Source organism: Dendrobates tinctorius, unplaced genomic scaffold (assembly GCF_039654945.1).
Source record: "Dendrobates tinctorius isolate UK_male_01 unplaced genomic scaffold, ASM3965494v1 ptg000102l, whole genome shotgun sequence".
NCBI lineage: Eukaryota > Metazoa > Chordata > Amphibia > Anura > Dendrobatidae > Dendrobates > Dendrobates tinctorius.
The window spans coordinates 39,730,459-39,802,547 of record NW_027361770.1 but is presented as its reverse complement, the minus strand read 5'-3'; the positions used below and the strand labels follow the sequence as shown (position 1 = coordinate 39,802,547).

Sequence of the window (72,089 nt, the reverse complement as noted above, 5' to 3'; positions counted from 1 at the left end):
GCCTCACACAATCCAAAAGTGTCCAGTGTCCACAAGTGTCTGCAGAAATTCAAAATCTCCCTTATCCTCTCGTCACTTTTGTCACAGCTGTGCCATCGAGCCTGTCACATAGCGCTCAGATATTCATTGGGCCTCACACAATCCAAAAGTGTCCAGTGTCCACAAGTGTCTGCTGAAATTCAAAATCTCCCTTATCCTCTAGTCACTTTGGTCACAGCTGTGCCATCGAGCCTGTCATATAGCGCTCAGATATTCATTGGGCCTCACACAATCCAAAAGTGTCCAGTGTCCACAAGTGTCTGCAGAAATTCAAAATCTCCCTTATCCTCTCGTCACTTTTGTCACAGCTGTGCCATCGAGCCTGTCACATAGCGCTCAGATATTCATTGGGTCTCACACAATCCAAAAGTGTCCAGTGTCCACAAGTGTCTGCAGAAATTCAAAATCTCCCCTGTCCTATAGACACCTTGTACCTTGTTTTACATTACTATATAGTTTGTTGGATTTTGTCTACATTTCTACCAAAAATGAGGAAGGCTGGTGGAAGAGGCCGTGGAATTGGGCGGGGGTTGGCAGCTGGTAATGATGGTGTTGGTGGTGGATCTGATGGTAGTGGCAAGAGCAAAATAGGACTGAATGCAGGAGGTGTTGAGCCTGCGTCATCGTCTGGCTACATAAGGCCTCGAACGCTTAGTTTTCTAGGAGTTGGCAAACCGCTTTTAAAGCCAGAGCATCAGGAAAAAGTTTTGTCTTACATTGCTGACTCAGCCTCCAGCTCTATCGCCTCCTCTTCTTCAGTTGTAAAAAGTAAAAGCACTGAGTCGTCATTGGAGGCTCATGTTCATGAACCACACCTTTCCTTGTGTCCTTCACCCCAACCAAGATTGAAGGATGACGCAGGCCATACTACTGATTACTCCATGGAGCTGTTTTCACATACCATGCCTGGATTATCAAGTGAAATGGTGAATTACCCAGGCCAAGATGAATCTGACATGGAGTGCACTGATGCACAGCCGCTGATGGATGATTCTGCTGGTACATTCACTCAGAGCACTACATTGTCCTCGCAGTGTACAGAGCCAGATTCTGACCCTGATGAGACTCAGGTGCCCCTTCCCGCACACTATACCACCATACACGGTGACCCAGAGGAAGGTGCACATGACATAGAAGAGGAGGTGATGGATGACCCAGTTGTTGACCCAGATTGGCATCCATTGGGGGAAGAGGGTGCTGCTTCCAATAGCTCAGATGAGGAGCATCCACAGCAGACATCGACATCGCAACAGCTGTTATCTGGCAGGCCCGGAGCACTCCAAAGACAGGTTCCAAACATCAAAAGAGTTGCTGGACAGCTTGTCCAGAGGGTCAAAAGATCACAGTGTGCTAGGCCGCAAAATGTCTGCCAAAGTAGGAAGAGTGCAGTGTGGCACTTTTTTGAACAAAATCCTCATGATCAGGCCAAGGTTATCTGTAAGAAGTGCGCAAAGACCTTTAGCCGAGGGAAAAATCTGCAGCAAATGTTGAGGTGTCGTTGCAAGGCCACAGCAGTCAGGGAATCCCACTGTTATATCAACGAAAGACTGATTCTAGGCCATCAGAAAGAACACCAACTCCATCACCATCATCAACCCTCTCTCAGTCCGCCCTGTCCACCGCTACTTCCACCATATGCAGCTCTCAAGTCCAGCTCACCCTCCCAGACACTATGAGTAGTTCAAGAAAGTACTCAGTCTCTCATCCGCGTACACTGGGTTTGAACGCCCACATTGCCAAACTAATCTCGTTTGAGATGATGCCCTTTCGGTTGGTGGAAAGCGCAGCTTTCCACGAACTCATGGTACCACGCTATGACCTACCCAGTCGCCACTTCTTCTCTCGCAAAGCCATCCCAGCCCTCCACCATCATGTGAAAGACCGCATTGTCCATGCACTCAAGTAGTCAGTGAGCGGAAAGGTGCACCTCACAACTGATGCATGGTCCAGTCGGCATGGCCAGGGCCGTTACGTGTCCATCACTGCGCACTGGGTTAATGTGGTGGATGCAGGGTCCACAGGGGACAGCGGTGGTGGGACAGTGCTGCCTAGCCCACGGTATAGGAAACAGTTGGCTGTAGGCGTTCGACCCTCCTCCTCCTCCTCCAGAAGCGAAAGCTCGGCCACAGAGCGCAGACGTACAAGCACTCCATCTGCAGCTGCCACTGTTGCACACAAGGTGTCCCCCTATCGAGCAGCTAGTGGAAAGCATCAGCAGGCAGTGTTACAGATGATGTGTTTGGGCGACAGACACACCGCCGAGGTGCTGGCCGAGTACTTTCAGCGACAAACTGAGTCATGGCTGGGCAGTGTACATCTTGAGGCAGGCAAGGTAGTTAGTGATAACGGGCGTAATTTTGTGGCAGCCATAGCCCTTTCAAAACTCAGCCACATACCTTGCTTGGCTCACACCTTGAACCTGGTGGTGCAGTGCTTCCTCAAAAATTATCCGGAGTTAACAGCCCTGCTCCAGAAGGTGCGAAGACTGTGCGTGCACATCCGCCGGTCGCCTGTACACTCCGTTCGTATGCAGAAGCTGCAGCGATTGCTCCACCTTCCCAACCACCGCCTCATTATCGACATTGCAACAAGGTGGAACTCCACCCTGCTCATGGTGGAGCGGCTGTGCGAGCAGAGGCAGGCCATAATACATTTGTGGGAGGATACACGGCCAGGCACTTTGAGAGCAGACATGGAGTTGACCGGTGTGCAGTGGTCGAAGCTGAAAGACCTCTGTAAAGTCCTTCAGTGTTTTGAGGAATGCACACGGCTGGTAAGTGCAGATGACGCCATCCTAAGCATGAGCATCCCACTTATGCGTCTGCTCATGCAAACTTTGACGCACCTTAAGGAGCAGGCATCTGCAGCCAATGTTGATGAGGAGGAAGAGGAGGAGGGAATCCTTGATGACATTCAGCCATTGTCTGCTCAGGGACCTCTCCTGGACGAGGTGGAGGAAGAAGAGGAGGAGGAGGAGGATGATGGGGATGATTACTTAGGGGAGGAGGATGCATCTCGTGGGGCAAGTGAAAATGTTGGCGTGGCAAGGTCTGGTACAGGGTTTGTGCGTGACTGGAGGGATGTGGATTTGCCAGAAAGTGCTCCTCCAACCAGCACTCGCAGTGCATCATTGACACCGGGAACATTGGCCCACATGTCAGATTATGCCTTGCAGATCCTAAAAAGGGACCCCCGCATCGCCAAAATGATGAACGATGATGACTACTGGTTGGCCAGCATCCTGGATCCACGCTATAAAGGCAAATTACAAAACATCATGCCACAGGAGAACCTTGACCTAATATTGGCTAATAAACAAGCAACTCTGGTAAATCGGTTGCTTGAGGCATTCCCAGCACACAGCAGCGGTGATGGTTCTCACACGAGCCGTACGGGCCGGGGGCAGCTTGGCAGAGGTGTTCGTGGTGCACACAGCAGAAGTGGCGTTGGAGACAGGGGTTTCATGACAATGTTGTGGACTGATTTTTCAAGTACCGCTCACACAACTGGTAATACTGCATCGATGGAAAGTGACAGGAGACAGCAGTTGTCAACTATGGTTACAAACTACTTTTCCTCCCATATCGATGTTCTCCCACACAGGTCATTCCCCTTTGACTATTGGGCCGCTAAACTGGACACCTGGCCTGAATTGGCACAATATGCCTTACAGGAGCTCGCTTGCCCAGCTGCAAGTGTGCTATCGGAAAGAGTCTTCAGTGCAGCTGGATCAATCCTGACAGAAAAAAGGACCCGTCTGTCAACCCAAAATGTGGATGATCTAACCTTCATTAAAATGAACCACGCATGGGTTTCCAAGGATTTTGTCCCACCTTCCCCTGATGACACATAGGGTGACAGAAAAATGGCTTGCTTTGGTCCACCTCTTCCTGGGACTTGACCTATTTCACCTTTTGCATCAGCTGAATGTCCAACATCAACATATGCCACTTTCTAAAACTCCCTAACTGTGCTGCCTCCCCCCCCATGGCCGGGGTCACCACCTAGCGCACGACACCGTGCGAGTGCCGTTGCCCTGGACGGTTGGGTAGGCCGACTCTTGGGTGCGGGCACTGGCACAGGGTCCTTCATAGTGCAATCAAGTGTCTCTGACGGTGGTGGTGCACACCCGCCGTCAGACACACCGCCGTACTATGAGGGGCCCAGTGACAGTACCAACGCCCACGAGTGGGCCCCCCTTGCTTGGGCAGGGCCCCAGCATTTGCAATCTTTACCTCTCCCTGCTCCTCCGCTGTGTAGTCTGGGCCGTCAAATCCATACTGTGCCTGACACCGTCTGAGCCTGCCTCCTGATGTATAGACATATATTTTGAATGTGTACGCTATCCATACATGTTATCCGGGGATACGGTACCCTTTCTAACCTTTGTGCAATCACGTGCAATCCATACTGGACCTAACACCGTCTGAGCCTGCCTCCTGATGTATAGACATATATTTTGAATGTGTACGCTATCTATACATGTTATCTGGGGATACGGTACCCTTTCTATCCTTTGTGCAATCACGTGCAATCCATACTGGGCCTAACACCATCTGAGCCTGCCTCCTGATGTATAGACATATATTTTGAATGTGTACACTATCCATACATGTTATCTGGGGATACGGTACCCTTTCTAACCTTTGTGCAATCACGTGCAATCCATACTGGGCCTAACACCGTCTGAGCCTGCCTCCTGATGTATAGACATATATTTTGAATGTGTACGCTATCCATACATGTTATCTGGGGATACGGTACCATTTCTAACCTTTGTGCAATCACGTGCAATCCATACTGGGCCTAACACCGTCTGAGCCTGCCTCCTGATGTATAGACATATATTTTGAATGTGTACGCTATCCATACATGTTATCCGGGGAAACGGTACCCTTTCTAACCTTTGTGCAATCACGTGCAATCCATACTGGGCCTAACACAGTCTGAGCCTGCCTCCTGATGTATAGACATATATTTTGAATGTGTACGCTATCCATACATGTTATCTGGGGATACGGTACCCTTTCTAACCTTTGTGCAATCACGTGCAATCCATACTGGGCCTAACACCGTCTGAGCCTGCCTCCTGATGTATAGACATATATTTTGAATGTGTACGCTATCCATACATGTTATCCGGGGAAACGGTACCCTTTCTAACCTTTGTGCAATCACGTGCAATCCATACTGGGCCTAACACCGTCTGAGCCTGCCTCCTGATGTATAGACATATATTTTGAATGTGTACGCTATCCATACATGTTATCCGGGGAAACGGTACCCTTTCTAACCTTTGTGCAATCACGTGCAATCCGTACTGGGCCTAACACCGTCTGAGCCTGCCTCCTGATGTATAGACATATATTTTGAATGTGTACGCTATCCATACATGTTATCCGGGGAAACGGTACCCTTTCTATCCTTTGTGCAATCACGTGCAATCCATACTGGGCCTAACACCGTCTGAGCCTGCCTCCTGATGTATAGACATATATTTTGAATGTGTACGCTATCCATACATGTTATCTGGGGATACGGTACCCTTTCTAACCTTTGTGCAATCACGTGCAATCCATACTGGGCCTAACACCGTCTGAGCCTGCCTCCTGATGTATAGAGATATATTTTGAATGTGTACGCTATCCATACATGTTATCTAGGGAAACGGTACCCTTTCTAACCTTTGTGCAATCACGTGCAATCCATACTGGGCCTAACACCGTCTGAGCCTGCCTCCTGATGTATAGACATATATTTTGAATGTGTACGCTATCCATACATGTTATCTGGGGATACGGTACCCTTTCTAACCTTTGTGCAATCACGTGCAATCCATACTGGGCGTGAGAACGGCTGGCGAGCTGTTAAGCAAGCTACAGCACCTGTGGTTTGCACACGTAAGTTTTTCATTTTTTCAGGAATGACGGTTAGGCCTAATTCCGGAATTGCGGTTGACCTGCACTTACTGGGAAATCATTGTTCGCGGGTAATAATTGTAATCAGTGATCCCCATCACTAACGTTGTTCAGCGGGTTATCTGCACCTGTAAGCGACAAACGCTGGCCTTTTCAGTGTAGCGCACATGCAGCCACGGACATGTAAGGGCATGACACACCAGTTATTGGCCAATCTCATGTGCCAGAGCCTCACGTGTCCCTCTAGTAAGCCGGACTCGGACCGCGGGGCATGACGGAGTCTCGTTCGTTAACGGAATTAAGCTTGCAATGTGTGCATCTGTTCTGTAGCTGGCATGGTTGAGGTTTCCCAGGTGGAGTCGAATTTAACCGTAGGCTCCACTCCTGGTGGTGCCCTTCTGGACATTCCTTTAAGGTTCAGCTTTGCAACCATACTGCCCACGTAAAACAAACACTTTGCCTTCATGAACGCTGTTTGGAGGGTCATGACTCGTGGGAATAACGCCGCCCAATCGGTTAACCTGCTAGAGAGATCGTTCGTTGCTCCCAAGCATGACATCACACTCCCTAGGAAGAAGGTAATGCCACTGTGGCGACCGTACTCCTGGGGGCGACACAAGTGCACTGATGCCCAGCCACTGCTCGATGAATCTGCTGGTACATTGACCCAGACCACTACATTCCCCTCGCACGCTACACGACCTGAATCTGACCCTGATGAAACTCAGGTTACCCTTCCCATATACAGTTCCATCTTACACGGTGACAAAGAGGAAGCTGCAGATGAAAGTGCAGGTTCGGCCCACCCGCCATCAGACACACCACCATACTATCAGGGGCCCTGTGCCAGTGCCGTCGCCAACGAGTGGGCCCCCCCTGCTTGCTCAGGATCACAGCACTTGCAAAGTTGAAATACTGTGCAGTGAGATGGAAGATGGGGACGACGAGGAGTCCAGACAAGTACAGGGATTCCCTAGCGAGGAGACTTATTTGATTGTTTTCAATGTTGGGACAGCAATTTTTGGGGAGCACTATACTCTGGAGAATGATAGATGGGGCCCACCATACACTGGAACATTCCAAAGGTGGACATCAGACACTGGAGCAGCATTTACAGGGCCCATTATACACTAGAGCATTAGAAATGGGGCCCATTATGTTTGGAGCATTATTTGGGCCCATAAGACAGTGGAGCTTCATCCATGGGGACCAACATATACTGTAGCATTATGTGGAGCTCATCATATACTGTTTCAAACATTATATGGGACCAATGATTCTGTATGGAGAAATAGATGGGCCTCGTCATGAGATGTAAAAAGTGAAGTATTTTTCATTGTACTATACCGCTATTTCTCTGCCATATCGGAGCATGATGAGTTGTGGTATGTGTTAAAGGGGCGCTCTTTCGCCCAGGGCACATGAAAACCTGCAGCCAGCCCTCCCCCCCCGCAACTTTAGCCAAATAACCCCCATTTTTCAGTGCGTAACTTGTATTATGAAGTTAATTAAGGTTGACAAGCTTAAGTAAGAAGAATTGATGCTTTTGGCATTCAAATGGGCACTGTAGGTGTGTTTCCTGTCCTCCTCTCACTGCCGACTTTTATTCCCCATTGACTTACATTGGGTTTCGTGTTTCGGGACGACCCCGACTTTTCCCTATAATCGGACGATCTTGCTCGACCCGACTTTTGGAAAAGTCGGGTTTCACGAAACGAAACTCGACCCTAAAAAACCAAAAGTCGCTCAACTCTAGTGGTGACATATACTCCTCCTGCACGTTATTACAGACAAACAAGGGGACACCGGGGACACAGTTACAACGGTGGGCCCTATGATAGGGAATAGGGAAGTGGACACCTCCTGCACTCCCCTAAGGAAGAGCCCTGTCTCTCCTCACGATCCCTATACAGGTTCTTTCAACCTCTCACCGACTAGGATACCTCAGTCCCTCACTTGCCATGTACCTGTCCCTTACTAGGGAACTGGCAAGTGCGGACACTGGTCCTCACCGCTGTACTAATAAACACACCAGGGAAAATAACAGACAAGGAAACAACAAACAACTTAGCTTTCTCTGTTGCCAAAGCTCCTGAGGCAGCAGAGTACGGCACCCAGACACAGCTTCCAGCTGAAACACCAAGGCTCCAGATAAGCTGCAACAGCACTGCTCCAAATAGCTCCTCTCTTCTCCAAGGTTGGTTAGTGAATGACCAATATTACCAAAAAGGAGCAAAGCACCTGACGACCTTTTATAGGAAGGAGGGGGTTGGTCACCACCTGCTGGCTAATTTAAACATGTAGTAACACCAGCGGCCACCGGGGGGGGAAAACCAGCAGCAAAGCAACTACAGCTGTAGTAACACCAGCGGCCACCGGGGGCAAAAGGAAAAAGGTTTCTATAAGAATCCAGACTCTGCCTCGGATCCAAAAATAGATCGTGACAATTATTAACTTGTTTTCTTTGCATTATTTGAGGTCTGCAAGCACTGTTTTTTTTTTTAATTTTGACCATTTCTCCTTTTCAGAAGAAAAAAAAATTTATTGTTTGGAAATTCAGAGACATGTTGTCAGAAGTTTGTAGACTAAAAGAACAATTTACATTTTACTCAAAAATATACCTATAAAGAGAAAAATCAGACAAGCTGAACATTTGGAAATGGTCTCTTAATTTTTCCAGAGCTGTACATACACACACATGCACAGACAGACTTCTGAGGGTCCCGGGCGAAAGAATATCAGTAGGCCCCTTTAACACAATTCAGATGCACAGATATGGCAGAGAAATACAGGTATAGTACAATACCAAAGATTTTACTTACTTCTTACATTACATAATATATATATTGCAATTTTTACAATACCATACAGCAGAGGGGATTCAGGTGATCGAGGGTCCACAGGTTTCAGAGTTTCAGTACCTGTAGTATTTGAGGTAAACTTTTATTGATACATGATCCCTACCAGTAGAAACTCTCCTCAGCAGTGTACCCTTTACAAAAGTCAATTTCCTCCTATATAATCCTCCATACAGTATTACGGGCACCACATAGTTCTCCATGCAGTATAATGAGCCCCATATAGTGCTCCATACAGTATAATGGGCCCCATATATTACTTCATACAGTGTAATGAGCCCCACATAGTGCTCCATACAGTATAAAGGGCCCCATATAGTACTCTATGTAGTATAATAAGCCCCATATAGTGCTCCATACAGTATAATGGGCCCCATATATTGCTCCATACAGTATAATATGCCCCATAAAGTGCTCACTACAGTATAACGAGCCCCATATAGTATGCCATACAATATAATGAGCCCCATATACTGCTCCATACAGAATAATAGACCCAACAGTCCCAATTCCCACTCTTGGAAAGACTCCACCTCTGCACCATATCTACACCAATCACACGTTAACAGTTCCCATCAAACACCATATGACATGTGTATGTGTAGCCATCAGCTTTTGTTTAGGACAAAAGAATTTTTAAGCCATCACGACAAGGTAGATTCTTTTGCCGGGCCCTACTCTACTCTAACCTAATAAACATTTCTTAAAATATCCAATATTGAGAGAGAGAGAGAGAGAGAGAGATTTTTTTTTTTTTCCTTTTCATCCAGCACCCAGAAAGAATTTCGGGTTAAATGAGTGTTTGGAGGATCCGCCAGAGAAAAAAACGTTGCAAACTCCGTTTTGTAATCTTTGAGGATGGAGACGGACAGCAACTTTTGGCGGATCCTCCAAAAAAACGGATGCAACGGACGGCAATCCGTCACAATCCGCCATTAAAGGACGTCAATGGGGGGAAAAAACGGATCCTCAAAAAAAAATTGAGGATCCGTTTTTTTCAAAACCTGGCGGATTGTGACTGATTGTAAAAAACTGAAGTGTGAAAGAGGCCTAATACAGGTATCACCAGTGCATTATAATTAGGATTTCTGTATATAGTATACAGTGTATTCTGTAAGTGTATAAGCAAAACACTTATTCCCTGGTGACTTCTCTAGTTGACGTACTTCATCTTCGCTTTTCTTTTTCATACAGTGCAGACCGGCATCACTTCTTCCAGCCAGGACTCGTCTCTGCAGAAAATAGCACACAGTTATCTAGAGCACAGCTTCCAGAGTACATTCCCCACTTTTTCTCCCACTTCTACACTACACAGCTGAATACAGACGTTAACCTACTATTAATATATAATTAGTTAATATGCAACCCACCATTACAAATACACTGCTCAAAAAAATAAAGGGAACACTAAAATACCAAATCCTAGATATCTCTGAATGAAATATTCCAGTTGCAAATTTTTATTCATTGCATAGTGGAATGTGTTCAGAACAATAAAACATAACAATTATCAATGTAAATCAAAATGAATATCCCATGGAGGTCTGGATTTGGAATGATACTCAAAATCAAAGTTGAAATTCAAATTACAGGCTGATCCAACTTCAGTGGAAATGCCTCATGACAAGGAAAAGATGCTCAATATTGTGTGTGGCCTCCACGTGCCTGTATGACCTCACTACTGTACAACGCCTGGGCATGCTCCTGATGAGGCGGCGGATGGTCTCCTGAGGAATCTCCTCCCAGACCTGGACTAAAGCATCTGCCAACTCCTGAACTGTCTGTGGTGCAACGTGACTTTGGTGGATGGAGCAAGACATGATGTCCCAGATGTGCTCAATCGGATTCAAGTCTGGGGAACGGACGTGCCAGTCCATAGCTTTAATACCTTTATCTTGCAGGAACTGCTGACACACTCCAGCCACATGAGGTGTGGCATTGCCCTGCATTAGGAGGAACACAGGGCCAACTGCACCAGCATATGATCTCACAAGGGGTTGGAGGATTTCATCTCGGTGCCTAATGGCAGTTAGGCTACCTCTGGCAAGCACATGGAGGGCTGTGCGGCCCTCCAAAGAAATGCCACCCCACACCATTACTGACCCACTGCCAAACCGGTCATGTTGAAGGATGTTGCAGGCAGCAGATCGCTCTCCACGGGATCTCCAGACTCTGTCACATGTGCTCAGTGTGAACCTGCTTTCATCTGTGAACAGCACAGGGCGCCAGTGGCGAATTTGCTAATCCTGGTGATCTGTGGCAAATGCCAAGCGTCCTGCACGCTGTTGGGCTGTGAGCACAACCCCCACATGTGGACGTCGGGCACTCACATCATCCTCATGGAGTCGGTTGTTGCACTCCTACGGCCCCTCCACGTCTCCTGGTGTACTGGCCTGTCCTCTGGTAGCGCCTCCAGCCTCTGGACACTACGCTGACAGACACAGCAAACCTTCTTGCCACAGCTCACATTGATGTGCCAGCCTGGATGAGCTGTACAACCTGAGCCACTTGTGTGAGTTGTAGTCTGTCTCATGCACAACCAACATTCAAAAGTGACCAAAACATCAGCCAGAAAGCTTTGGTACTGAGATGAGGTCTGTGGTCCCCACCTGCAGAACCACTCCTTTATTGAGGGTGTCTTGATAATTGCCAATAATTTCTGTCTGTTGTCTATTCCATTTGCACAACAGCATGTGAAATTGACTGTCAATCAGTGTTGCTTCCTAAGTGGACAATTTGATTTCACAGAAGTTTGATTTACTTGGAGTTATATTCTGTTGTTTAAGTGTTCCCTTTATTTTTTTTAGCAGTGTACAAATTGTAATCCACCACTGTGCCCTCACTAACTATAAATAGCCGCTTTTCCCACCCAATAAATATATAAATCGATTAGCACCTGTACTCTTTCCCCCAATTCATTGTCACACTCCTGCATCCTCAATGCTCCCCACTCTGTACCTCCCACTCGCATGATTCATATTTACATGCCCAACATGTCCCAATTAATTATGTTATATCTCCAACCCTTACCCTCAATTCATCATTTGATCTACCCCTTCCTCCATACAGCATCATTTGCTCTCCACCACTCAGTTGATCATTTACTCTTCCCACCCTCAATCCATCATTTACTGTCCCCCATCTCCCAGTCTCAATTCATCATTTACTCTCCCCAGCCTAAATTCATTATCATTTACTGTCCCTATCCTTCAGTTTCAATTCATCATTTACTCTCCCCCCACCCTCAATTCGTTATCATTTGCTCTCCGCACCCTCAATTCATCATTATTTGCTCTCCCCAACCCCTACCTTCAAGTCATCATTTGCTGTTCCCCGTACCACACTGTCAATTCATCATTTCTTGACTCCCATCCCCAATAAATCATTATTTGCTCCCCCCTCCTCAATATATCATCATTCACTGTCCCCAGTCACACACCCACAAATCATTAAGATTTGCTCTCCCCAAGCCCATTTACGTCATTTTATAAAAAAAAGAAACATTTTTCAAACTTACCTCTCAGGCGATCCTCTGCAGGCACAACTCCACTTCTGGGGTCCTGGTGACATAACCGCGTACGCACCGTCATCAGTGCATTACAGAAGAACTCTCTTGGAGCTGCACAGCTGCAGCTCCAAGAAGGCTACCTGTGTCTCTGACAGCGATACACTACTTTATTATAGCCTGGAGCACAGTGAGCAGAGGCACAAGAGTCTGGGTCTGGGCCTCCCCTCTTTACTTTTGCTCACCGGGCCCCATACAACAATAAGGGCAGTAATGCACTTATGGCAGCCCTAGTGTTGGTTGTAGTCATAATGGTGACATAGGGGAGGAAATATTTTTTAGGAGATGACAGTATGGAGGCCGTGTACCAAAGTAGGTACTGTGTTGGAGTCATATCTTGTGCAGGAACCATAGTGAGGAAGCATAGCTTAGGCAGATAAATTTTAATCAGGAGCATTATACTGACAGTTGTTTTTAAGTATGTTGGGATGTGCTTCAGAAGACTGGAGAAGGTAGAAGTCTGCATAGACAAGCTGTGGAGGTGAAAAGTCGTCATTTGCACAAGATAGAGAAGGAAAGAAAGAGAATGACTCCTATCAAAGAAGATGCCACCATTAAGTACATGGATGTTTATTTGTGATCCTGACTACGTGTCATCAGTACTGTGGTTCCTAGATGGTCAGCAGTCTAATGATGGCTGGTAACAACAACTCCCAGTATCTCCTTTCCATTGTTAAAGGGGTTCGCTGAGAAATTTAATAAAAAATAGCACATTTAAAATATTAGATATTTTTCTAAATAACTTTTATTTAGTAAAAAGCTATGCTTTATCTACTGCACTCTGTCATAGGACATGCAGTAAGACGGGCTGTTTGAGCATATGCTTGAAACAAAGGTCAGATCAGAGCAGCGTCCTGTCAGGCAACATGAATGCACATTTCTCTTCAGTTAACCTGACAGGACACTGAGCAGAGCTGGACTAAGGCTGGTTTCACACGTCCTGATATTTCCGGTACCGGGAAAAACGATACGGGAGAGATCCGTGTGTCAATTTGTCACATTTGTGTGTCATCCGTGTGCTGTCCGTGTCCGCGTATTGAAACTGTGAGGGTCCTGTCAGCGCCGGCGTGCAGCCTCCGCTGAGCAGGGACTCACCCACACTGGAGGGGGGCCAGGGGTCAGGTACGGCCGGAAAGTACAAACAAGACCTGGGGACGCTGAAGTTTAGCAAGCAGTGAAGGACCTACGGTCATGTGACTGCAAGGGGCGGGGCTTAGCATCCTGCTTCCAGAGATGGCAGGACACTAAACAGAAATACTCAGAGTCAGGCAAAACGGAGGTCATACACAGAGATAGCAGTAAAGTACCAGGGATGAGACAGAACGGATAGTCGGGGCCAAGCAGGGGTCAAAACCAAACAGACATAGAAGGTACCAAGCAAAATCCAACAAGCAATATCCAGAGAACAGACCGAGTCGTACACAGAGTATCAAGCAACCAGAACACAGCACAAACACACTCGGGTCACCACACTATGACAAGGGCAAAGGTAAAACTGACAGGGATTGGAGCTTCCCAGGGGTTTAAGAAGCTCTCCCAGAACCAAAAAGAGGCCACAATCATTAACCCCAGGTGTGCAGGTCAAAACCTGCACTGAGCTCCAGACATTAACGCCCCCTCTCAACAGGGGGCCTCTGGACCCCCAGGCTTCCCCGGGTACTTGGCATGGAAAGCCCGAACCAGGCGATCTGCATGTACAGAGCGAGCAGGGACCCATGGGCGCTCCTCTGGTCCATATCCCTTCCAGTGGACCAGGTACTGCAAAGAGCGGCGCACCCGCCGAGAGTCCACAATATGTCCGACCTCATATTCCAATTGACCCTCCACCAGCACTGGAGGAACAACAGGCTCGGAGTCCTCTTTGACAGACCCTACGGATTTCAACAGAGATTTATGGAACATATTGGATTTTTTTAAGGAGGCGGGGAGACGCAACCTATATGCCACTGGGTTGACTATCTCCATAATTTCGTACGGACCAATGAACTTTGGTCCCAACTTAGCTGATGGTACCTTTAAGTTGATGTTACGTGTGGAAAGCCAAACCTTCTCTCCCACCTGAAACATGTCTCCCGAGGCTCTCTTTTTGTCAGCAAAATATTTGTACCTCCCCTGGGCCCGAGAGATATTACGCTGGACTTCATCCCAGAGGTTTTTTAACCGTTGAACGGACCCCTCTACCCCTGGGCAACCAGAATCCACCCGTGAAAACTCCCCAAAATGCGGATTAAACCCATAGTTAATCAGGAATGGGGACATGTTGGTAGACTGACTCACCCGGTTGTTAAAAGCAAATTCCGCCAAAGGTAACGCATCACACCAATCCTCCTGTGTGACGGATGTCAGACACCTGAGAATTTGTTCCAGGGATTGATTGGTGCGTTCTGTCTGACCATTACTCTCCGGGTGATATGGCGACGAGAAGGAGAGTGAGATGCCCAATTTCATACAGAGCGCCCTCCAAAATTTGGCCACAAACTGCACACCTCTGTCAGACACAACATTCAGGGGTACCCCATGCAATCGGACCACATGCTGCACAAATAACCTTGACAATGTTTCTGCTGAGGGTAATGCTGCCAAGGGAATGAAATGGGCCTGTTTAGAAAACCTATCCACCACCACCCAGATCATGGTATTGCCCCTGGAAGGTGGAAGGCCGGTAATAAAATCCATGGAAAGATGAGTCCATGAGTCCATGGCCTATCAGGAACCGGTAAAGGTATGAGTTCCCCAGCCGGCCGGTTATGCGAGCTTTTGGAACGGGCACACACGCCACAAGCAGAAACAAATTTCTTGACATCGGACCTTAGTGAAGGCCACCAAAAACCCTTGGCTACTGCTTCTCTAGTGGCTGTGATACCTGGATGAGCACTCAGCCTAGACTCATGAAACTCCTGCGGAAGTCTAGGCCGCAATAAATCTGGAACAAACAATTTATCCCCTGGCCTGGTTGCCGGAGCTAGGGCCTGAGCCCTTAGAATTTCTTGTTCCAACTCAGATGAGACCCCCGCCACTACCACTCCTGGGGGGAAGAATGGAGGACGGCGGCTCAGGGGGAGACACCGGGTCAAAACTTCTGGACAGGGCATCCGCTTTAACATTTTTGGACCCCGTTCGAAAAGTAATGGAGAACTGAAATCGTGAAAAAAAAAAGTGACCAACAGGCTTGTCTAGGAGTAAGTCTCTTAGCAGATTCAAGGTATGCCAAATTTTTGTGATCCGTGACAACCATGATAGGGTGAGCCGCCCCTTCCAAAAAGTGCCTCCATTCCTCAAACGCCAGCTTGACGGCAAGAAGTTCTATATTGCCTACATCATAGTTTCTCTCAGCTGAAGAGAACTTCTTGGAGAAGAAGGCACAGGGTCTGAGATTGGTAAGGGTGGCCGGACCCTGGGACAGCTCAGCCCCCACCCCCACTTCAGAAGCATCCACCTCCACAATGAATGGTTTGGACGGGTCTGGTTGTACCAACACCGGGGCGGACATGAAACATTTCTTAATAGCTGAGAAGGACTCCTTAGCGAGTACAGACCAATTTTTTACATCAGCGCCCTTCTGGGTAAGATCCGTGAGTGGTTTAACCACTTGTGAGAAACCTTTAATGAATCTCCGATAATAGTTCGCAAATCCTAAGAAGCGCTGGAGCCCCTTGAGATCTCGAGGCTGAACCCAGTCAGCGATCGCCAGCACCTTCTTAGGATCCATACGAAACCCCTCACAGGACACAATCAACCCCAAAAAAGACAGTTCCTGTACAAAAAACGAACATTTTTCCAATTTAGTGAACAATTGGTTCTCCCTGAGTCTCTGGAGAACTGTCTGTAGATGTTGCAAGTGAGATTGGCTGTCCGGGGAATACACCAAAATGTCATCCAAATAAATAATAACAAAACGGCCTATCAGGTCAGAAAACACAACATTGATGAAATTCTGGAAAATAGCGGGTGCATTAGTTAACCCAAATGGCATAACCAGGTTTTCAAAGAGTCCTTCTGATGTGAGGAACGCAGTTTTCCACTCGTCCCTTTCCCGAACCCTTATCAGATTGTAGGCCCCCCGGAGATCTAACTTGGAGAACCATTGGGCCCCAGCTAACTGGTTACATAAGTCTGGGATGAGGGGAAGCGGGTAAGTGTTCCTAACCGTTATCTTGTTCAGTTCCCGAAAGTCTAGGCACGGCCGCAAACCACCATCTTTCTTCTTCACAAAGAAGAATCCTGCTGCCACAGGTGACACAGAAGGCCTGATATGCCCTTTGCGGAGACTCTCAGCTATGTACTCCTTCATAGCTTGGCGCTGAGGCCCAGACAAATTGAACAATCGAGCCTTAGGTAACTTTGCTCCGGGTACTAAATCAATGGCACAATCGTAGGGTCTATGTGGTGGCAGTGCCTCAGCCTCACTTTCGGAAAAAAACATCTTTGCAATCCTTCAGGTACTCCGGAATACCTTCCAGACCGACAGACGACACAGATACGGATTTAACAGCGTTAACAAGATGTCCCAGGTTACCACATTTACCCTTGCATCCCCATTGAGTGATCTCCCCTGTAACCCAATCAATGGTAGGATTATGGCGTTGAAGCCAAGGCATCCCCAGTACCAGTCCTGCAGGCAAGTTATCTAGCACAAGACAACTTAGTTTTTCCACATGAGTGGAACCCACTTTTAGAGAAAAAAGTTCAGACCTGCAACAGATACCGTCCTGGGTAAGAGGTGACGAGTCAATTGCCACAAGTTTAACAGGATCCTGAAGCCTGACTGTCCCTATCTTATTAAGAGTCATAATTTTGGTATCAATCAGGTTCACAGCAGAACCACAGTCAACAAAAGCAGTAGTCTTAACCGGACCATTACCAAGTTCCAGTTCCACCTGCAGCACCATTTTTGCACGTGAGGAAAATTGTACCTGAAGGTCTGGGTAGCCTCCTCGACTACTACCCAGACCTAGTCGTTTCCCGCCATCTTGGAGGATGATGGACAGGAGGGGCAGTCCTTCTTCCAGTGTCCAGATTCCCCACAATAGAAGCACAACTACTTCTCCCGGCGGCATCTTCTTTCCTTTTCCTCACAGGTGACAGTGCTCACCTCCATAGCCACAGGAAGAGTCCGGATCTCATCTCCACTGGAGAATAATGATGTTTCCAGTTGCATAACGCCTCTAGCCCACAGTCTGCGATCCATGCGAACCGCTTGGGTCATGGCATCCTCCAGGGAGTCAGGTGGAGGATGGAGTGCCAAGGCATCCTTCAGACATTGACACAGGCCTCTACGGAACAGCACCTGAAGGAAGGCATCACTCCAAGAAATCTCGGCTGCCCAACGTCTTAATTCAGTACAGAACCACTCGGCCGAGTGCTCCCCCTGACAGGCACTCATCACCTTGTCCTCAGCCAAATGCACTCTATCAGGCTCATCATAAATAAGCCCTAAGGCTTCAAAAAACGCATCCACAGACATTCTCTCAGGGGCAGAAGAGGAAAGCAAAAATGCCCAGGCTTGTGGGGACCCTCTAAGGAGGGACATAACCACCCCCACCCTCTGTCTCTCATCCCCAGAGGAGCGGGGTCTCAAAGAGAAAAAGAGCTTACAGCCCTCCTTAAATGCTCTGAATTCATCTTTGTTAACAGAAAACGTATATGGCAATTTAACTGGGGATTCGGGTGAGACTAAAATGACATCTCTATTCCCCGCCTGCGGAAAGTACCCCCTGAACTGAGTCCTCAACCTGCCTTTGGGACTGGGCCAGAGCTTGGTGTTCCAAACTAAGCTTCTGCAGCGACTGAGTCAAGCATTTCACCTGCTCAGATAAAGCACACATTGGATCCATGTTGCAGAAGTGACGAGAGAAAAAAAAAATTCAAGGTCAGTTATAATGTCAGGGTCCTGTCAGCGCCGGCATGCAGCCTCCGCTGAGCAGGGACTCACCCGCACTGTGGTGGGGCCCGGGGTCAAGTACAGTCGGAAAGTACAAACAGGACCTGGGGACGCTGAAGTTTAGCACGCAGTGAAGGACCAATGGTCATGTGACTGCAAGGGGCGGGGCTTAGCATCCTGCTTCCAGAGATGGCAGGACACTAAACAGAAATACTCAGAGTCAGGCAAAACGGAGGTCATACACAGAGATAGCAGTAAAGTACCAGGAATGAGACAGAATGGATAGTCGGGGCCAAGCAGGGGTCAAAACCAAACAGACATAGAAGGTACCAAGCAGAATCCAACAAGCAATATCCAGAGAACAGACCGAGTTGTACACAGAGTATCAAGCAACCAGAACACAGCACAAACACACTCAGGGGTCACCACACTATGCCAAGGGTGAAAGTATAACTGACAGGGATTGGAGCTTCCCAGGGGTTTAAGAAGCTCTCCCAGAACCAAAAAGAGGCCACAATCATTAACCCCAGGTGTGCAGGTCAAAACCTGCGCTGAGCTCCAGACATTAACCCCTGCCATGCAGCTCAAAAACCTGCACTGGGATCATGACAGAAACAATTTGTTTCAATGTTAACCCTATGACTTTTAAAAAGCACATGGATGGCACACGGACGCCATCCGTATGCGGTATGTCTTTACATGGACCCATTGACTGGTAAGGGTCTGTGTGATCCATGCTGTCAAAAACAGACATGACAGAGTGTTTTGCACATGGACACATAGTCCGTGAAAACACGCTGACATGTACACAGACCCATTCATTTCAATGAGTCTGCGTGTGTCAGTGTCTCCGGTACGTGAGAAAACTGTCACCACATGTACGGGAGACACTTGCTAGGACGGCGGAACGCACCAAATATAAAATAACAGGAGGTGCGTTCGCCGCCCGGAGTCCACCGTGTGGTAGGTAACAAAACCGCTGCTGAACAATGGCAGATGCACCTAATCAATGAGGTACTGCGCTCGGGTTAACGTCACCCGAACGCTAAGGACGGCTCTGTTCTGGCACAGAGTCGCAAGAGGCAATGTGATGCCGAGACGCGGCTCTGTTAATGTCACAGAGGCCTGCGTGTGGCGTCGCAACAGCGACCAAGAGTATCTGCGGTTAGTGCAGCGACAGGTAAAGCTGCAGACGTCGGCGCTGAGACCCGGGCGCCGACGGACGCTAGTGTAGGCGAGGATCACGTGGCGTGTAGCTTGCCACAAGCTGAGACTGACTATCCAACTCTCTGTCACCATTCGTAATATCCGAGGGAAGGGGTTTCATAATGCGTCAGTCACCAGTCCACACATCCGTCACCATACACACACAGCATAATATGCTACACTAGCGCATCGCCGAGCCGCCATGCGGGCTTTTTATAGTGATGCGCTTCCGGGACCTTCCATTAGCTTGGGAAGGACCAATCAGATCCGACGTAGGACCTGAGCACGTGACCCCTGCTCTCCAGTGAGAGGTCAAGTTGCGGGCATGCTCAGTAGCACGACATGAGGACTTAGCCTCAGGAGCAGTTACCTGCAGAGCAGGTTGCGCTGCTATTGCTGCACCAGAGGTGGCAGCAACATCCAGGCTGTCAGAGCGAGTCTGAGCAGCAAACCTGGCTTGCTGTGTTTGCTGAGCAACACCCGGAGCGGTCGAGGAAGAATGGGAGACCGCAGGATGTCTGGCTCTGGACTCCCACTGTGCAGTGCCAGAAATCTGACGCCAAACATTACCGCCCCCTCCCCTCTGAGCCTCACTGCGCTCAAAAGCCGCAACCAGGAGCGGTGCATGAATATTCTCCACTGGCTCCCAGGTCCGAGCCTCAGGACCATGACCCTTCCAGTCCACCAAATAGAACTTTTTGCCACGGACAAACCTGCGCCCCACGATGGCGTTAACCTCATACTCGTCAGACGATAAGTCTGATGACCCGGTGGATGGCTCAGAAAACCGGACCATGTGAACTGGTTTGAGGAGGGACACATGAAACACGTCCGATATGGCCAAATGTGGAGGAAGAGCCAGGCGGTAGACCACTACATAGTAACATAGTTATTAAGGTTGAAGGGAGACTTTAAGTCCATCTAGTTCAACCCATATCCTATCCTAACTTGCCCTAATATGTTGATCCAGAGGAAGGCAAAAAAAACCCATGTGGCAACAGTAAGCTTCACATTGGGGAAAAAAATTCCTTCCCGACTCCACATACGGCAATCAGACTAGCTCCCTGGATCAACGCAATATTAAGGAGACTAGTGTATATACCCTGTAATATTATACTTTTTAAGAAAGGCATCCAGTCCCTTCTTAAATTTTAGTAGTGAATCACTCATTACAACATCATATGGCAGAGAGTTCCATAGTCTCACTGCTCTTACAGTAAAGAATCCGCGTCTGTGAGTATGCTTAAACCTTCTTTCCTCCAGACGTAGAGGATGCCCCCTTGTCCCGGTCACAGGTCTAAGAGTAAAAAGATCATTAGAAAGGTCTTTGTATTGTCCCCACATATATTTATACATTGTAATAAGATCACCCCTAAGCCTTCGATTCTCCAAACTAAATAACCCCAAGTGTAATAACCTGTCTTGGTATTGCAGACCCCCTAGTTCCCTAATAACCTTGGTCGCTCTTCTCTGCACCCGCTCCAGTTCAGTTATGTCTTTCTTATACACCGGAGACCAGAACTGTACACAGTATTCTAAGTGTGGTCGCACTAGTGACTTACATAGAGGTAAAATTATGTTCTCCTCATGAGCATCTATGCCTCTTTTAATGCATCCCATTATTTTATTTGCCTTTGCAGCAGCTGCTTGACTCTGGCCACTAAATGTGAGTTTGTCGTCCACCCATACGCCCAGGTCTTTTTCAGAGACTGTTTTGCCCAGTGTTTTACAATTAAGCACATAATTATACAACTTGTTCGTTCTACCCAAGTGCATGACCTTACATTTATCCCCATTAAAGCTCATTTGCCATTTATCAGCCCAAGCTTCTAGTTTACATAAATCCTCCTGTAATATAAAATTGTCCTCCTCTGTATTAATTACCCTGCAGAGTTTAGTGTCATCTGCAAATATTGAAATTCTACTCTCTATGCCCCCCTACAAGGTCATTAATAAATATGTTAAAAAGAAGCGGGCCCAAAACAGACCCCTGTGGTACCCCACTGCTAACCGTGACCCAGTCCGAGTGTGCTCCATTAATAACCACCCTTTGTTTCCTATCCCTGAGCCATCTCTTAACCCACCTACACATATTTTCCCCTATCCCCATTGTTCTCATTTTATGTATCAACCTTTTGTGTGGCACCGTATCAAAAGCTTTTGAAAAGTCCATGTACACCACGTCCACTGCATTCCCTTGGTCCAGTCCGGAACTTACCTCTTCATAAAAGCTTATCAGATTAGTCTGACAGGAACGGTCCCTTGTAAACCCATGTTAATATTGGGTCATGAGGTTATTCTTCTTCAGATACTCCAGTATAGTATCTCTTAGAAAACCCTCCAGGATTTTACCCACAGTTGAGGTTAAACTTACTGGCCTATAATTTCCAAGTTCAGTTTTTGTCCCCTTTTTGAATATTGGCACCACATTTGCTATACGCCAGTCCTGTGGTACAGACCCTGTTATTATGGAATCTTTAAAGATTAAAAATAGTGGTCTATCTATGACTGTGCTTAATTCCTGCAGTACTCGGGGGTGTATCCCATCTGGGCCCGGGGATTTGTCAATTTTAGTGATTTGTAGACGCCGCCGTACTTCCTGCTGGGTTAAGCAGGTGACATTTAATGGAGAATTTTTATCCCTGATCATGTTATCCGTCATGATCTAAGTCGCTCGAGGACCTTGAACGATCCAATGTATCGTGGTGCGAACTTGGGAGACTCGACCCGCAATTTAATGTTCCGGGTGGAGAGCTACACCATGTCGCCAGGGGAGAAGCTTGGCGCGGGACGCCGGTGCGTGTCGGCGGATGCCCTCATCCTTTCTTTAGATGCCCGGATAGCATCCTGAGTGTGATCCCAAATGTCCCGGGCCTCCACTGCCCAGTCTGCCACCCTGGAGTCAGTGGAGGACACCGGCATTGGGACAGGGACACGTGGGTGTTGACCATAATTTAGGAGAAAAGGCGTCTGACCAGTGGAATCGGCCACCGCATTGTTTAGGGCAAATTCAGCCCAAGGCAGCAAGGATGCCCAGTCATCCTGCCTGGCAGAGAAAATGTCGTAGATAGATGACCAAGGTCTGATTGGCCCTTTCGACCAAGCCATTCGTCTCGGGATGGTAGGCGGAAGACAGATTTAGCTCGATGCTGAGTAAGCTGCAGAGCTCCCTCCAAAAACGAGATGCAAACTGGGGACCTCGGTCACTTACGATTTTGTCCGGCATAGCATGTAAACGGAATACATGCTTAATGAACAGGACGGCCAGACCTCAGGCGGAAGGTAGGCGTGCGAGTGTCACTAGATGTACCATTTTGGAAAAATGGTCGGTAACCACCCAAATGACCGTACTGCCACTGGACTTGGGCAGACCAACTATAAAGTCCATGCCCACCATTTCCCATGGTCTATCCGCTACTGGCAGGGGAAACAAGAGCCCCGCCGGCCTCTGTCTAGAGGGCCTATTCCGGGCACACGAGACGCATGCTTTCACGTAAGCCTTGACGTCTCGAGCCATATGTGGCCACCAATATGACCTTGCCAGTTTGGTGGTCCGTTTATCACCAAAATGGCCACCTAGCCTGGAGGCATGTGCCCAGGCAAGAACCTCCGGCCGTAGCCGAGGGGGCACCAAGGTCTTGCCTGGCGGTATCGACTCGAGAGCGATAGGAGCCACGGTCGTAAAACTCTCCGGAGGGAGAATTAACCGGGGCTCAGCTTCTCCTTCTTCCGCTGAGACCACCGAGCGCGAGAGGGAATCTGCTCGGATGTTCTTCTCCCCGGAGAGGTAGTGCAGGGTGAAGCGGAAGCGAGAGAAGAAGAGCGACCACCTGGCCTGACGGGAATTCAGGCGTTGGGCCGTCTGAAGATAGACCAGGTTTTTGTGGTCCGTGAACACCTGAAAGGGGAACCGGGCTCCCTCCAGGAGATGTCTCCACTCGGAGAAAGCCAATTTCATGGCCAGCAGCTCCCTGTCGCCGATGGAGTAATTTTTCTCCACCGGTGAAAAGGTCTTAGAATAGAAGAAGCAGGGATGCTTCCGACCTTGAGCATCCTTTTGGTAAAGGACTGCTCCTGCACCGACGGAAGAAGCGTCTACCTCAAGGATAAACGGCTTATCCACATCGGGACGGTGTAAAATAGGAGCGCCTGCAAAGTGGGACTTTATGGAGGAAAAAGCCTTAGAAACCTGTTCGGTCCACACCTTAGGATTAGCTCCTTTTTTCGTGAGAGCAACCAACGGAGCTTCCAGAGTAGAGAAGTGGTGTATAAACTGACGGTAATAATTAACGAACCCCAAAAAGCGCTGCACCGCTTTAAGAGAATGGGGTTCTTGCCAGTCCATAACCGCTTGCAGTTTGGCCGGATCCATAGCCAACCCCTGGGCCGAGATGACGTAGCCCAGAAATGGCAAGGACTCCTGCTCAAACTGACACTTCTCCAGCTTGGCGAACAGGGAATTCGCCCGCAGGCGGTCGAATACCATGCAGACATCTTTCCGGTGGGTGGGAAAATCTGGCGAAAAAATGAGGATGTCATCCAGATAGACCACCACCGAGGTAGAAAGCATATCATGGAAGACGTCGTTGACGAAGTCTTGGAAGACAGCGGGCGCATTACAAAGGCCGAAGGGCATGACCAGATATTCATAATGGCCATCCCGAGTATTAAAAGCTGTCTTCCATTCGTCTCCCTCGTGAATACGGATCAGGTTGTATGCCCCTCGTAGGTCTAGCTTTGTGAAGAGCCGCGTCCCACGCAACCTGTCGAACAACTCGGAGATAGAATCATAGAATCGTAGAGTTGGAAGGGACCTCCTGGGCCATCTGGTCCAACTCCCTGCTCAAAGCAGGATTCGCTAAATCATCCCAACGGGAGAGGGTACTTATTCTATACCGTGATGGCATTGAGACCGCGGTAGTCGATACAGGGGCGTAACTCTCCGCTCTTCTTCTGAACGAAGAAGCCTGCCCCAGCCGGTGACACTGACTTCCTGATAAAGCCCTGCGTCAGGTTCTCCCGGATATATTGGGACATTGCCTCTGTCTCCGGGAGAGACAATGGGTAGACACAACCTCGAGGAGGTTCTGTGCCCGGCAGGAGGTCAATCGGGCAATCATAGGGACGGTGCGAAGGGAGTGTCTCCGCAGACTTCTTAGAGAAGACGTCCGCATACTGATGGTAAGGTTTAGGAAGCGTGGAGAGATCTGTAGGCAGCTCTGTAGATGCTACCTGAAGACTGTCCCTCAGACACCTTCCCTCGCAGTCCTTGCTCCAGCCCAGTATTCTCCCCGACGCCCAATCAATGTGAGGGGAGTGACAACGAAGCCAGGGAACCCCGAGGAGTACCTGATCGATGCCATGAGGCATAATAAGCAAGGACAGGGTCTCCCGATGTGAGGCGGACATGGTGAGACCGAGTGGGACCGTCTGATGGGTCACTTGAGACGGCAATGGTGCCCCATCCACCACCCTGATGGTCAGAGGTTGTGGGAGTAATACCAGGGGGATAGAGTGACTCTGGGCAAAACTCAAGGACATAAAGTTCCCCTCGGCCCCGGAGTCCAGAGTAACCTCTGCCTCCCAGGTGGAGGAACCATTATCCAGAGTACCCCGGAATATCGGCTTAGGCGAAAAGGGCTCCATCTGGGACTGGCCACCACCTACAACCATTGAATGGGGTCGTCCCTTTGGCCGCTGAGGACATGTGCCAGCCGAGTGGCCAAAGTGTCGGCAGTGATAACAGCGCACAGAGCCCCGCACCTGACGTGGCTTAGTACCGGTGCGAGATACCTCCATGGGCTCGATGGAGGGAGGCTCCTGAGCGGAATGGCTCAGCGGTTCGGTAAAGGTGGGAGCCAGGTTAATCTTACGTCTGGATTGAGTCCTCTCCAGCCCGCGCTCCGTGAACCGGAGATCAATACGGGTGGAGACGGAGATCAATTCCTCCAGAGTTGTGGGAATATCTTGGGTGGCTAGAGCGTCCTTGACGTGCTCAGCTAGGCTTCTCCAGAACACTGGGACTAACACTTTGTCCGGCCACTCCAGTTCGGAAGCCAATGTCCGAAACCGGACAGCATAATGGCTAACCGAGAGTGACCCTTGTGTTAACGCTAACAGTTGGAGAGCCGTATCGTGCGTGACCCGTGGTCCCAAGAAGACCTGCTTCAGAGCCGCGAGGAACTGAGCAGGCCCCTGAACCACGGGATCATCACGTTCCCACAACGGTGTGGCCCACTGCAATGCCCGGCCAGCTAACATTGAGACAATAAAGCCCACCTTAGCCCGCTCTGTAGGAAACCGTGCAGACAGCAACTCCAGGTGAATGGAGCACTGACTGACGAATCCCCTACAGGTGGCGCTTTCACCCGAAAACTTATCGGGGAGCGGGAGGGAAGAGATAGTTGGCGAGGGCAAAAGTGTGGGCACACGTGAGACGGCCTCAGCGACCGTCTGGGCGGCAGCTAGCGCAGCATTCGCAGCTGAGTTGGTGCTCTCGATAGCCGCCAACCTGCTCTCCAGCTGCCGAATGTAGCGCTGCAGCTGCTGCACGTCTGCCATTGTCAGCCAGACCCTGGCGCTAGTGAAATGTTAGGACGGCGGAACAATAATAATATAATAATAATCTTTATTTTTATATAGCGCTAACATATTCCGCAGCGCTTTACAGTTTTCACACATTTTCACTGTCCCTGATGGGGCTCACAATCTAAATTCCCTATCAGTATGTCTTTGGAGTGTGGGAGGAAACCGGAGTACCCGAAGGAAACCCACGCAAACACGGGGAGAACATACAAACTCCTTGCAGATGTTGTCCTTGGTGGGATTCGAACCCAGCGCTAACCACTGAGCCACCGTGCTGCCTGGAACGCACCAGATATAAAATAACAGGAGGTGCGTTCGCCGCCCGGAGTCCACCGTGCGGTAGGTGACAAGACCGCTGCTGAACAATGGCAGATGCACCTAATCAATGAGGTACTGCGCTCGAGTTAACGTCACCCGAACGCTAAGGACGGCTCTGTTCTGGCACAGAGTCGCAAGAGGCAATGTGATGCCGAGACGCGGCTCTGTTAATGTCACAGAGGCCTGCGTGTGGCGTTGCAACAGCGACCAAGAGTAGCTGCGGTTAGTGCAGCGCAGCGGCAGGTAAAGCCGCAGACGTCGGCGCTGAGACCCGGGCGCCGACGGACGCTAGTGTAGGCGAGGATCACGTGGCGTGTAGCTTGCCACAAGCTGAGACTGACTATCCAACTCTCTGTCACCATTCGTAATATCCGAGGGAAGGGGTTTCATAATGCGTCAGTCACCAGTCCACACATCCGTCACCATACACACACAGCATAATATGCTACACTAGCGCATCGCCGAGCCGCCATGCGGGCTTTTTATAGCGATGCGCTTCTGGGACCTTCCATTAGCTTGGGAAGGACCAATCAGATCCGACGTAGGACCTGATCATGTGACCCCTGCTCTCCAGTGAGAGGTCAAGTTGCGGGCATGCCCAGTAGCACGGCATGAGGACCAGAGGTGGCAATCAACATCCAGGCTGTCAGAGTGAGTCTGAGCAGTGAGTCTGAGCAGCAAGCCTGGCTCGCCGTGTTTGCTGAGCTAACACCCGGAGCAGTCGAGGAAGAATGGGAGACCGCAGGATGTCTGGCTCTGGACTCCCGCTGTGCAGTGCCAGGAATCCGACGCCTAACAACACTGATGTGTGAAACCGGCCTAATGGAGAAGATAAACAAGTTTCTTTAGCTGTTGATGAACATCCATGTCAGTCTGCCTTACAGTATTACTGCATCTGTATCATGGTCACGCAGCCGTCCTACTGCATGTCTTCTGAAACCTAGGATGAGCTGCACAGCGATTTATGGCAGGAGCCATCTTTGAAATCCTGGCAGAGTGTTAGGGCTTGCAGAACACACCAAATAATAAAAGATGGTAATGAGGTGCGTTCGCAGCCCGGGGTCCACTGTGCAGAGATGGTAGACTGCTGCTCGGTAATGGCAGACGGAAACTGGTGGTATAGCAAACACACACAGGTTAACTTCACCTGGTGAATAGGAGGCAGACCCTGTTGCTTCACAGGGCTGCGATACCGCAGAGTGAACGCTAGTGTTTTGGTCACAGGATCCTGCCCCAAGGACACGGGGTTAGAGTCCCTCTAGACCCACTAGTGTTCGGCGCCGCAACTGCAACGCCAAGGAGGGACCCTTACTGAACGCTGTGCCCTGTTAAGAGTCACAGGGTGCAGCTGATAAATACCGCACAAAGTACATACAGCGCAGCTCTGGCGGACGCCACTAACCAGCCTAAGCTTTGGTTTGGAAAGCGCATTAATGGCGCACGGCACCGCTCTGACTGTAGTTGCTGAAAGTGCGGTACCGTAGTGCCTAATGTAGCGTGGCACACACTGGCACTAACATATGATAGGAGCTGAGAGCACTGCGGCGCTAGGCAGTGCCCCTACTCGGCACGGACTTGAAACTCTAAACCCTACTAACATGCGTATCCGAGGGAAGGTGTTTCATGAGTCAATCAGCGTTACACAAGCATCCATCATCACACATACCAATACAAATTACAGACTATACTAGCGTGCGGCCGTGCGATCCTTTTATAGGCGCAGCCTTCCGGGACCTTCCTTATGGCCCAATCAGAGCTGCTTGAGGACCTGAGCGTATGACCCCCGACCTCCAATGAGAGGTCATCCCATGGGCATGCTCAGAAGGCTGCAAAAAGGACTCAGCCTCTAGAGGTGCTCGCTGCTGGCTAGTGCGGATAGCCAAAGCTGACCCAGAGGTGGCAGCAGCAGCAACCATCCTGACAGCACTACCCTGAGCAAGATGCTGGCAATGAAGTCTTTGCTGAGCGGCCTCCTCTGCGGCTGGGACTGAATGGGAGACCGCAGAATGCAAGGCTTGAGATTCCTCCTGTGCAGAGGCAGGAACCTGATGCCTAACACAGAGTGCACTACACAAAGCATGCCTGTTTGTGAAATAAAAATATTTAGAAAAATGTTTAATATTTAAATGAGTATTTATTTGATTACATTTCTCAGAGAATCCCTTTGAGGACCCAATGGGAGCTGTAAATTCATGAAATACTATTGAATATGAGAGCAACCTCCCATTGAAATAGATTGCTGTACGAAGCTTGGTGCTATGTTCATGTACTAATGGTGGTTCTGGTGCTGTATGTTTGTAATGTTGGCCAGTTACATCAAACCAGCAGTTATGTCTCCACTTAACAGCGTGCAACTAAAAATTAAACTGGACTGGTATCTTACAAATGTGACGGAATATCACATTAGTGGGCTGTGGTGCGCCCCCCATGGTGATCAGTAGCTGCACGGTGACATCCCAGTTCACATGGTGCAGTTTAGCCACACATAACGCCACGGCAGACATAAGGACCTGATGTCAGGGTCACATTTTGTAATCCCTGGTGCCGGTGAGCCACCCCCCCCCTCCGCACCGCCGGAGTCCTGACTGACTGGTCACAGAACAGCTGCTGTACAGAGGGGTGTGACCACGATCAGAGGAAGCCACGCCTCTATCATGTGACGTGCACTACGTGTGGGAGGGGCTCAGGCTCCCTGTCTAGTGCGGCAGAGAAAGGGCTGCACGCGGGGGAACATGGGGCCGCTCTACGTGCTACTTGTGGCCTGCATTCTCTACCGGCCGAGCGCCGGGAGCGAGGCCACCATCACCGTTACTCTCCCGCCTCAGGCAAGCAGCACTGCCCCGTCCGGACTGGACTCGGCTCAGGCGTCCAACACTCAGCGCCACAACCTGCTTCTTCTATTCGAGCGCTATGGAGATAGTAACCAGAGCATGACACTGGCCGGCTTCCGGAAACTGATCCACAGCCTCGGCGACATACTGAAGAGCAATCACGCCAAGCGCCAGCACGACCACCAGCATCCGGGTCATCATCCTCATCACAACCAACACCATCACCATCCGCATCATCATCACGATCATCACTCTGTGACCGCCCCAGTGGAGCAGGCACACACGACCTGTGAGGAGACCAGGAAGAGGCGGCATGTCACCCCTCCGGAGAGATCTGCCAGCGTCCCTGGCACTGCTGGAGGGGCAGAGGTGAGCCCACCCTACAGAGGGGTGTCAGTCTGTGCCCCCGGATCCCACCACACTGGCTGGTAATGGGGTATTCATCAGAGACCTGCCCTTGTCTCTGACACAGCAGGCACTGCTGGAGGGGCAGAGGTGAGCCCACCCTACAGAGGGTGCCCGGGGTGTCAGTACTGCAGAGGTGACCAAGCCGTGTCAATGTGTACCCCCCGGATGCCACTACACTGGCTGGTAATGGGGTATTCATCAGAAATCTGCCCTTTTCTCTGACACAGCAGGCACTGCTGGAGGGGCAGAGGTGAGCCCACCCTACAGAGGGGTGTCAGTTCTGCAGAAGTGACAAAGCTGTGTCACTCTGTGCCCCCCTGGATGCCAACACACTGGCTGGTAATGGGGTATTCATCAGAGACCTGCCCTTTTCTCTGACACAGCGGGCACTGCTGGAGGGGCAGAGGTGAGCCCACCCTACAGAGGGTGCCCGGGGTGTCAGTACTGCAGAGGTGACCAAGCCGTGTCAATGTGTGCCCCCCGGATGCCACTACACTGGCTGGTAATGGGGTATTCATCAGAAATCTGCCCTTTTCTCTGACACAGCAGGCACTGCTGGAGGGGCAGAGGTGAGCCCACCCTACAGAGGGTGCCCGGGGTGTCAGTACTGCAGAGGTGACCAAGCCGTGTCAATGTGTACCCCCCGGATGCCACTACACTGGCTGGTAATGGGGTATTCATCAGAAATCTGCCCTTTTCTCTGACACAGCAGGCACTGCTGGAGGGGCAGAGGTGAGCCCACCCTACAGAGGGTGCCCGGGGTGTCAGTACTGCAGAGGTGACCAAGCCGTGTCAATGTGTGCCCCCCGGATGCCACTACACTGGCTGGTAATGGGGTATTCATCAGAAATCTGCCCTTTTCTCTGACACAGCAGGCACTGCTGGAGGGGCAGAGGTGAGCCCACCCTACAGAGGGTGCCCGGGGTGTCAGTACTGCAGAGGTGACCAAGCCGTGTCAATGTGTGCCCCCTGGATGCCACTACACTGGCTGGTAATGGGGTATTCATCAAAAATCTGCCCTTTTCTCTGACACAGCAGGCACTGCTGGAGGGGCAGAGGTGAGCCCACCCTACAGAGGGTGCCCGGGGTGTCAGTACTGCAGAGGTGACCAAGCCGTGTCAATGTGTGCCCCCTGGATGCCACTACACTGGCTGGTAATGGGGTATTCATCAGAGACCTGCCCTTGTTTCTGATACAGCAGGCACTGCTGGAAGGGCAGAGGTGAGCCCACCCTACAGAGGGTGCCCGGGGTGTCAGTACTGCAGAGGTGACCAAGCCGTGTCAATGTGTGCCCCCCGGATGCCACCACACTGGTAATGGGGTATTCATCATATATTGCGGCATATAACTGGGGTTAGCCTATTCCCATCTTCTGAGAATGTGGACGTCAAGGGAGTAAGGGGAGCGCTGCTGCGTGCTAGAGTGCCATCTTGTATTCCAGGCCCCCATAATGATGCCCTCTCTCCTGCCCTGATGCTAATGGTGATCTTGTGAGACTAAGGAGTGTGAGTAACCCCCATGAGGAGGACAGTGACTAGTATGTGTAGTAGGGTAGGCGTCCCTGTTGGTTTTGCTGTAGCTGTGACCTGTCTCATTTGATTCCAGTGTCTGAATGCCTCTAGACTGCTGACCATGCACGGTATGGACATGCACACCCTCCTTGGTGCACATGAGTTTCGCTTCATATGCCCAGCTATTATCAATCAGATTGACAGGGTGTCCTGCCTGCCCGCTGCCGAAAGTAGCCAGAAAGTTGTATACTCCAACAAAGAAGGTAAGCAGGTAAACTTCATCTGACTGGCACTGCCATTTTTAAAGTTATTTCCAGGTTGGTTTTGTCGGATAGTGCTTGGAAATACAACCTTATTTTCTATTTTACTGCTTATTAAAATTTTCATCCGTTGTTTACAACTCGTTGTTTTGGAGACCGACAGCTCAGTGCTTACAAGTTCTTTTCTAGTCAGCTTGTAAGCACTGTTTTGAAACTAGCCAGGATGGTTGGAGTGTACTGTTACCTTTTTAATCCCAGCTCCAGCACCGTCCTTACAAGCTAGACAGCAGCAGTGGCCGGTCTCCTAGGCAATGAGCTGTGAACTAAAGAAATGTCAGAGTATTCGAGGAACATGTGCAAATTTTAATAAGCAAATATGTTGCTAAATGGCTTGTTTTTACAGTCCGCATTTGAAAATGTCCAACTATGAAGATGGTAATAACCCTTTCAATAAAGTATAGGGGAGTTGCTCTACAAATTCCAAATATTTCATAACTAAATTTCTTCCATCACAAGTAAAAGAAAGCAGGGACCTCCTTTAAATGTTCTCAACTAATTGGGGCCTCCTCTAAATGTTCTCATCTAAATGGGGCCTCCTCTAAATGTTCTCAGCTAAATGGGGCCACCTCTAAATGTTCTCAGCTAAATGGGGCCACCTCTAAATGTTCTCAGCTAAATGGGGCCACCTCTAAATGTTCTCAGCTCAATGGGGCCTCCTCTAAATGTTCTCAGCTCAATGGGGCCTCCTCTAAATGTTCTCAGCTCAGTGGGGCCTCCTCTAAATGTTCTCAGCTCAGTGGGGCCTCCTCTAAATGTTCTCAGCTCAGTGGGGCCTCCTCTAAATGTTCTCAGCTCAATGGGGCCTCCTCTAAATGTTCTCAGCTCAATGGGGCCTCCTCTAAATGTTCTCAGCTCAATGGGGCCTCCTCTAAATGTTCTCAGCTCAATGGGGCCTCCTCTAAATGTTCTCAGCTCAATGGGGCCTCCTCTAAATGTTCTCAGCTCAATGGGGCCTCCTCTAAATGTTCTCAGCTCAATGGGGCCTCCTCTAAATGTTCTCAGCTCAATGGGGCCTCCTCTAAATGTTCTCAGCTCAATGGGGCCTCCTCTAATTGCTCTCAGCTCAATGGGGCCTCCTCTAAGGGTGTGTGCACATGTTGCGGCTTCCTGTGCGGATTTTTCCGCCCAGAATCCGCAGGTAAAATGACCTGCGTTTTACCTGTGAATTCACTGAGGATTTTGTGCGGATTTGGCCTGCGTTTTTACACCTACGGATTTCTATAATGGAATGGGTGTAAAAACGCTGCGGAATCCGCACAAAGAATTGGCATGCTGCGGAAAATCGCTGCGTTTCCACGCGGAATTTTCCGCGACATGTGCACAGCGGATTTTCATTTACATAGCTTAACATGGTACTGTACACCGCATGAGAATCTGCAGCGGATCTGCACACAAATCCACAACGTGTGCACATACCCTAAATGTACTCTTCTAAATGGGGCCTCCTCTAAGGCTAAGTTCACACGTACCCGGAACTCTCGTGGAAATTCCCGCAAGAATTCCGGAATTCCATTCCGCGGGAAAATCGCATTTTAAATTCCCGCAATTTTCCCGCGGAAAAACTAGTATTTTGCAAGCGTAATTAGCTTGCAAAATGCTAGCGTTTTCCAAGCGATCTGTAGCATCGCTTGGAGAACTGATTGACAGGTTGGTCACACTCGTCAAACATAGTGTTTGACAAGTGTGACAAACATTTTACTATGAGGCAGCCTCTGCAGCATCAGTAGTAAAAGATAAAATGTAAAAAAAAATAAAAAATGGTGTTATTCTTACCTTCCGACGTCCCGCGCAGCCGTTCCCAGTAATCCTTTGCGAAAATGGTAGCGATGATGTACGTTCTCGCGGCCATTCGCGATGACCGCGAGAACGGACGCCATCGCGGGCATTTTTGCAAAGGATTACTGGGAACGAGAGCGTGGAGAGAGGCGGGAAGGCAGCGCGGGTCACCGGAAGGTGAGAATAACAATATTTTTTATTTTAAATTCTATTTTTCACAGGGATATGGTACCCAAAGCCCGGAGGACAGTCTTCTCTCCTCCGGACCGTGGGTACCATCCGCAAATGTTCTGCTTACTTTCTGCATGGTGTGCACAGCCACATGCGGGAAGTAAGTGGAACAATGCATTCCTATGGGTGCGGGATCGCCGCGATTCTGCAAATTTAATGAGCATGCTGCTGTTTTTACCGCAAAGCGATTCCGCCGCGGTAAAAACCGCAGCATTAGCACAGCATTGCGGAGTCCCATAGGAATGCATGGGATGCTTATTTTTCGCGGCAAAATCGTGCGGTTAAAACCGCCGCAGAAACGCGAAAAAAATGCAACGTGTGAACTCCGCCTAAATGTTCTGATTACTGAGATCGTATTCTCACTATGGATCTTTTCTATGGCTGTAATATGAGATCACAAAGCTGTTGGACGGTATAACATTGTGCAGATATCTACCTGATTTTTTTCATAATGTATATACAGAGTGCACAGTGTCTGTAGTGAAAGTACAATGTATGGTCAGTGGTAGAAGGACAACTTCTCATCACACCCAGAGGAGCTTGTCAGCCATCCAATTCCAAAACTCTGTACTTTAAATAAAGAAGTTGTCCACTACTTAGAAACACTTTTATAAATGGCCACAATGACACACCACATTGAGCCTTAGTATTTCTCATGACTGTATAGTATGTGTGTATGTTGTGTTTTCAGTCAGAGAAGTAAGATGCTGATTCATGAAGACTGGCATATCTCAAGCTCGCTCTACACCAGTCTTGACAGAGTACAGGCAACGATTTCCTTTATTATGTGTTGAATTTGGTCTCTCTTGTAAATGGTGTGCGACTCCGTATACTGTCATGGACTGGAGTAGCATTTCTGGCATAGAAAACTCAAATTTGATAAGTTGTGCTCCAGCTCTTTCCCCAGCTCTGCCCATTTTAGCAAAGCTGATCTAAAATATTAGCGATGAATGAATGTGCATGGATAACGTCTTATCCAAGCATGCTCTTGTGTTATCGGAGTATCTTGGGCGTTCTCGTATAAAATGTTCGCGTTCCCCAGCTGCATGATTTGCGGCTGTTAGACCGCCTCAATGCGTGAGGTTCCCGATCAGCTGCAAATCATGCAGCCGCAGGAACTCAAACATAATATACAAGCACGCCCAAGATACTCTGCAAACACCCGAGCATGCCAGATAACACTTTACCCGAGCACGTTCGCTCATCGTTAATGGGTTCGTGTTCTATTGTTGAAAAACGTGGCTAGAACATGTATGTCTGAATGAGACCTTGCTGCTTCTTAGGAATTAAGAGGGTATCAGCCAAGTGCTGCTAATCAAATGCCCTTCTATAGAGGTGGTCACATTTATTAAGGCAGATGTTTAAGCAGTTTGATAGTCTAGAGCAGCCCAGAGTAAAAAAAAAAAAAAAAAAAAAAGACTGCCTTCGCGTAGCCAAGCTCTGATTCATTCTTGTTGCCCATGATCCGGTCTGCGTGAATTGAAAAGTGACAAGTTTCCTTTAAATAATACTTTGTAATTTGTCATGTGTCTTTGCTCTAAGGATGTGTTTACCCAGTTGTAAGACCTTCTAATGGACCAGATATTTATGTCCTGATGTATAAAAGCGTGACATTATCCCGCACACTCACCATTTTAATTAATGAACAAAAGAGAAACCTAAATCTAATCGATATTTTGTGTGACCACCACCCTTTGCCCAAAACCACATAAATTCTTCTAGGAATGTTTGTACTCAGTCTTTGAAGGAACTCGGCAGACAGTTTGTTCCAAACATCTTGGAGAACTAACCACAGATCTGTGGATGTAGGCTTGCACAAATCTGTGTTTTCTTGTAGTTACACACACTCGATGTTGAGATTAGGGCTTTGGAGGCCATATCATCATTTCCAGGACTTTTTGTCCTTTATGCTGAAGATAGTTCTGATTTGCACTCGCTGTTATTTTTCTGCTACAGAGCAAATGTGAAGCTAATCGGACGCCTCCCTGATAGTGATACATGATGGATAAGTATCTGCCTGTATTTATCACCATTGAGGATGCCATTAATCTTGATGAAATCTCCAAATCCTTTTGCTGGTATGTGCCCTCAGACTTGTGAAGAATCCACCATGCTTCATTGTTGCCTCCAGAAACTCAATGTATCACTCTTTGGAGAATAAACTGCCTTTTGTTATGAGGCAAAATTTAAAATATTTGACACTCAGTCCAGAGCACCTGCTGCCGTTTTTCTACTCCTCAGTTCCTAGGTTTTTCATGACCAGCTGAGTCTATTGACCTTGTTTCCATATGGGATTTGGCTGCATTTCTTCCATGAAGACCACTTTCGATCATACTTCTCTGAGCAGTAGATGGGTTTTGCTGGGTCCCACTGGTTGCTGCCATTTTGTGTTGATGGCACTGCTGGACATCTTCCGATTTCTAAGGAAAATAAGCATAATGTGTATTTCATCTGCTGCACTAAGGCACCAGTTCATCAAAACCCATGTGAACAACAACAGTCAGACACTTCCAATTTATTACTAGGTACGTGACTTTTAATGAACCAAGAGTATCTGAAAAGTGGTGTACTCCATGCCAGAAATCTTGATCCTGTTGGGGACTGCCCCCTGAGGAAGGAGAACCTCCGAAACATGTGTCGGGGTGGGCGGGAGACAGCGTGAATACCCGGTGTGTTTACATCTCTCCCCTGGTGGCACTTTGTATACACTGTGTTCCAAATTATTATGCAAAAAATATTTCCTCGTATTTTCTCTAAATTACCTACATGAATTGCAGTCATTGTTATTTTCCAGTCAACTACTATTCTAGTATAATTGCAATGTTTTTGAACAAACTGCCTATGAAAACAGTATATTTTTAAAAATAAGAAATACTCAAAATGCATGTTCCAAATTATTATGCGCAGCAGAGTTTTCAACCTTGTTATTGGTCAGTTGTGAAATTATAAGCATTATCAGCTTATTACAAAATGAAATCAAACAGTTTAAGTCAAAACTTTCTTCTAGGTGATGTTACATTTGCACATAGGACCCCTTGTTCGAAAGAAGCTTCTGAACTCTTTCGTCCATTGAATTTGTCAGTTTTTGGATGGTTTGTGCTTCAATTGTTTTGCATGTGGACAGAATACCCTCCCAGAGCTGTTGCTTAGATGTGAACTGCCTCCCGCCATCATAGACACTCCTTTTGATGATGCTCCAGAGGTTCTCAATGGGGTTGAGGTCAGGGGAAGATGGTGGCCACACCATAAATTTGTCCTCTTTTATGCCCATAGCCAGAGATGGAGATGTGTTATTTGCAGCATGAGACGGTGCATTATCGTGCATGAAAATGATCTTGCTGTGGAAAGCACGGTTCTTCCTCTTGAACCATGGCAGGAAGTGCTGTTTTAGAAACTCCACATAGATTATGGAGTTCATCTTTACCCCTTCAGGGATCCTAAAGGGGCCGACAATCTCTCTCCCCATGATTCCAGCCCAAAACATTACTCCACCTCCTCCTTGTTGGCGCCTTAGCCGTGTTTTCATGGGGTGTCCATCAACCAGCCATCCTCCACTCCATCCATCTGGACCATCGAGCGTTGCACGGCACTCATCGGTGAACAAAACAGTTTGGAAGTCAGTCTTCATGTATTGTTTGGCCCACTGGAGCCGTTTCTGCTTGTGTGCAGTGGATAGAGGTGGTCAACAGGATGGCTTACGCACAGCTGCAAACCTCTGAAGGACCCTGCATCTTGTTGTTCGGGGGACGTTGGAGGCACCAGCAGCTTCAAAAACTTGTCTGCTGCTATGACAAGGCATTTTTGCAGCTGCTCTTTTAACCTGACGCAATTGCCTGTTGGAAAGAGTCCTAAATTTTTCCTTATCAGCACGCACACGTGTGCTGGGAATCAGCTACATACTTCTTGATTGTGCGATGATCACGATGAAGTGTCTTGGCAATGTTGATTGTAGTCATGCCTTGACCTAAATACTCCACAATTTGTTGCTTCTCAGCAGCCGACACATCCTTTTTCTTTCCCATTTTGGCAAAAAATGTAGGCTGCTTAATAATGTGGAACAGCCTTCTTAAGTAGTCTTGCCTTTATTTGGACACACCTGCCAAACTAATGTGCACAGGTATCTGCAATTGCTTTCAGTGATATAAAGAGCCCTGACACACATCACCATCAATGCGTTTAAATGACAATCAAAAAAATTCTAACCTTATCACTCCTAAACTTTTTGCATAATAATTTGGAACACAGTTTAGACATAGTTAACTCTGTATATGCCTGCTCTAAAGGCCCTTTTACATTTAGTGATGCACCAGCGATCCGACCCGGTCAGGATCGCTGGTGCATCGCTAAATGATCGCTAGTGAGCTTTCACACAGAAAGATCTCACAGCGATACAGCGGACGATACTTACCTTTCACACACAGCGATCCAGACGTCCTCCCGCCCGCCTCCACGCGTCGCTCGTCTCACACAGCAGGAAGCGGCCGACGAGAAATGGAGCCGCGCGATCAGCGGGGGAGCCGGTCGGAGGTAAGTATCACACATAGCGATATCGCTATAACGTCACAAAATCAGTGACATTTTAGCGATATTGCTAGCGATATCGCTATGTGTAAAACCCCCTTTAGTGTGGTCTGTAACTTATGTACTGTTATAGTGATCTCCGTTTAGTATACACTTGCATATATTCCACATGAACTTTTTCTGAGCAGTACCTGCATATTATGTGTGTCCTTGGCTTGTAATTTATGAACTGCTCTAGCGATCTCAGTTGATTATGCACTTGCATATACTTTATATGAACTTTTGCTGAGTAGTACCTGCATATTATTTGTGCCCCTTGGTTATATACTAGGATCTTCATGCTGCCTTTACCGTCCTGGCTAATGCCGTTTTTGCTTGTCACTTGTTTATCCCTGTAATCTGTTTTGTGACCTATTTTTGGACAATAAACTTTTGCAATATACATTAGAGTTTCGGACTTTATCACTGTTTGTTATTGTGATGCTCTCTGTTAGGGACTGGTGTAGGATGGTGGGAGTAAGGACACCACATCATCATGAATTGGACGAGCTGTGATGTCATGCCCGCATCCCTCCCACTCCGCCTATGTTGGTGGAGCTGGTAGAAACTGTTGTCAAAACTCAAGAAGTCGCAAAGTATTCATGCTACTCAGCGATTCGCAAACATTTTGCGACTTTTATGACTGTTTATGCCATAATTCTGGCATAATTGCTTTGAATCGGGGCCCATGCTTCCTTGGCTGCCCACTTTTCAGTTCTCACAGTTGCCTATTTCTTGGTGCGTCTCCACAAGATCTTGAACAGCGCAACTTAAAACCCCAATCTGCTTGGAAATATTTTCATGGGAATGACCTTAGTGATGCAGTATAACTGCCTTGTGTCTTGTTGCTGATTCTTGTGTATGCTCTGTGACGTGAAACTGTCTTCCACAGCCTCACCTTTGTAGCAGAGTTTGGGTGTTCCTTACCCAGTTTTAACCCTCCTACACAAATGTTTCCCTTTCAGTAAATGACTGTTTCCATCCTACTTATGTAACTGATGATCATTATCACCTATCTGGTATAATTGGTTACTAATACCCATGATTCAAATCTAGCAAATTCCCTGCCGTGTGCATGTGTACCTAGAAGAATTGATGCAGTTTGAAGACAAGCGGTGGTCACAACAAATATTGATGCAATTTAGATTTCCCTTTTGTTCAATCATTTTGCATTTTGTAAATTGATAAAAAAAAAAAAATTAACTATTAACACTTCTATTGTTAAAGCATTGTTATGACACATGCACATGTTCAGTATTTGGTCAGTATTTTACCTCAGTATGCGTAAGATAAATACAGAAGTGGTGACGGGTTTCTATTACACTTTTCCTTTGATCCACTCCTGGTTTTGGCTTGCACATGCTGACCAAATACTGAAGGTATGAACGTGGCCTGTGCCATGTTTTTTCCACACCTGGTACTCTTACCTCTATAACTACATGCATTCTTCTGAAAGGACTTTTCTCAAGATTTTGAAGTGTCTGTGGAAATGGCTATTCGGCCTAAAGAGCATTTGTGTAGTCACACTGATGATGAACGACAAGATCTGCTTCACAGTTCCCTTTTTAAATTGTTTTAAAGGGTTGTATTTGAGGTCAGGGCTTTGTGCGGACCGATGGCGTTCCTCAATCCACTTAGCCAACCATATCTATGTGGATCTCACATTGTGTACCAGGGCATAGTCACTTTGGCTCAGAATAGTGCCTTCCGAAAAAGTTGGAAACAGATTTTGCGTTATGTCTTTGGGGACAGCATATCGGAACAAGTGTTAAGACTACTGCAGCCTTTTTTTTTTTTTCTTCTCCAACCTTAAATACCACCAAATCTCATCTCCACATCAATATAGATGGTGGCCATGATGGTCACCATCTGACATTGGGAGTACTACACAGACTGACAGAACTGCTTTGAGATGTTAGTTGCTGCTAAGGTTTCTGAATGTATAACACTACTTTTTTTTTTTATTCCCCAGCTTGGATTGGCGGCTTTATAGCTGTCACTATTATTAGTGTGCTGTCTTTACTGGGAATCATCTTGGTTCCTCTTATGAACAAGGTTTTCTTCAAGTTTCTGTTAAGTTTCCTGGTGGCACTGGCAGTTGGCACACTGAGCGGAGACGCTTTCTTACACCTCCTTCCACATGTAAGTGATTCTTTAAGCCTCTGATTTTACATAGCTGCCCAGGGGTTTTTTCCCTTCTATTTTTCCTCCCCTTACATGGATTTTCCGTTTCATATGATTATCCTCTGTGTCAAATTCAATTTGTGGTCAAAATCAGGATTATTTCCACTGACTAGTTACGCTACGTAGCACTTCCATTTCTACTCTAAAATGACGTTAAAAATCTAATAATTATGGCATTAAATAATCCGTTGTTACTGGAAAACTTGAGCTATGTTCATACTCGGTGTTTATGCAGCAGTTTTGCTGCGTTTTACAGTACCAGCAACAGCTGAGATTTCAGAAATCTCATGCATACTATTTTGATTTCTGACTGAATTTGAGAACTGTATTGTTCTTTAAAAAAAAATTGACATCCTGCAGATTAAGGCTGTGTGCCCACGTTGCGTTTTCTAAGCGTTTTTGCCGCTGCGGAAACGCTTAAAAAAAGCTAACAAAACGCATCACATTGATTTTCAATACAATCTGCAATTGCTGTGCCCATGCTGCGGATTTTTCCGCTGTGGAATCGCATAGCGGTAAAATCCGCAGCATGTCCATTAATTTTGCGGAATCGCGGCAATTCCGCCACCATTGGATAGCATTAAAATGCTCACTTTACGCATATGATTATGCCCACCATGCGTGAAGTAAGTGTTTCATGTGCGGATGGTACCCAGGGTCTGGTGTGACCAACCTTTCAATCACTTTTCCAAGTGATGCTTGGAAAAGCAGTAGCATTCTGCAAACTAAAAACGCTTGCAAACTGCTTGTGTTTTGCGAAAAAACGCATGCGAATTCCGCATGCGTTTTACTCATGGCGAGGAGTTGCGGAAATGCTGCGGACAATTCTGCAGCATTTCTGCAACGTGGGCACTTAACCTTAAAGTACTTTTGCAATTTTTTTTACCTGTTAAAAAGCATTGAGCATGCAAAAAACCCACAGTAACATGTATTTATTGCGTTTTTTTTTTTTTCTTAAATCTAACTATAATAAACATGTACTATAGAAAAATTGCATGTAATCCACACTCAAAATAATAAAAACCACACAATCTGTGTTTTTGAACCCAGCATTTTTACTGCCAAAAGAGCAGGTTTTTGCTGCGAAAAGAAAACCCTGTGTGTGAACATAGCCGTAGTGTTGCTATACATGCATTATACCAGAGAAGTAAAGGGCTGTCCACACGTCATCTGCAGTGTTCGTCCAGAGGATTTCCTGATTTAGAGTCACTTTATAGCCACACTGTCAGGATCCTGTCAGCGCCGGCATGCAGCCTCCGCTGAGCAAGGACTCACCCGCACTGTAGGGGGGCCCGGTGTCAGGTACAGCCGGAAAGTACAGATACACAGGACCTGTGGACGCTGAAGTTTTTAGCAAGCAGTCACAGGACCTACGGTCATGTGACTGCAAGGGGGTGGGGCTTAGCATCCTGCTTTCAGAGATGGCAGGACACTATACATAAATACTCAGTCAGGCAAAACGGAGGTCATACACAGAGATATCAGTAAAGTACCAGGGATGAGACAGAACGGATAGTCAGGGCCAAGCAGAAGTCAAAACCAAACAGACATATAAGGTACCAGGCAGAATCCAAAGCAATATCCAGAGAACAGACCGAGTCATACACAGAGAATCAAGTAACCAGAACACAGCACAAACACACTCAGGGGTCACCACACAATGCCAAGGGCGAAAGTATAACTGACGGGGATGGGAGCGTCCTGAGGCTATAAGAAGCTTCCCCCAGAACCAGGGAGAGGCCACAATCATAGCCCCAGGTGTGCAGGTAAGCCTGCATCAGGATCACAACCTTTAACCCCAGAAATGCCAGTCATCAGCACTGGTTCCAGACATTAACCCCACGTGTGCGAGTCAAACCCGCATCATGACACACACAGCATCTGTTGCCCAAGGTTTCTATAGGAGGGGAAAAAATCATCATCAGTCTAAATTGAAATTATTTTAGCTGGGGTCTTCAGAGAACCAGCGCACTGCCAGGAGTAATGAAGGTCCACACTGGTTGGGCTAGCATCAATACCTCTTCAGTTCAGGGATTACGGTCATATTTATGACATATTGAAATCAATGGCATCATTTAAAAAGAAAGTCCCTATTGGCGATACGTATGGTCTTTGGTGAGAACAGGACGAACAGTGCTGGAATAAGTCCCCATCAGTCGTGCTCTCTAGCATAGGAATCTGCCGCTGCATGGGAGCCTCAGATATCTGAAAGCAGTAGGATCGGCTGACGTGAGGCTTTGGCCGGGTTTCCATGGTCAGACAATGCCTAGAATAGTATTGAGTATAAGAATTGCATGGTATCGCCATATGCAATTTGCATATTTTCTTATAGTAAACTTCAAAGTTTATACAAAAATAGAACCTACTCATTAGAACCCCTGCCAAATATTCAACAGACTATACCCCAGTTTATCAGTGTTTACTCCAGAAAACCAGAGTAAAACGCACTTAAAACTCACAACATTTGGCGCCGAGGTATAAGCAATGCTGTAAAGCTATGATGGTCAAAGAAAGCTACTAGAACAGATGTTATATGTGGGATATTAACTTTTCTTCTTTTATTTTATTCTTTCCTCCAGTCTCAGTCAGGACATTACCACAGTCATGGTGGATTGGTGAATAAGACTCATGAAGATGAAACCCAAGCCAATTCTCACTTGGATGCAACGCTGAAGGGTCTGACTGCCCTGGGAGGTCTCTATTTTATGTTCCTTGTGGAGCATCTGATCACATTGATCAAACAATATAAAGACAAGAAACAGAAGGTACAAATGTCTGCCGGCGCTATCGTCGCGGGAATTTATACATACAGTTGAGTCGGTGTGACTTCACACAAAACTATTTTATTTTTCTGATTTGAAGACACTTTTATGCCAGAAAACAGAGGCTAACATGCTAGTTCCCTTTATAGTCTAAAGTTATCTATCTTTTTTTTTTTTTTTTAAAAAGTGCTGTGCACTGGTTGATATCCTCTTCTGAAAGTGTTTGCTGGGGTCAGCTGCCAAGCTTCTGCATTTCCCCAGTGTGCGGTGACTGGGGGAGGGGAACTAGCAAGGATGGCTCCCTGATCTTCAGTGATTATGAGGTATCTGGGACTGTTCTGCTCTCCATTGCTACAAGCGGTGTGATTGCTGGGGGAGGAATATGGATGAGGGTCTCCTTGCAGGGGCTGAGAAGGTCTCTTCTCTCCTCTTCAGAATCTGGGGTGGGCAGGTCCAATCTTTCCCCTATCTGCTCCAGGACAGTGATTTTTCAGGGCAGGGATGTCAAACTTATAGAGGGTCAAAATTAAAAGCTTGGACAAAGTCGTGGGCCAACTTGATATTTATTTAAAAGAAAAAAAAAAGTCTACAATTGAGGAAGCTTTTTCTTATCAAATATAACAAACTTTTTCATATGGAAACAAACTTATAGGGGTTGTCCCACGAACAAAGTTCTTTTCAATTAATAGGTCTTAACATATTAGGCTAGTATCACATTTGCGCTTTTGAGCGCAGCGACGGCCTGCGCACGGCCACCGCTAAGCCCTGCCCCCTGCCACGCCTCCGCCGGTAGCTCCGCCTACCGGCACATGACGCTGCATGCGTCCTGCGTCCCCTATCTTTATCACTGGGGGCGCAGGCCGTGCGCAGTATGCGTTTGGCGGCACATACGTCCTTTTCACGGTGCGCTGACCAGCGCCAAACGCAACCTGCTGCAGTTTGGTTGCGCTCAGCGCACCGTGAAAAGGACGCATGCGCCGCCAAACGCATAATGCGCACGGCCTGCGCCCCAGTGATAAAGATGGGGGATGCTGGACACATGCAGCGTCATGCGCCGGTAGGCGGAGCTACCGGCGGAGGCGCGGCAGGGGGCGGGGCTTAGTGGCTGCCGTGCGCAGGCCGTCGCTGCGCTCAAAAGCGCAAATGTGAAACTAGCCTTATTCCAATATTTTATTCTATGTATGAGTAGTAAGAAGCATATGGTCCACTGGCTTAGTTTATATATGTAATAATAAAGGATGAAAAACCTTGAATGATGCAGATAAAGTATGATGCAAACAAGTCAGATATTTGGTCTTGTGCCTATTGAAAATTTAAGATTTTTAGAGCTGGTCATAAGTGAAGGGTTGGAGTATGGAGCCTAGAGGTGCCCCTAAACAAAAAGGGCATAGAGAAAGTGGTAATTTGGGAATCGAAGACACTATTGGAAATCAGAGTGGCAGAATCTTGTAGGAGTAAAGATGAATTCTGTGTTAAGCCTACAGGTAATACAGTTGTGTGAAGAAGTGTTTGCCCCCTTCCCGAGTTCCTATTCTGTTGCATGTCTGCAAACGCTTGATTACAGTTGCTGCTGGTAAGGGTGGCCCATCAGTTATTAGGTTTAGGGGGCAATCACTTTTTCACACAGGGCACTGTAGGTTTGGATTTCTTTTTCCCTTAATAATAAAGACCTTTATTTAAAAACTGCATTTTGTGTTTACTTGTGTTATCTTTACTTTGTTTGTCACACTGAAATGTTTCAGATCACCAAACATCAAAAAGAATAGGAAATCAGGAAGGGGGCAAACACTTTTTCACACAACTGTATATAGATTAAGATGAGACTTAAGGCCCCGTCACACTAAGCGACTTACCAGCGATCCCGACAACGATATCAACGTGTCAGGATCGCTGGTAAGTCGCTATGTGATCGCTGGTGAGCTGTCAAACAGACAGCTTCACCAGCGATTAGCACAGCGACGCCGCGCGTGCGGCATCGCTGTGTTCAGCGCTGATTCATGTCAAAAATAGAATTAAAATAAAAAATATTGTTATTCTCACCTTCCGACGTCCCGTGCAGCATTCCCGCCTCTCTCCACGCTCCGGTCCCAGTAATCCTTTGCGAGAATTACCGCGATGACGTCTGTTCTCACGGGATCGCGAAGTCTCGCGGTCATTCTTGCAAAGGATTACTGGGACCGGAGCGTGGAGAGAGGCGGGAATGCTGCGCAGGACGTCGGAAGGTGAGAATAGTTATATATATATTTTTTTATTATTTGATCGCTGGTCTCCTGCCTGTCACACACAGCGATGCGTGCTGGCCAGCGGGAGATCAGTGACGAAAGAGATGTCCAGAGATTTCCCAGAGCGATCAGCGATACCGGTAGGGGGGCTGGGCTGATCGCTGTCACACACAGCGATCTCGCTGGTGAGATCGCTGTTGTCACAAAACTTGTGCCTTTAATCCAAGGAGCCAGTATCAATAATGTGTTCCTTTATATGGATCCACACTGAAGAAGGCTGATCATTGAAGGTTATCTAGTTGTCTCTGAATTCTGTGCTGCTAGTATAATTCATGGAGGCCAGTGACGGGGAGACAGAGAAATCAGTAATCTATCTTTCTCTTGTGTAATGTACCTTAAATTTACTTCTTGTCCTTCAAGAATCAGAAAAAAAATGAACCGGAGGAGGAAGTAGAAATTAAGAAGCAGCTGTCGAACCATTCACATATCGAGGAAAAAGAGGCATCTGAAGCTGGTTCCCGTAAGTGTCGCTTGTCTTAGTTACTGTACGTGTAACCTGCACATGAGCTACAATGGAGTAACTGCAAACGCAAATAATTTCAAAGGGGTTCTGCTTTAATAAGCTTGCAGCAAATAAATGTAGAAAATGAGGATTGGTATACAGGACCTTTAAAACTAAAATTTTTAATTTTGCTTTATGGAAAGAGAAACTGCCCCGGAGAAAAATCAGTAAAACTTCATGGCTGATGATCATGTGATTTAGGTGTTTTCTATTGACATTATTGGAAAGCTGAACCTTAGGATGAGTGTCCTGAATTGACCATGATCTGTATCAGCATGTCCACAGTACTGTACGTTTGCGTTGTTTTTGTTATTGAAATTCCTGGAATAAGTAGTTTTCTAGTTTCCATTGAATGGATTTTCTCCCAAAACACCTACTCTGTTTAACATACTCTAAGCAACATTGAAATTGCAACACCAAGAAAGAAAAGTCATGGAGTTATGAAAATGACAGGATCGAGAGATATGTAAGTGATATGCTGTTCACATTATTCAGTATAAAGTATGAGTACCACGTGCAGAAATTCATGCACGCTGATCGCATTTCATAAAAATACTCTTCTGGCAGCTTCCTTTGCAATTGCCAACCAACGATGTCCCATATGTGCTCAATGGAAGTGTAGTCCAGTCATGGTAGCACATTTTAGACCACACAGACTCCTCACAGTAGTACAAGCAACATGTGGCCTTGAGTTGTGTTGAATAACTCCTTGGATACTTTCACGTTCCCTTGTGAAGTCCTCTCTAATGGTGTTCCCGCATAGTTTCCAGACCAATCTGAGTCCCAGACAAAAGCGGGACTCGTTGCTGAAGATGGTAGACCTTCATTCCAGTCTTTGTTGTCCTTTTTGTCTTGTTTTCCATCAAGCAGATATGTGGCATCATTGGTCAACAATTGCAAACAGCTGCCAGGAGTGGATTTTGCTGATTTTTGTCTGGCCAAGTGCATTAACCCATTTCCGACATTGGGCGTAATAGTTCACTGATGTCGGACTCCTTCTTTTTGATGTGGGCTCTGTCGCTGAGCCCACATCTTTTCCAGCACATGTCAGCTGTTTTGAACAGCTGACATGTCTCTAACAGCTGTTGGGTGGAATCGTGATCCACCTGCGGCTGTTTACTAGTTAAATGCCGCTGTCAATCTCTGACAGCGGCATTTAACACGCGCTTCCGGCAAGCGCGCTGAAAATCCCGCCCATTGGTGGCCTCATCATGTGATCGCGGGTCACTGATGGTTGGCATGACAAGCAGAGGTCTCCAGCAGACACCTCTATGGTTGTCACTGCCGGATTGCTATGAGTGCCGCCCGGTGGTTGGTGCTCATAGCAAGTGAGCAATTGTGCTACTTGCTGATCATCGCCTGTATGAGACTATTGAAGAATGCCAAAAGTAAAAAAAAAAAAAAAAAAATTATAAAAGTTCAAATTGCCCCATTCAAAATAAAACAATAAATAAAATCAAACATACACATATTTGGTATCACTGCGTTCAGGATGGCTCGATCTATCAATCAGCCGCAACATTGCATTAAAATGCAATAACAAGCGATCAAAAGACCGTATCTTTACCAAAATGGTATCATTAAAACCTCAGCTCAGCGTGCCAAAAACAAGCCCTCACCCAACCCGAGATCACGAAAAATGGAGACTCTATGGGTACCAGAAAATGGCACAATTTTTTTTTTTTTTTTTTTTTTTTAATAAACTTTGGAATTGTTTTCACCACTTAAAAAAGAAACTAGACATGTTTGGTGTCTATGAACTCGCAATGACCTGGAGAATCATAATGGCAAGTCAGTTTTAGCATTTGGTGAACATGGTATAAAAAACAAAACAACAAAAAACAACTGTGGGACTGCACTTTTTTTGCAATTTCACCGCACTTGGAATTTTTTCCCCGTTTTCCAGTACCAATGGTGGTGTTTAAAAGTACAACTCGTCTTGCAAAAATCAAACCCTCACATGGCCATTTTGACCAAAAAATAAAACAGTGATGGCTCTGGGAAGAAGGGGAGGGGAAAAAAAGAAAATGCAAAACCAAAAATACCTCTGGTCGTTAAGGGGTTAAAGTTTAGGATCTTTCTTCAGACAACCACAAGTAACCTCATTGATGGCATGCCAAGGCATATGTAAGTGTGCGTATTTGTGTGTGTGGATCTTTTTCTACTCTGAATACACTGCTTTGAAAACTACATTTCCGTTTTTTAAAATAATTTGCATATCATTAATATGTCAGTCCTGTGATTTCCATAATTTTTCAACTTCCTTCTTGGTGTTGAAATTTGTGTTTCATGTATATAAAAGGGTGTTGACTCAAAAGTATTAGTTCACGAACATATACCTGTATATATATTTGTGTAGCTCTGCATACATGATGCATTTTCTTAGTGTTCATGTTACATTGTGAAAGATAACTAGGTACCGTATATACTCGCGTATAAGCTGAGATTTTCAGCCTATTTTTTGGGGCTGAAAGTCTTCCTCTTGGCTTATACACGAGTCATATACGCCAGGGGGTCGGCAGGGGTATCAGATCATACTTACCCCCTGGCACGTCTCTGCAGCCCCCCCGCTTCTCCCGGTCTCAGGCTCCTTCCTTCAGCGGTCACGTGGTACCGCTCATTAAAGTCATGAATATGCACATGTTCATGACTTTAGTGACCGGTACCACATGACCCCTGAAGGAAGGAGCCTGAGACCAGGAGAAGCGGGGCTGCAGAGACCGCGCCAGGGCGGGGTAAGTATATGAAATATTCACCTGTCCCCGGTACATTGCTGCACGCTGCTCTGTCCTTCGCATCCTCTGGCTGTGATGTTCAGGTCAGAAGGTGCGGTGACGCAGTTAGGCTGGTTTCACATTTGCGTTTGGAGGCGGGCGGATGCTCGCCGTGAAGCTCCGCCTCCTCCGGTCAGCTCCGCTTATGGGCGCATGCCGCTGCATGCGGCCTGCGTACCCTATCTTTAGCATTGGGTACGCAGGCCGTGTGCAGGTATGCTTTTGCCACCGCATGCGTCGTTTTGACGGTGCGGCGACCTGCGCTAAACGCAACTTGTTGCATTTTGGTGCGCACGGCGCACCGTCAAAAGGACGCATGTGGCGGCAAAAGCATACCTGCACACGGCCTGCGTACCCAATGCTAAAAATAGGGTACGCAGGCCGCATGCAGCGGCATGCGCCCATAGGCGGAGCTCACCGGAGGAGGTGCGGCAGGGGGCAGAGCTTCACGGCGAGCATCCGCTGCACCTCCAAACGCCAATGTGAAACCAGCCTTAGTGCGTGCTGCACCCTCTGCCTGAACAGTCTCTGACAGAAGACTTGGAAGAGCCAGAGCGGGCGCAGCGATGGAGCGGGGACAGGTGAATATCACAGGTGCCGGGGGCCTGAGCCAGTGGCGACACCGGCACCTGTCCCCGCCTACTCAGGACACGAGCTCCGGGCCCCCCAGCGATGGAGAGGTGATTATGTCTTATTTTTTTTTTTATTTTTTTTTTAAATTTTCAGGGGCATCTTATGGGGGCATGATCTATGGAGAATTTTATGGGGGCATAATCTATGGAGCATCTTATGGGGGCAGCATATGGGGGGCATAATCTGTGGAGCATTTTATGGTGCAGCAAGTGGGGGCATAATCTATGGAGCAGCATATGGGGCATAATCTATGGAGCATCAAATATACACGAGCCAATAAGTTTACCCAGTCTTTTGTGGCAAAATTAGGGGGGTCGGCTTATAAACGAGTATATATGTGTGTGTGTGTGTGTTTGTGTGTGTGTGTGTGTGTGTATGTGTGTGTGTATATATATATATATATATATATATATATATATATATATATATATATATATATATATATATATAATTTCTTTTGAAATATTTTTTGCATTTTTTTTCTTTGTATTATTCCACAGGGTGATGAATGCCTAATGACTGCAGCCCTAGAACTTTACCAGTCACAAGAATGGGGGTCCGATCCCCTGTGTCACCTCACTGTGGTCTGTATTGAATGCACATTACCACTGCTGCTCGCTTTCATCTAGTGTCCATGGGACTGCCTGTGATGCCTGAGCTTTGTGCAGCGATCTGTCCTATACACTTGAGAAGAGTGGTAGAGCGGATGTGTGATCATTCTGACTGCAGTAAGGAGGAACAAGGGGTAGTGGCCCCTACTCTCAGGATTGTGGAGGCCAGCAATAATCAGACGTGCATCACTTGTCCTGTAATATATTCTTCATGGGAGAACCTTTTAAAGAAACTGTTCATACTACATGGTATTCTGGTTTGATTAAAAAAGGTGTTGGTTGATGAGCCTACATTTTAAATATGTATCTAGGTTTCATGTCACTATGAAAACAAAATAGGTTTTGGTCTAGGACAAGTGTATCCTGGCTTTAAAGAGGTATTTCCTTGTCAGTAAGTGATGGCATATGGCTACGATATGTATATGCTATCATGTTATGTTCGGGTGGATTTCAAGCTATGAGACCCCTAACAAATTCTGATGAAGAGGCTGCTGCGCTGGCTCGGAGTTGTATCCTCATCACTGTTTATACCAGTTGGGTAGCAACATTTGCTTGTCCTATGCTTTCCTATCGAGCCACGCTGACATTGGTAGCCGGGAAAACTTGGAGGGAATAATCAGCCGCCTTTTCATACTCTGGATCGATGGAGGTTCTAGCGTTCGGACCCTATCTTTATTATATGGGGATATTACTTACTGATGCAGGAAGGCTGATTTAATTTAAAATGGAAATACTTTTTTAATATATCTAAAGTTTTTTTTTTTTCCTTTCATCCATAAACCTAGATCATGAAACCTATGCAGAGGCTGAAGCACAAGATGGGAATCCCTTCCAGTCTGGACACCCTGATGCACATGAAGAGGAGGAAGAAGTAATGATTGCTCATTCCCATGATGAAACTAGTTATCAAGAATATGTGTCCAGAGGATGTGAAAACAAATGTCATTCCCACTTTCATGACACGCTAGGCCAGTCTGACGACCTGATTCATCACCACCATGACTACCACCATATCTTACATCACCACCACCATCAAAACCACCACCCACACAGTCATTCACAGCGGTACTCTCGGGAGGAGCTGAAGGATGCTGGAATTGCCACTTTGGCTTGGATGGTGATCATGGGTGATGGACTGCACAACTTCAGTCATGGCGTAGCAATTGGTAAGTTCAGCAGAAAATCTTTAGCACTTTTTTTTTCTTTTTCTGGTTATTTTGGGGATAAGATGCCTTACTTTGAAAAACTGCATAATTTTCCTCTATACATTGCACAAAAAAATAAAGGGAACACTTAAAAATCACATTGTAACTGCATTTCAGTCAAACTTCTGTGAAATCAACCTGTCCAGTTATGAAGCAAGACCGATTGGGAATCAATTTCTCCTGCTGTTATACAAAGGAAACAGACAACAGGTAGAAATGATGGGCAATAAGCAAGACAACCCCTGTAAAAGGAATGGTTCTACAGGTGGTGACCACAGACCATTTGTTTGTTCTCTGCCTTTTTGGCTGTTGTTTTGGTCACGTTTGCATTTTGTCATTCTTACCCCTAGAGGTACTGTACAGTAGCATGAGGTGATGTCTACAACCCACCAAAGTTGCTCAGGTAGTGCAGCTCATCCAGGATCGCACATCAATGCGAGCTGTGGCAAGAAGGGTAGCTGTGTCTGTCATCAGTGTCCAGAGCATGGAGCAGATACCAAGAGACATGGAGAAGGCTGTACGAGGGCAACAACCCAGCAGCAGGACCCGCTACCTCCTCTGTGCAAGGAGGAGCAGTGCCAGAGCCTTGCAAAATGACCTCCAACAGGCCACTAACATCCATGTCTCTCCTCAAACTATCTGAAATGGACTCCATGAAGGTGATATAAGGGCCCGACGTCCACAAGTGGGTGTTGCAGGGCGACTTGCATTTGCCAGAGAACGCCAAGATTAGCAGATTCTACACTGGCACCCTGTGCCCTTCACCCATGAAAGTAGGTTCACACTGAGAAAGAACATGTGACAGACGTGATAACTGGCAAGTTCAATATTTTTAATTATCCTAATCCTTGGTTACGATAAAGCTGAGATTAACTGAATAGTTCAATTTCTTCAGCAACTAAGCTTTGAAAATACGCCTTTTTGGAGGTAAAAGGGGTTTAAATTTTTTTTGCTTCTGACCAATATTAGTGGTGTTTAATATTTCCGTGTTATGACTTAGAAAATGCACTTTATAACCTAACGTCGTACGTGGATATGATGGTTTGCTTTTTATTTTCCATTACTACACAATTGTAACAAGTGTCTTCATCCCACAGGTGCAGCGTTCACTGAAGGGTTGTCCAGTGGATTGAGCACGTCTGTTGCAGTTTTTTGCCATGAATTACCTCATGAGTTAGGTAAAACTAAAATAAAACTTCTATATAATTTACATTTTCAAGCAGGGCTGTGGAGTCAGTAAGCCAAAGCTCCAACTCTGACTCCTCAATTTCCCTGACTCAGACTCCCGACTCACTCCCTAATACATGGCTCATGTTTAAGTGGTAAATTTACTGTAGTAAAAACGGAACATCAGGCTTTTAGTCACCATTGTGATACAATAATCAAGCTATTTAAATAGAACATAAAATATATTTATTGGAACGCATCTTTAGAACACAAAAAAAGTATAAATAAAAAATATGCAATACACTATGCAGTAAGTGTGTGCGTGGGAGGGGGGCAGTTTTCACCAAAAATTCACTTTATAACATCCAGTACTTCATAGATTATCTCAAATGTGGTCTAATTATTTTAGGGCTAGAGAAGTACGGTATGTTCAAGTCGCTGCTTTTCGAAGGTCGGAACACTTGCAGGGATTCCCTGAGAAACCGGTAATCCCTGCATGTGTTGCAGCTAACAGCCACGAGACATGTAGCCACAGGTACTCGAACATATTATTCGGACATGCCAAGGACAGTCAGTTAGCGCCCTAGCATACCCGGGTAACACCTTATCTGAGAATGTTCGCTCATCACTAATCCTGACCTTTGCTGCAGCATCCTTCAGATCGTCTATCTATGGAAGGGGAAGTCCGGCTGTCCATGAAATCGAATGTTACCATGTTTACCTTTTTTATTGTTGTAGCGCTGTTTATTTAGTAATAGGAAGTGCTGACTGCTATTCCTCCACACGCAACGTCTTGTAATCACTGTGTATGGGGAGAGAGCAGGAGCTGCTGGGATACAGATGACCTAGGCATAAGGCTGCATTTCCTCTGTAACTGTGGCTAGTATACCAGCCCCAGTTACAAGGAAAATTAGATAAAAGTACATTAAATATTGAAATACCCCCTCCCTCTCTTCCCCAAATGTTCTTATGACCTCGATGTTGAAAATAAGTAGAAAACAAAAACTAGTACATAAAAATGGCACTGTCTATCCAAGTTGCGGTTACTAGCCCTTTGCTATTTAAAAAAAAAAAAATATATATTTATTATTACTGTTGTTGTTGGGTTGTTTTTTTTTTTTTTTTTTTTTTTTTTCTCCATCACATATGCCTGGTCAGCCACAGGGGGGCGGGGTTTAAGTGGCAGAGAGCAGCAGGAGGGGGAGCAGATGATTTTTGAGCAGTTATAAACATATACCCATATTTTATTTTACTTAAATCCTTGCACTGTCTGGGTTTAAGGATCCAGTAACCGATCGAGCTCCGTCATTGCTCATTATCTCTGTATGGGGGAGGGCAGTTAGTCACCGGCTGTCCTTCCTTCAGGACTTCTAAGCCCAAAACAAGCCATTGTTTCAAGTGCTGAAAATACAATGTCTCCTGAATCTTTTCCCACACCAGAATCTCTGATTAAGGCCAGAGTCACACATAACGTATAAAAATTCGGTCTGTTTTTCACGGACAAGAATTGCACAAATGTTTAATGAACATTGATCCGTATGTAATCCATGTGCAATGCGAGGATGCAATTTTTCTCGCATCTAAGCATCCGTGTGACATCCATATGGCATCCGTACGGTGAGATTTTTAGATACAGATATATATTTATATATATTTCATAGAGATATAGCAGAATAGGTTAATAATCAATTATCTGCATCTGTAAAATCATTGCAGAACCCGACAGGATATGAGACATGGTTTACATACAGTAAACCACTGCATATCTGTAATTTTTTTTTATATGTCCCTGACTAATAATGTTAGAGGTGTGTGTGTGTGTGTGTGTGTGTGTGTGTGTGTGTGTAAAATTTTGGAGCTGTAGGTGTTAAATTAAAGGATTAATTCACGGAAAAAACTGGCAGGGGCTCCCGCCCAATTTTCTCCGCCAGAGAGTGCAAGCCAGTGACTGAGGGCAGATACTAATATCCAAGAGAGGGAACATTGTTTTTGGCCCCACCCGGCTAAAAACATCTGCCTCCAGCCACCCCAGAAAAGGCACATCTGTAAGATGTCAAGGTTCTGCAATGATTTTACAGATGCCAGCAATTGAATTTTAACCTATTTTATTTTTTTTTTTAAATTCGTTTATTAACCCCTTCCTTACCTATGACTGATTAGTACGTCATCGGTAAGGGTCCCCTGCTTTGAGGTGGGCTCTGGCGGTGAGCCCACCTTAAAGCCTCGACATGTCAGCTGTTATGAACAGCTGACATGTGCTCGCAATAGGCGTGAGCAGAATCGCTGTCCGCCCGCACCTATTAACTAGTTAAATCCCGCTGTCAAATCAGACAGCGGGCATTTAAATAGCACTTCCAGCCGCAGGGCCGGAAGTGAGCTCATCGCCGACCCCCGTCACGTGATCAGGGGTCGGCGACGCGTTGCCTGGACAACCACAGGTCTCATAGAGACCTCTATGGTTGTTCCAGGCCGGCGCTCAAAGCACAGCAGTAAATCTGCTACATATGGGCGATCTGCTCATCGCCCATATGTTGCAGAGCCGATCAGGTTGTGCATGCTTCTAGCCTCTTATGGAAGCTATTGAAGCATGCCAAAAGTGTAAAAAAAAAAAAAAAAAAAAAAAATGTTTAAAAATAAAAAAAAAATGAGAAAAACCTAAATGTTCAAATCACCCCCGTTTCGCCCCAATCAAAATAAAACAATAAAAAAAATCCCACAAACACATATTAGGTATCACCGCATTCATAATCGCCCGATCTATCAATAAAAAAAAGCATTAACCTGATCGCTAAACGGCGTAGTGAGAAAAAAAATTCAAAAAGCCAGAATTACGTTTTTTTTGGTCGCCGCGACATTGCATTAAAATGCAATAACAGGCGATCAAAAGAACGTATTTGCACAAAAGTGGTATCATTAAAAACGTCAGCCCGGCACGCAAAAAATAAGCCCTTTCTCAACCCCAGGTCACGAGAAATGGAGACGCTACGGGTCTCGGAAAATTGTCAAATTTTTTTAAATTTTTTTTAATCAAACTTTGGAGGTCAGATTTAGCATCTAGTGAATCTAGCAAAAAAGCCAAGCAAAAAACAAGTGTGGGATTCCACTTTTTTTTTGCAATTTCACCGCACTTGGAATTTTTTTTCCCGTTTTCGAGTACACGACATGGTAAAACCAATGATGTTGTTCAAAAGTACAACTAGTCCCGCAAAAATTAAGCCCTCACATGGCCATATTGACAGAATAATAAAAAAGTTAAGGCTCTGGAAAGAAGGGGAGCGAAAAACGAAAAATCGAAAAAAGCTCCGGGAGTGAAGGGGTTAAACAAAAAGAAATAAAGGAGCACATATACGTTTTGCATATGGCCAAATCCGCATATACTCACTCATCATAATGGTTAATAGTTATGGAAAACAGTAAGTGTATACAGTACATCTAATGTACCTATCCTATTCTTAAAATGAAACACTAAAACAACCTTGCTGCCAAAAAAACAATTTCCATATATTTATGCTGCTGCGTATTGTGAGCCAATGTATACTTTACCACTATCTCTGTCATATTGGAGCTAGGTCATTAACTGCGTGATGATATAGTGAGGTGCCATGAGTTCCATATATCCCAAATTTTATTAAATTTCCCTAAGCAGCCTCTATTCTGGTATAATGTTCGCTCATAAGGTAACATAGTAACATAGTTATTAAGGTTGAAGGGAGACTTTAAGTCCATCTAGTTCAACCCATATCCTATCCTAACTTGCCCTAACATGTTGATCCAGAGGAAGGCAAAAAAATCCCATGTGGCAACAGTAAGCTTCACATTGGGGAAAAAAATTCCTTCCCAACTCCACATACGGCAATCAGACTAGCTCCCTGGATCAACGCAATATTAAGGAGACTAGTGTATATACCCTGTAATATTATACTTTTCAAGAAAGGCATCCAGTCCCTTCTTAAATTTTAGTAGTGAATCACTCATTACAACATCATATGGCAGAGAGTTCCATAGTCTCACTGCTCTTACAGTAAAGAATCTGCGTCTGTGAGTATGCTTAATCCTTCTTTCCTCCAGACGTAGAGGATGCCCCCTTGTCCCAGTCACAGGTCTAAGAGTAAAAAGATCATTAGAAAGGTCTTTGTATTGTCCCCACATATATTTATACATTGTAATAAGATCACCCCTAAGCCTTCGATTCTCCAAACTAAATAACCCCAAGTGTAATAACCTGTCTTGGTATTGCAGACCCCCTAGTTCCCTAATAACCTTGGTCGCTCTTCTCTGCACCCGCTCCAGTTCAGCTATGTCTTTCTTATACACCGGAGACCAGAACTGTACACAGTATTCTAAGTGTGGTCGCACTAGTGACTTATATAGAGGTAAAATTATGTTCTCCTCATGAGCATCTATGCCTCTTTTAATGCATCCCATTATTTTATTTGCCTTTGCAGCAGCTGCTTGACTCTGGCCACTAAATGTGAGTTTGTCGTCCACCCATACACCCAGGTCTTTTTCAGTGACTGTTTTGCCCAGTGTTTTACAATTAAGCACATAATTATACAACTTGTTCGTTCTACCCAAGTGCATGACCTTACATTTATCCCCATTAAAGCTCATTTGCCATTTATCAGCCCAAGCTTCTAGTTTACATAAATCCTCCTGTAATATAAAATTGTCCTCCTCTGTATTAATTACCCTGCAGAGTTTAGTGTCATCTGCAAATATTGAAATTCTACTCTCTATGCCCCCTACAAGGTCATTAATAAATATGTTAAAAAGAAGCGGGCCCAAAACTGACCCCTGTGGTACCCCACTGCTAACCGTGACCCTGTCCGAGTGTGCTCCATTAATAACCACCCTTTGTTTCCTATTCCTGAGCCAGCTCTTAACCCACCTACACATATTTTCCCCTATCCCCATTGTTCTCATTTTATGTATCAACCTTTTGTGTGGCACCTTATCAAAAGCTTTTGAAAAGTCCATGTACACCATGTCCACTGCATTCCCTTGGTCCAGTCCGGAACTTACCTCTTCATAAAAGCTTATCAGATTAGTCTGACAGGAACGGTCTCTTGTAAACCCATGTTGATATTGGGTCATAAGGTTATTCTTCTCCAGATACTCCAGTATAGTATCTCTTAGAAAACCCTCCAGGATTTTACCCACAGTTGAGGTTAAACTTACTGGCCTATAATTTCCAAGTTCAGTTTTTGTCCCCTTTTTGAATATTGGCACCACATTTGCTATACGCCAGTCCTGTGGTACAGACCCTGTTATTATGGAATCTTTAAAGATTAAAAATAGTGGTCTATCTATGACTGTGCTTAATTCCTGCAGTACTCGGGGGTGTATCCCATCCGGGCCCGGGGATTTGTCAATTTTAGTGATTTGTAGACGCCGCCGTACTTCCTGCTGGGTTAAGCAGGTGACATTTAATGGAGAATTTTTATCCCTGATCATGTTATCCGTCATGGGATTTTCTTGTGTAAATACTGTTGAAAAAAAGTTATTTAGCATATTGGCATTATATTATATAGGTATAATTGAGTTTACTAACTCAATCCAGGCCCTGAGAGATGGATGCGCATTACCCATCCAGCGTAAGGCTAATATTTTCCTCGCTAAGAAAAGTGTCTCTCTCAGAAAGATTTTAACATGGTGTCCCCACACCTCTTCCTCCAGCACACTAATGGATTCAAAGGGACGGGAGTATGTACAAGAGAGGTCAACAGCTAGGTTATCTCGTACCAAAAAGACAGAATAAGTGGACATTCCCATACCATATGTATAAAGTCTGCATCTACTGTATGACATCTTGGGCATTCTGAAGAGCGAGACCACCCCATTCTAAATAGCAATTTTAACCAATTCTGCTATCTGTATCTCTATGAAAAAAAAATATATATACAATTATTATTTTTATTATTATTATTATTATTATTATTATTATTCATACCTATACTATGTGTATACATGTATTCTATGTATTCTATTTTAACCTGTCAGTGTGATTTTACAGCATAGCTCACTGAATTGTCGGCTTTTCTATAGGACACCGGTGCCTAATTCTTGCATGTCACACGCATGGTCCGTGTGTAATCTGTTTTTTTCTCGCCCCCATAGACTTGCATTGGCGAGTCTCGGGCGTAATACAGTGCAAGCATGCTGCGATTTCTCTCGCACATATAATACGGGTGAGAAAAAATGGATGATGGGAGCTGCAACTTAGATTAACATTTGGTCCAAGTGCTATACGATTATTTTTTTTTTCTCGCTAGTGTGACTCCGGCCTAACCTGCAGCTCCTGCTCTACAGCATGTCTGCCTCTCCACATCGGCCTGCTTTTTCAGTGAGCGAGCTTCTCTTTTTAGGGGGCAGTGCATTGTCAGCTGAATTTCTTTCTTCTTACAATAGGGTTAGATAAAATTACTGTTACATGATCTCCAGCCTGGCTTATCTTCTATAGATTTACAGATCAGGAATACCAATGCAAACCTTCCCAGTAAAGGCCCTTTTACATTTAGCGATGCACCAGCGATCCAACCAGCGATCCGACCCGGTCAGGATCGCTGGTGCATCGCTAAATGATCGCTAGTGAGCTTTCATACAGAAAGATCTCACAGCGATGCAGCAGCGATGCAGCGCACGATACTCACCTTTCACACACAGCGATCCTGCGTCCTCCCGCCCGCCTCCACGCGTCGCTGGACGTCACTGCAGGAAGTCTCAGCAGGAAGCGCCCGACGAGAAATGGAGCTGGACGTTCTCGCGCGATCAGCGATGAGCAGCGGGGGAGCCGGTCGCTGGTAAGTATCACACATAGCGATATCGCTAGCAATATCGCTATAACGTCACAAAACCAGTGACGTTTTAGCGATATTGCTAGCGATATCGCTTAGTGTAAAACCCCCTTAAGACTCCTGCTTGTTCACCTCTGTAATGTATACGGTAATTATGTTTCAATTTCACAACATGTTTTTCTTGTGTTGGGAGAATGTTTGGAATTCAGATTTAAGATTATGTTATGAATTGACTTTTTGTTGGCTCAAATAGTTTTTTTTCTCCCTTCTCCTAGGTGATTTTGCAATCCTGTTGAATGCTGGTATGACTGTGAGGCAGGCAGTGATGTACAACGTGCTGTCTGCCATGATGGCGTACCTGGGCATGATCACTGGCATTCTTATATGCCACTATGCCGGAAATGTTTCAGTGTGGATCTTTGCTCTTACAGCGGGGTTATTCATGTATGTCGCTTTTGTTGACATGGTAAGTAGCAAGGAGAGTGAAATAAACACCGTATCTGTGTCTGCATTTATGCTGCATTCAGTGTCGGACTGGTTTGGCAAAAGCCCTCCAATAACATTGATTAACCTGAACCTAGTGTACAAATTAACTTTTGCTTCTATGTCATATTAATTTTAGCTAGCTTGTTTAATGAATGATTAAATGACACACTTGATTCACAATTTGCAGAAAAGGGTAATGCCATTACTCATTGGCACATTTCACTGCGGTCTACCAGAGGATTCTCCTGTTTCCCTGTGGCCAGTCCGAGCCTAGTGGCATCTGACAAGACCAAGCTTACCTGGACTCTAAATGAGAGAGCATTATTTTAAAAAATGAATGAATCCCGCCCCGGCATAAAATGTACTGAGTTTAGCAGTGACATCACTTGTGCGCTATGTACAGTTGTTTGTGACAAACAGGACCTGGCTGTGGTTTGTCCTGTCCGGCTTCTCTTAAAGGGAATCTGTCACCTCATTTTTGCCCTATGAGATGCGGCCACCTCCATCAGGGGCTTATCTGCAGCATTCTGTATTGCTGTAGATAAGCTCCTGATATAACCTGAAAGATGATAAAAACGAGTTAGATTATACTCACCGGGGTCCGGTCCGATGGGTGTCGCGGTCCGGTGCCTTCCATCTTCTAGCAATGACGTCCTCCTCCTGCCGCAGCTCCTGTGCAGGCGTACTTTGCCCTGTTGAGGGCAGAGTAAAGTACTGCAGTGCGCAGGTGCCGGACCGCTCTGACTTTCCCGACGTCTGTGCACTGCAGTACTCTGCTCTGCCCTCAACAGGGTAGATATAATACGCCTGCGCAGGAGCCGTGGCAGAAGTAAGGAGGAAGAAGTCATTGCTAGAAGATGGGAGGCGTCAGACTGGACCGCGACACCCATCGGACCGGACCCCTCCGGTGAGTATAATCGAACTCGTTTTTCTTATCTTTCAGGTTATATCGGGGGGCTTATCTACAGCATTACAGAATGCTGTAGATAAGCCCCTTATGGTGGCGGCCCCCCGTTATGGGGCAAAAATGGGGTGACAGATTCCCTTTAAGTCGCTTCTGCTGAGTAGTTAGGTGAAACTATTTTCACGTGACCTCAAGTCTACAAATCGCACATGATCACCCACCTACCTGCACAGAGGACACAGCTTTCCGCACAAACTGATCGTCTATTTTCCATTTTCTTTTTAGGTGCCAGAGATGTTGCACAATGATGCGAGTGATCACGGCTGCAGTCGCTGGGGCTATTTTCTGCTGCAGAATGCAGGAATTATGTTAGGATTTCTAATTCTGTTGGCTATTTCTTTGCTAGAACATAGGAATGCCTTCGCAGTGAACCTATAACATTAGGTTACCTAGGTCCTATTGTCCTCATGCTGTAGACTAACTTATGGATTTCAGTTTATTTAAGGTTACTTTATTTTTCTGCAGCCAGCGTGTATATTTTACACTAGTTGTACGAAACCAACAGCACTTAGTGATGTCAGCAGTGGTGCAGTGAGACTTTGAGCTGCCTTAAAACAAAGGACACTTGTGCCAAACTTTTTTTTTTTCCATATTTTAATGTATATTATTTCTCTGGTAGTTCTTATTTATAGATGTTAGTGTTCTTCCTGTGTTTCCTTTTCAAAAGGCAGATGCTGAAGCCAAATAACTTTTTTTTTTATTTTTTTAGATATGACAAGCCCCCCACAATTCTTGTCTCCATAATGTCCTGCATAGTGCACCCCTACAAATTTTGATATTTTCTTTTACACACTAGACTAAGCTTTCCGGCTACTCGAACACATCTATGCGGGTGGTTGGTATTAAAGAAAATGTCATTAGGCAGTAAAATCTTATCTAAGAGTAGCATTAGGTAGGGACAAAGACCCTTATTGTAAGGCCATATTCAAACACCTGTGTCGCTGTACCGCTATACCACAATTTACTGACTGGCCACAAGCCTTCCGACCCAAACTTGGCAGCCACTTATATGCCTATGAGGCTGTTGTGATTGGGTCGGTACATTCTGAGCCAGTCCCTGAATCATAGACCGTGACACAGATTTCTGAATGCTGTGTAACACTGAGCTGCTTGCTATAATTTTAATAAAACAGGGTTTATCGGCTGCATCCTTGCTAGTCCTTTCAATGATGAACCTGCGCTATGTAGTCTTTGAAAATCATGTTCTCTGGCTAGCATCGCATCCCACTGTGACTATTTTCTGCCTACATTGTGCATAGGCAGAAAACTGCCAATCACTGTTGTGGGTATGGTTAGATATCATCACTGCGAGTACTAGCAGAGCTGAAGCGGATTAAAAGTGATTCTATTATGACACCGCAAGAAGCCCTGTAGGTGACACACTGCTGGAACTGGGGTCTCTGCCCCTCATTCTATGCTGCCCTCAGACTGGGAAGCATAAACCTGGTGACATATTCCCATTAAAATCTTTGCAGGACACATGTGGTAAATTTGAGGTGTTGCTTGTGTTAATGCAGTGTGGCGCTGTTACATTGTGGGGTGTTATTTTTTTTTTTTTTTCCTCTTCTCCCCAGCGCTGGAGTGGTGCTTCTAATTGAAGGTCCCTGACCCCAGTGTTGGGGATTGTTCACCCTGGAGTATAATACGGTGGTGTGCAATTCGAGAAAATGTGACCAATATTATTGAATGAGGCAGAGCAGATCTGCAAATTTTTTTCTCATACCTATTCGATATGAGTAAAACACAGCATGCAGCGATTGGCAGCGTATCTCACATGGCATGCACACATTCCAGTCAATGGGTGCTTGCAAAACATCGGACTGCACTCAGAGGATCGGTTCACAGTAAATGACACTAGGATCTCGCTCACAGCAGAGTTTGAGCCAAGTGTCATTAGCATATCGCATTGGATTCTATCTTGTGTGACCCCGGCCTTATATTTATCAGCCTCAATCAGAGAAAGCTTGTGACCCCCATCTTCTAACTGGCTGAAGTCAGAAGTAACGTCACAAGCTCTCATTGCAAGTCAAGGAGAGCGAGAATGAGGTGCTCATAGACTTGCATTGAAGACTGACCTCCGACTCACCCAGCAAACACTGGAGCAATCCGGCAGGTCATAAACTGCTTGGAGACCGGTGGGAGCGGTGCCGATGGAAGGTAAAGACTGTGGCGGGGTTAAGTGCAAGGCTAGGATGATGGACCTTAGATTAGAAGCACCATTCCAGCGTTGCAGTAGAAAGGGAAAAAAACAAAACAAATCTGGAGTGGTGCTTTAACCACATATGCCAGATAAACATTTCATGTGCCGTTGTGAATTTTCATTTATGCAAACCAAAGGAATGAAGTACATACGAGGTCAGCAGTAGAGAACTAAAAGTAATCTAAAGTGACTGTCCGCCTATCAAGGGCCATTTTTGTGTGCAGTTTGCCTTATTTGCGTCTCTGTTGCACTGCTACAGAATGGCTTAACTGAGATTCAGTCAGTGAGCTGATGGGGAGTCTGTACTTTGTCTTCGTACTTACCTTGGCTGATTTATGACCATATGTGCTGGGGAAAAAAGCCTGGAAAAGCCAAATCGTGCTAATGTGTGTTGTTTTTTTTTTTGGGGTGGGGGGGGTTTATTCCCAGTTGCAAAAAATTATTTTTAGCCCAAAATACTCATTTAAGTAAAAATAAGGTGGACAACCTTTAAAGCACTTATCCATCTAAAACCATGCAGTTGTCAAATATCTGTTGGATTAGCATAGATGCTGCCATCATGGGAACCTTATCAAAAAAGGGAAGGATGGCGGTTATGCTGTATCATCAGTGCGTCATGGTCAGCGCACCGAGATGTATTTGATGCATATTTGTTTTTTTTCTTGGTGTGGTATGGAATTCCCCAATCTTTCTTGGTATGTAGTCCACCAGTTGCCTTAAAGGGGTTGTCCACTTTCAGAAAAGATGGACCCCACACGCTGTAAACCACAACACATACTTGCCCTTCCTAGGTTCAGCGCCAACTTTCCACCGCTGCAACCAAGATAGAGACCGAAGCCATGGTAGAGAGTGGGCGCTGACCTTGCGTTGGTAGCTCACACCACCTCTGCGGCGGTGTCGCGATAGATGGTGGGCTCAGTGATTGGTTACACAGCTTGGATGTGTACAGTTGATGGGACGTGACCGGAGGAGGTGGCGGATTGCTGTTACTGGCCCCCGGAGGGGAGTACCTGTTTTTAGGTATTTTACAGCTTTTGGGGTCCACTCTCCAGACTGTAGACCACTCCTTTAATTATTTGGTTATCTATCTGCTACTGTACAGTTCTGATTCTCCAGAACATTCCATGTGGTCTACGTGTTTAGAAGTGAGATTCTCCATCGTATAAAGTGTAGGACTGATGGACCAACAAGACAAAAACTATGCAGTGTTAGGAAGAAAAATATTCCAACCATCACCATGAGTGACCGGCATACCGCGGCGCCCATCTTTTTCCTGGGCCTTCAAGGAGTATCAAAGGGAAGAAGGGGCGAAAGTTACTGAGGGCAAATTTTGATTTTCCATTAATACCAGATATCGCTTAATATTGATGCTGTTAACCATTTGCATTCTAGACCAGGCAATGAACATGCCAATTTTACCAAACTTTCATGTTTTATAATTTATAAATGTGGATGCTATTGTTCCTCTGTTACACGTGAGTATGCATTGTCAATATCTTTTGTAGTTCTGTGAAATAATTTTCTCTTACGAGCCTAAAGAGATGTGTAGAATTCACTTCTGGTGTAAACATTCCTGAATATTCCATTATATGTTCCAAATATTTCCAGACACTGCACCTCTCATGGGTCGCTACTGGTTTTAAAGTTCCGTTTTATTCACCTGAATAGGATTGAGCTTTAAACGGAATCTGTGATCAGGTTTTTGGCAATTAATCTGAGAGAAGCATAATGTAGGGGAAGAGATTTGATTCCAGCAATGTGTCACTCACTGGGCTGCTTGCTTTAGTTTTGATAATTTCATGCTGAAAAAAAGTGATTCTTTTTATTTCTCCCCCCACTGGTGTACTAGTAAACTTACAGCAATGTAGTACTTCATATTCATGAACTCTGTATAACACTGTCTGCACCACTGATTAGCAGCTTTCTGCCTATGCACAGTGTACACAGAGAGCTGGCAATCAGTGGTGTGTGAGGTTATACAGAGCTCTGTATTCAGAGAACTGCTAGATCTGCAGTAGATACAACAGGGATTACCAATAAGCAGACCAGTAAGTAATATATTGTTTGGATCAGGGTCTCTGTCCCTACATCATGCAGCGCTCAGATGGGTTAGCAAAAATCTAGTGACAGATTCCCTTTAACATCAGTGTGATTGTAATGTTTGACTGTAAAGTTTGCAAGCTTTCCTCCCTTCATTGCTTCTATGTATTGATGTATTGTAGTCCATGTTCCGAAGGTGTAGTACAGCATGGTTCCAGTGTATCATCAGCAGAATTTCTGGAAGAAAAAGCAAAATTCCCTCTTCCGCCCTCATTTTCCCTCCGAGGTATATTGCAAAACAAGCTTCTATACCTTCACCGGATACATTTTCACCTATACCGCTGGACAAATGTTACCCATAGACAAGTGAAGAAAGCTATGAAACCATTTAGAAGCTGGAAGGACACTTTTTTTGCTCTTGGGTGACTAGGAGCCTTTGGATCTTTCAGCACACACAGCGAACCGAAGACTATAGTGTGAATTCAGCCTAATTTCGACAAAAAGGACATCTGTGAACGCCACCAACGTATTGTAAAAGCCTTTTATTGTCTGTCGTTGGCTTGTTTTGCTGCGCTTAACAGTTGAGGATTTGTCATCACTTAACCAAGTTTTGATTGTTTACATTAGCTGCCGCTCATTAGTGTACGAGGTCACGTATGTAATGTATGCATGCATGTTTTATGTGTAACATGCAGTTTTTTTCTATTTTATTTTTCATACAAAATGATAGAATTTGTAGATCATTAAAAAAAATTCAGCATAAAAGTTATGTCTGGTCTTTCTAATCTTTGTTTCTCTGAGAGCGAGTAACTATAAATCTACAGACCAATCGGCTTTTTTTTTTATTATTGTTTTAAAGAAGTTTTTATTGGGATTTGCTGTGGGCTGGCTCGGACTGACTCACCGAGAAGCCAGTGGATTCCAGGGTGGGACCCTGAGCCAGGTATCCGACTCCCATCATGGACCGCATGGTTCTTCATTATTGATAGGAAGCTCACAGTCTGCAGTGGGGTCGGGAACTGGACAGTAGCCCAGGACCCACCATCCTTAACTCCTTCACCCCGAGCCTATTCTCATCACCCTTCCTTACCAGGCCAAATCTTATAATTCTGACCAGTGTCCCTTTGTGGTATTAATTCTGGAACACTTCCAACACATCCCAGTGATTGTTTTTGGTAATACATTGTACTTTGTTAGTGGTAAATTCAGGTCAAAATTTTGTGCGTTTTATCTGTGAAAATATTGAAATTTTGGCAAATATTTAGCAGTTTTCAAGCTCCTAATTTTTATGCCCTTAAGCTGGAGTGATATGTCGCACGAAATGGTTACTAAATTACAATTCCCACATGTCTACTAGAAATCAGCATCATTTTTGCAACATATTTTTTTTTTTATTGGGAAGGTAGACGTTTATCGTCAAGTTCTCCATTTGCCCAACAAAATTTACAAAACCAATTTTTATTAGGGGCCAATTTGAATGTACCTCCACCCACAAAGTTGAATGTGATAGAAAATACGTAAAAGTATTTAAAATACCATTTTAAAACTGCACCCCTTGAGGTGCTCAACCATATTCAAGAAGCTTATTATCCCTTCAAATGCTTCACTGGAATTTAAGGTAAAGTGGAAGGAAGAAATACAAATTTTACTTCCCACAAAAAAGTGGCTTTAGCCCCAAATTTTGTATTTTCAAAAGGGTAACAGAAGAAAATGGACCATATAATTTGTTGTGCAATTTTTCTAGAGAGAGCGATTATGTGGTGCAAAATGACGGTTTCTGCACTTGGCAGGGCTTGGAAAGCAAAGGGGCTTTTCTGTTCTAGCCCCTCAAGGGCTCTTCCAGTGGGTCATGAGCTTTCCAATGTACATGAATAGTAGTTCCTGGTTACATGTAGGGTATTGGAGTACTTGTCACTAAAATGTTATCCCCAAGTTTTTAGTTTTTATGACCAAGTAGGAGAAATTGCAGGACAAACAGGTCAATTTATTTCCTGAGTGTGCCAATGCCCTACATGTAATCGGGAAATACTATTCTGGCACCGTGCAAAGCTCAGAAGGGAAGGAGCGTCATAACATAGTGCAGATTTTACCGTTACGGTTTGCGGTGCCCTCACTGGAAGCGTCTCTTGGCCGAGCTGTTCCTAGTTGGTTGTGTTCTTAGGCTTGGTACGGATGTATACCTTTTATCCAATAATACCATAATGCTTATTTAGGCAGTGTGGTGGCTCAGTGGTTAGCACTGTTGCTTTGTAGCTCTGGGGACCTGGATTCAAATCCTACTAGGAACAATGTCTGCACGTTTTTGTGCTCCCCATGTTTGCTTGGGCTTCCTCCTATACTCTAAAGGACAGGTTCTGTAATTCGGATATGGCGTAATGATGCCAGGTCAGAATTCATAGCTACTGAAATAAGCTGGTGTAAAAGCAAGGACAAATGCTGGGATTCCAAATGAGGGATTTCCAAAATGCACTACTTTCAATCGGAACAGCAAAGTTTTCTCGATTCTATGGATTTTTGGTTAAGTTTCTGCATAAATGACTTTTTTTTTTTTTTTTTTTGCTAGTGGTTTAATATTTTATGCACTTTCCCCTGGTCGTTATGGTGTAATGTTCCACCATGTGAGTGGACGGGGATTACTCTCTTGGCAGGTCTTTGAGGTAAACACTGGCACGCTCAGGGCCATTCAGTTTATTATTTAGACAGTTCCAGCAGCCATTACACTGTCTGTTAAACCTTCAGCTTTAACACATGGATGCAGGTACAGTCTCTCCCCGGTCAGTATAACACGGACTCCTGTCCGTTACCTGCTGGTGTCTGCCACACAGGTTCCCGGGTACCTCTTATCCACAAAGGCACCCTATAGCCACTTCTCACACAGTCTTTCACTGTCCCCGGTCAGTATAACACACGGTTGTCATACCGTTACCTGTTGGATCGCCCACGCAGGTTCGCGGATCTCTCTTGTCCTCAGAGGTCTCCGATAGATATCAGTTCACACACAGTCTCTTTCTGAACCCGGTCAGTATCACACTGTTTTCAAGACTGTTACCTGTTGGCCACACAGGTTCCCGGATCCCTCTTACCGCAGAGGCATCCTGTACACATTTCTCTCTGACCCTGCTCAGTATCACATGGTTTTCAAGACCACTCCTTTTGGCTTGGAGTCGCCGGCACGGCTTCCCAGGGCTATGCGACATCCGAGCCTGGAACATGGGAGCTCTGTCCACACTGACAGACGCCTAGCACTCTCTGACACCTGTGCAACACACCTTCCTTAGCCTGTAACCACTCCCAGTTACCAATCACATGGCTAGTCACATGTTCATGACCTCATCACAGGTCCTGCAGATTCACAACCACACACACATCTTCAACCAAAACGGGGTACAGTGAGCCCCCTCACCACAGTGTGTGGTACATGGGTAGCCAGACCCTCCCAACTCACAGCTACCCGTAGACAGACCAAAATGTGAACAACTACTTAAGAAAACACTCTGGGCTACATCACAGGGAGCTGCTATCCCCGTGACACATACCTTCCATTAACCACGCAACCACCCGTCACACCACAATGGGTTCATATCTAGTGCATCTCAAAGTCTGGGGGAGTAGCAGAATAGACACAGATTAGATATTAGAAAAAACTTTTTGACAGTTCTAGTGATCAATGAGTTGAACAAGCTGCCACGAGAAGTGGTGAGTTCTTCAATAGAAGTCTTCAAACAGAGGCTGGACAGATATCTGTCTGGGATGATTTAGCGAATCCTGCTTTGAGCAGGGGGTTGGACCAGATGGCCTAGGAGGTCCCTTCCAACTCTTCCATTCTATGATTCATACATATACAGTGTGCAGACTGGATCATAAAATAACATCTGTGTGTGATCTAAATTTACCCTGGCAAATTATAAGTCCTATCAGGGTAGGTGCACACGATCTGTAATCGCTGCGGGTTGGATGCTGTGTACTTATGCAGCATTAAACCAGCAGCCAGATGTTACGGTATAGTGGATAGAGATGAGCGAATTTGTTCAGATTCGGTTCCGAATATGATCGGCATCGAATATTATTTTTGCAATATTCGTCAAACACAGCCGAACGTCATTAGAGTCAATAGGACCTGGCTTCCTGGATCGCTCCGGATGATCAGCAGATCGCTGCTGTAGCTGCATGTGTCGTGGCTGTGTCAGTCACAACACATGCATGGAGAGTCCAACAAACAGACTCTCCATGCATGTGTTGTGACTGTCACAAAGCCGCGACATGCAACTGTAGTGCTGGACAGCTGATCAGCTGCAGCGGTCCAGGAACCTGGGTTCCCTCTGCAGCTCTTTCGGTTAGCACTATAGGCTGCCGATTAAGGATGGAGCCAAACAATTTCGCTCAAGTCTACTCTCTACTTGTAAGCAAGGATCTTGGTGTCTGACCTCACCACCAGTGGTCCTTTAAATGAGTGCGTACAATACCACCGACAGTCCAAAATTTTGTTGAAGTCCTTCTCATAAAGGATGGAGCCTGATTCAAAAAGGATCAGCTGGCATTATTTATCACCAATGATCTTGCAATAGAATGTCCGACAGGCTTTTTATAGGGGTGACCAAGTGTCAATGTAATTTTAGTTGTATGATGTATGATACACAGGGTAGTTGTCATGTAAGAAAAACCCCAAAATACTAATTGATATTAAACAGGTTACACAAACTTGTCGTGTGCAAAAGGATGCAGATATACACAAATGTAGAAGTATTCTATGTGGTTATTTATGTCTAGAATGGCAGATTTTGCCATGACGTTAGGCTACCATTCAAAATTCATGAAACTAGGATTTCCATAAAACATTGTGCACTATGACGATCCACCACGAGGTGGCAGCATTTTACTATAATCGAAATGTCTTTAAGGGGAAAATCTCAAGTAATTTTACATTGATGAACAGGTTAAAATTTGAAACTAAAATGCGGTTATGTCACATTATACATTTCCATCTGCTATTATTGTTAAATCTTTTCTACCTTAGTCATTAGATTTAAATATTTGCACTATAGAGAAACCATCCTGTGACGATGAATACACATAGGGGAACTAGGAATATACAATGCACAATTTGTCATTAATGAAGCAAGAACATGACGATCTATGCTCCCAATATGGTTTGTTAATCAACGAAGAAAGGGGCAATTTTTTTTGCTGGAAGCAATTTAGTGATTTTACTCATATTCTTTTCCACCGCACTTTACAGAATAATAATGAAAATACATCTGATTCCAAATTAGAACAGTAGTTGGAAGTCTGATTTTAAAAAGAAATGTGTCCAGGGTAAATATAAACATTCTATTTTTTTTTTTTTTTTTACTGAAAAAAAAAAGAAATAGCACACAGCATTGGCAAGGGCACATTATCATCGATCATGCAAGATTTATATTAGAGATTGACAGTTCCTCTTGCATGCAAACTCATCCAGGAAAAGCCGTCAGTCAGAACTGGGGAGAAGCAGGGCTAGATGCCATTTATACTGCTGTTTACATGAGAGTAGTGAATGGTAAAAAAAAAAGTATATGTACTTGGCATAGGTCCCTTAATATAGCAAGCTCAGCCAACAATATTACTTTCAGCTGACTTGTATTAAGATGCATTTACCATAAATACAAGTAATCCTAAAATGCAGCTCAGAAACTAATATAACAGTCACAGCACATTCTGAAGGATGAGCAGACCCGTGGACGTTTAGGTTCAGCTGAACTGTAGTTCAAAGTTCGGTTCAACATCCAGGAGCTGTGGTATGATCAGACCATGTTCCTGCACGGCCATTACACAGTACACAGCAGGGGCACATTTGTAACATTAGCACAGAAAACATTTTTTTAAACACCTCTAATTTCGGAAATTATTATTCAAAGATGTATTGAATAATCCCTTTCTGACAATGGACATAATGATCTGTCCATGTGCCCTGGGCCTATTTGACCAGGGACAGATCATTCCGTCATCGTGATGCCCACGCACAGAGGTGGTGCGCAGGCGACCGCCGCTGGGTTTCAGCTGATTCTGACAGCTGACACCCGGCACTAGGTGCCAAGAGCAGTCCCAGACCACTCCTGGCACTTTTACCTCTGAAATGATCGCAGCATTTTGGAAGCACCAGAAGGCTGATAGCCCCTCTGCCTTTGGATCGGAGACCTCGCAGTGTGACGCAGGGTCCTGACTGTTGCCACGGTGACCCAATGTTGTCATGACTACGTCCAGGTCCCCAGACCGCGAAAATTTGCTGATCATGCACAGTGCATAATCAGCAAGTCTCTGTCAGTGCAGCGCTGCCAGTTTCTATTTCATGGGGAGGCTGCTTCGTCTGCATGCTATAGAAGCGATCAGCCTGCAAAAACTGATTGTCCCATATTAGGACAGAGTAAAAAGAAAGTAGAAATATAGAAAAATCAAAAATAATAATAAAACAATATATTCTATCCCTAAATAAACATTTGAACGAAAAAAAACAATATAAGTTCACATATTTGGTGTCGCCGCGTCCACAGTGAACTGACCTATAAAACTGTCCCACTAGTTAACGCCTTTAGTGAACACCATAAAAAAAAGGCAAGAAACAATGCTTTATCGTCATACTGCCGAACAAAAAGTGGAATAAAAAGACGGATATAAATAAACATAGTACCGCCACATGCACACATCCGATATTTGGTGAGGTTTTTTACCCCAGATTTTGTAAACCAAAACCAGGAGTGGGTGAAAAATGCAGAAGTTGTGCAAATGTTTCTATTATGCTTTTCCTCTGACTGTTCCACTCCTGGTTTTGGCTTACAAATACTGGGGTAAAAAACACACCAAATACGCAATGTGTGCACATGGCTTACCACTGAAAATGTCATTGTGTCCTGCAAAAAAAAAGCCACCATAAAGCTCCATCAGCGAAAAAATAAAAGTTATCTCTCAGAATAAAGCGATGCAAAAATAGTTATTTTGTCTATGAAAGTTTTCATTGTGTAAAAGCGCCAAAACATAAAAAAACTATATAAATGAGGTATCGCTGTAATAGTACTGACCTGAAGAATAAAAATGCCTGATCAATTTAACCACACATGGAATGGCATAACCCCCCCTCCCCCCAAAGAAATTCCTGAATTATTTTTTGTTCATTCTGCCACCCAAAAATCATAATAAAAAACGATATAAAAAGGTCTCATGCCCGAAAATGGTACCAATAAAAACGCCAATTCGTCCTGCAAAAAACAAGACCTTACATGACTGTGGGCGAAAATATGGAAAAATTATAGCTCTCAAAATGTAGTAATGCAAAAACTATTTTTTGCAATAAAAAGCGTCTTTTAGCCTGTGACAGCAGCCAAATATAAAAACCCGCTATAAGGCCTCTTTCACACATCCTGATATTTGCGGTACCGGAAAAAAACTGTACTGGAGATGTAAGTGTCCGTGTGTGTAATACTTGCGGCACACATGTGGCATCTGTG

The 72,089-nt window shown here is 45.8% G+C and overlaps 1 protein-coding gene across 2 annotated transcripts; it reads left to right on the top strand.

Moving 5' to 3' along the window:
- The first annotated feature begins 29,045 nt into the window (after positions 1-29,045).
- SLC39A6 (solute carrier family 39 member 6) lies at positions 29,046-65,380 on the top strand. Of its 2 annotated transcripts, none has more exons than XM_073587851.1 (9): positions 29,046-29,570; positions 31,215-31,383; positions 39,980-40,149; positions 42,771-42,956; positions 45,596-45,695; positions 50,541-50,921; positions 52,058-52,138; positions 59,197-59,387; positions 60,597-65,380. In XM_073587851.1, exons 1-9 carry the CDS (start codon positions 29,103-29,105, stop codon positions 60,747-60,749), a joined length of 1,899 nt encoding a protein of 632 aa, XP_073443952.1. In that variant the 5' UTR covers positions 29,046-29,102; the 3' UTR covers positions 60,750-65,380. The 2 variants fall into 2 exon arrangements, with proteins under 2 accessions (XP_073443952.1, XP_073443953.1); XM_073587852.1 differs by lacking the exon at positions 29,046-29,570 and adding an exon at positions 30,653-30,667.
- Positions 65,381-72,089: the final 6,709 nt, after the last annotated feature.

Bases quoted from the DNA above. Each gene is read 5' to 3' on its own strand.
- SLC39A6 (XM_073587851.1), top strand. From the start codon at position 29,103: ATGGGGCCGCTCTACGTGCTACTTGTGGCCTGCATTCTCTACCGGCCG. The intron at 40,150-42,770 runs GTAAGTGATTCT...TCTTTCCTCCAG, and splicing joins TCTTACACCTCCTTCCACAT to TCTCAGTCAGGACATTACCA. The intron at 59,388-60,596 runs GTAAGTAGCAAG...TTTTCTTTTTAG, and splicing joins ATGTCGCTTTTGTTGACATG to GTGCCAGAGATGTTGCACAA.